This window comes from Cenococcum geophilum (assembly GCF_001692895.1).
Source record: "Cenococcum geophilum 1.58 unplaced genomic scaffold K441scaffold_68, whole genome shotgun sequence".
Lineage (NCBI taxonomy): Eukaryota > Fungi > Ascomycota > Dothideomycetes > Gloniales > Gloniaceae > Cenococcum > Cenococcum geophilum.
In genome coordinates this window covers 401,092-473,180 of record NW_027137626.1, presented here as the reverse complement: position 1 = coordinate 473,180, position 72,089 = coordinate 401,092, and the positions used below count along the sequence as shown (strand labels likewise).

At 34.3% G+C, this 72,089-nt stretch overlaps 4 protein-coding genes across 4 annotated transcripts; 3 read left to right on the top strand and 1 right to left on the bottom strand.

Annotated features, from left to right (window-relative positions):
• Positions 1 to 1,045: 1,045 nt before the first annotated feature.
• On the top strand, positions 1,046 to 3,005 carry K441DRAFT_681887 (uncharacterized protein; the record flags this gene model as incomplete). Its single annotated transcript, XM_067651519.1, has 6 exons — positions 1,046 to 1,132; positions 1,263 to 1,408; positions 1,476 to 2,088; positions 2,282 to 2,517; positions 2,597 to 2,798; positions 2,889 to 3,005. 6 exons carry the CDS (start codon positions 1,046 to 1,048, stop codon positions 3,003 to 3,005), a joined length of 1,401 nt encoding a protein of 466 aa, XP_067497912.1.
• Positions 3,006 to 17,760: 14,755 nt separating this feature from the next.
• Positions 17,761 to 18,126, bottom strand: K441DRAFT_738548 (uncharacterized protein; the record flags this gene model as incomplete). The annotated part of the gene is made up of 1 exon (XM_067654337.1): positions 17,761 to 18,126. A coding segment is annotated over one exon (279 nt), but the record flags the coding sequence as incomplete, so codon positions are not given.
• A 26,631-nt stretch (positions 18,127 to 44,757) lies between these two features.
• On the top strand, positions 44,758 to 45,220 carry K441DRAFT_312758 (uncharacterized protein). Its single transcript, XM_067641113.1, has one exon. The coding sequence runs from the start codon at positions 44,807 to 44,809 to the stop codon at positions 45,134 to 45,136; it is 330 nt and encodes a 109-aa protein (XP_067497910.1). The 5' UTR covers positions 44,758 to 44,806; the 3' UTR covers positions 45,137 to 45,220.
• K441DRAFT_646821 (potassium transporter) lies at positions 44,956 to 48,210 on the top strand. The gene is made up of 6 exons (XM_067646831.1): positions 44,956 to 45,546; positions 45,595 to 45,855; positions 45,909 to 46,673; positions 46,723 to 46,869; positions 46,922 to 46,947; positions 47,000 to 48,210. Exons 1-6 carry the CDS (start codon positions 45,304 to 45,306, stop codon positions 48,006 to 48,008), a joined length of 2,451 nt encoding a protein of 816 aa, XP_067497909.1. The 5' UTR covers positions 44,956 to 45,303; the 3' UTR covers positions 48,009 to 48,210.
• The last annotated feature ends 23,879 nt before the right edge of the window (positions 48,211 to 72,089 follow it).

Sequence of the window (72,089 nt, the reverse complement as noted above, 5' to 3'; positions counted from 1 at the left end):
GCGTGCAAGTACATCCTGATTGCACGTAGTCTCCTTGATGCATCGATACCCGAGAAATGTATGAGTTTACGTCGCTTATCAACGACACTCACCGAGCATTCATTGAGACGTGAAAACATCTTGTATTTCAAGTAGGCGAACCAAAAGGCTTAATGGCTGAAGTATGTTAGAAATGTGGCACACTTGTTAACGCCTCAATACGCCGCCGGGTATGCGGGGTTTTCTCGCTCTTGACGGAGTTCTATAATTATCCCTCACTTCCGTTTTGTGACCTATCCCCCCTTTCGCCATGTATTGCGCAGCCTGCTGTTCGGCCACCACGACGGTTCTCTCGGAACCACGCGTGCTCTGGGGAATCTCGAGACAGGCAGGACGCGATCAACCAACGTCATCCGACCCTATTCAAAGTATAACTATCGTTGAAACAGCGACTCCTGTATTGCCGTAAGGAGACATCATAAGAACTCTCAGTAATTGCTTCTTCTGCCTCAGAGTCAGTGGCTTGACTTCTAAGCAATGGGGCCGAAAACCAGTTCGGCTTAAGCAAACGTCATGCTCTTCTATGCGCGTTTCTGCAGACGTCCATGCGCTGGCCCTCAGGCCGTCCTCCCAAATAATTCTGTCCTTCCTCTGTTACTGCCATTCAACAAAGTAGTCTAATAATCACTCTATCGTTCAAAACTCTCAACTACCGTAAATTTCTTCACAAATGGCTCATTCCAATGTATTATTCCGCGATTCTATCTGGAGAGGGAACTACACCCATTCAAGGACACGGGCGTGTGTCCCCAGTATCATTCAATAGCCCAACTACTCCCGTTAAGCCACACTCTAAAACCTCATCCCAACACACTCTCGTACCGCTCTTAGAACGCACGAATATAGTAACGGAGGGAAATCAGGCCGCCGGTGTGTATAATAGAGAGCCGCCGCTCTACCAGCATGAACCATCGAACAACCCAAGGCATCATAATGGACCTCTGACCCAACGCTACATTCACTGGCTCTCTCCCACGGTGATGATAGCGTCCCTAGTAGCCGGAGTATGTCTCGCTATTGGACACCACTGCTATTACACCTGGCTCAATGGCCGGGTAGTTGGGAACGTAGGGAGATAGCAATGGGCTCTTCGGTAAGCCAAGCCGTTATTTTTCGTTTATATTTGACTCCAGCTACCCTCTAACTGACCAAGTTTTGGCAACGCCTTCGCTATAGTTGTTGCATTGTGCTTGAAGACTGCCGTTGGGATTGCCTATATCCAGCATCTATGGCGGACTTTAAGGTACCGGTTCGTTTCTCTCAAGACTATTAATGATGCCTTTGGCATAGGAGGCAACATCCTGTCATTTCTGAATTGGGAATTGTGGCGGGAGATCCAGATTGGGGCCGTTCTTGCTCTAGTCTTATGGTGAGCATGCACAAGCCAGGAAAGGATCCATACACATCTGTGAAGAGCAACTCACCCCCTTTGACAGGTGCATACCTTTATCTACCCTCTTTACACCTGCGACGCTTTCTGTAGGCCACGCGGAGAAACTTGAATTTGCTAATATGCAGGTACTGAAGATGGATATATCAAACTCCAGCCTGGAGCGGGTCTTCACTTACAGGACGAGATCTGACACCCCGGCGGAGGGAGCCTCAGCACGCCTTGGGAGAATCATTGGAGCAGTAGTCTCTGGAGGTGAAAGACTTTCGTTCCAACCACCATCTTCCCAGCCGAATACATCCTATGCTTTGCAAGTGTATGTACCGTTGATGCAATGCAATCCAGCCAATGCAACCCTGGAAGACCTTATCGTTAAAATAGTTTCTGAAACAAGCGGAGCCGATAGTCCAGCCGTCGGCTTCCCCGGAAACTCTCCCCTCGACAAAGAGACTTTTCATTGGAGACACAACTGGGCAGATGGTAAATTACAAGCAGAAGGTGACATCGGGTATTTTGCAGTGGTTCCATACTATGAGAGTAACAATCTCACTTTCTGGTGGAATTCTACTCAATCAAGAACAATATCTACAGATAGATTCCTTGGGCAAATTTGGATTGCAATTGCCGAATATCCGAATAACCAGACGCGGATGCAATTCGTGAGCTGCGGACTTTACAATGCATCTGTCTCCTTCAAAGTCAATTTTACCAACCACGTTCCGTCCATCAGCAATATTCAAAAGCGGTGGCTCAATGCAGCCAACCTCTATCAACCGGCGAGCGATAATGATATACTCAACTCCTATTCTGCATACTTTCAAGGGATATGCTCTTATCTCTTTGGCTCTGTAGCATGGTATAATGACGGCCTTTGGATCGCCAAGGTTTTTGCTAGCCAGCGAAACAATGAATACCAATTTAACAAAGTCATTACAATGGTATGATATGAGTCAAAGGATTGGCACGTTGGCCGGGTCTGATGGGCAAGTTGTTGGCCCAGAGAATGTCCAGAACAGTTCTTTAGCTGAAGAAATTGAGGAATTTGCGCTTAATTCCTCTTTAAGTATGATGAATGACCAGACTCTTAGGTATGTTCTCGTAAAACTCGCTAGTCATGCAAATACGCCCATCAGAAATGTCTAGGAGTTGATAGAATTCTATCCGCAGCAAATGGGTTGCCGCAAATGTTACTACAACCTTCAGCGAAACAATTTACGTATATGAAGCTACCAACCTTTTTCTTGCATATGGTTTAGCTATCCTTTTCACCATCGTCTCCGTCATCTTTGGTAGCTACGCGTTCTATCTCAATGGAGTAAGCCATGATGCAACGGTGTCTACATTTGCAGCTACAATGCAGAACCCAGGGGTAAGCAGCTTTGCCCATTGCAATAGTAGATTCCTCAAGGGACACTAGAACTATTCAATCGTGCATTAAAGGCTTTCTGACAGGTTGTAGATAAAAGAAATTCTCCAGCGGCAGCCGACTGGCGCACAGCCGATAGATCGAAGTATAGGAAAGCTGAAATTACGATTCAGCTCTGGAGGAGGGTTTGTGCCGAAAGGATCCGATTAACTTATATTCTTCGTTATTGTCTAGAGTTCTCTCTACTGGACATTTCATGGCGGTGCTGTCTTATCCTAAATGCTCTCACTTGTTCTCAATGTTGAATATATGTCTAAAAGGATCCTGCAGGCTTAGAAAGTGCGTGGGTGTCTATAGATGTTGTCCATTTAAGATAACCACTTACAACTAACCTCACGCAAGCTTCATTATGTTCTATATAAACCACAAAACATTTGAAGCAATCTATAGAAGTTCTCAATGGTATATTTCAGGCTATGTTATGATTTTGATGTCTAAAATTGATGCCATATCTGAACCTTGGATACTATATCATCAAGGAGAACATTAGATCCTCATGCATAAAAGCTAATGTTAAAGTGTATCTTCAATTCAAAAATTTTATTTCGTTGTAAGCATGGAAGGACCTACCAATCTTACAAGTACATTCAATCAACCTACGTATCATTTGGTGGATAAGACCATGCGTTCTTCAGGTGATACTCCCCTGGGCTATTTTCTTCATGAACCGGAATGGAAATTTGAGGAAATTAAGCGCTTTACACATTTGCTATCCCAAATTACGAGCCTTGTTCGCGTTTTATAACAAGCGAACGAAATTAATTAAGGCGCGAGACAGCAGGAATGAGCTGCCTGATAGAGTCCTCTAAAGGCTAATTATCTGAGCACAACAAATACACTTCAGCGGATGGTACAGCGATGTGTACGACCAGCTTCCACCCCCCCCCCTTAGCGAGAGCTCCAAAATTTTACATTCGGTACGCGCATCCAATCTCGCCTGATTGCCACCAACTGTACGTAGTAATTGTAGCGAAGCCGTATGCTTAGCTGCAAGAACCTTGCTTCTGTAGTGCCGTGATCTTCGTTAATATCGTGAGGTTTCCACCCGTACGATATTGCCAAATTTCATCGGCAATTGCAGGAACAGCTTTATATTCGCGTTTTGGAGGCCACAGCGGGGGGGCGCAGTTAAGGGGGAGGGGAGGGCGCGTGCGTCCTTAGTTTAGTTCTCCTGGCCAACCAAGGCGATTCTCCAGGGCAACTACTAAAAAGGTCCTTGCGTGCAGGCACATGCGTTCGCTACAATTACTCTGTACAGTTGGTGGCGATTTGGCGAGCCCGCGTACCGAAGCGAAATAAATATTTTCCAGTGGAAGCTGGTCGTGCACATCACTGTATAAGATCTATATTGGATATTGAAATTACATAACGTATTGTCAGTCAGGATGTAGATCACAATCTTCCTACATTTCGATCGTCAAGAGTCCTCTTGGCACCATGTATTTATCCCTTAGCACGGCAATTTGCGTCCAACGGTTATCGATAAGAACCAGCCAATTAAATCAGCTGAATCAAATACTCGTGCTTCGCAATACAAAGCTGGTAATGTTTGTTAAATTCCTTATAAAATTGCTATATAAGTTCAATTTTTAGAGCTAAGTAGGCTGAACAAGGTCGGCATCGATTCCAGCACGATCGAAAGGCATAGTAGCGGCGTAATCGATTGAATTCTATATAGATATACGCGTTGTTTTGAAACAGAGCTGGCACCGATACGAACCAAGACGAACCGATAAGATATCGGTTATCGGCAATATATCGGCAATATAATATTGCCAATATTGGGTCAAAATTCAAAATAACCAGCCCTACGCAGCCTTATATTATAATAGAGCCTTATTACTTTATAGAAAAAGCTTTTTATTAAATAAAAATTAAAAAAAATTAAAAAAATTCCAATTATACGATTAGGGTGGCGGAAAATCTAATTAATATTATATTATCTCCTTTCTGCCCTTTCTTCTCGTACGACTACTTTTTAAAATTTCTCCTATTCTAAGCTGCATCCTTTCCCATAATATTATATAACGTCCTCCTAAAAATTATCTTAAAGTAGGTCTCCCCTTTTTTAATCTCTTTTATATTCTATTGCTCTAATATTACTGCTATTATTAACGTCTTATCCTAAGTAACCGTACGACAACCTCCTAAAAAGATTATCTCTGGCTTATTACTTATTAATAGGATTAATAGGATCTTAATTGCCTAGCGCGAAAGCTATGGCCATTGTTTTTGCTGTATATCCTATAACCACTACTCTAATACGGGTATCTTAATGTCGTACAACGCTGCTTTATTATAGTAATTATTAAATTTATCTTAACTTTAAGGTCGCGTGTGTTTCTGCTTTATATTTTAATAAAGTTTCTTAAACTAATTTAGAGGCTAGGCCTAATTACTTAAAGAATTAGCCGGTTTCTAAAGGCTATTATATAATTAAGAGAGGAATTAATTCTCTTAGCGGAATTTCTTCTAAAGGCTTTAGACTTTGAGTTTATAGGCGACGTATAGATTAATAGGATTATTGTCTATATCCTTAAGCTAGGTTATATAATATTCTAGATAAAGAATACGAGCCGTAGCGTAGTAAGGCAATTAATTTAGCTTTAAAGCATAGATGTAACGGAACCTTATAGCAGGAACTACGGTGGGCTCGTTATTAGGCTAGGTGTATAGGAAATGCAATTACAAAAGTCAACAACGTAATAACAACTGGTGGAGTGGTTGCCTAACAGATTAACTCTAATTATATTCTGAGAATTATTATAAGGAAGGAACTATTTAGGTAGGGACTAAGGGTCCTTAAATACATAACCGTACTCCTATAAAATCCTTCTTATACGTAATATACGTCTTATATATAAGGTACGTAAGTTCCTCTTATTCCTCTCGTTTAATACGTAGCATATTATATAACCTTAGTTACTATTCCTCATTATATAGTTCTACCGGTTCTATCCTAGACCGTGCCTAAATTAACCAACTAGCTTCTTTTGTTTCTTCTCTAAGTAGTTATAATATTATACTTAAAGCGTCCGTAATACTATCTCCCTCCTCTCTATCTTCGTCCTTAAAGATTTAAAACATCTCTAAGTTGGTTACTAGAGGTATAATATCCATCTAATTAATTTGGTTAATATTATTGCTTATTATACCTAAAGCAATTTCTTCTTTATACGCCCAACGTCGTGCTCACACTATTGCTGCAATATTATCTCTTAGTAAGATTATGCCGTCTTTATATTCTTACTATTCGAAAGAGGGGCTGGTCTGTATTACGTTAGTAAACCTATTTTTATAACAACCGTCCTCTTATTCGGAGTGCACTAAAGTAAATATTTGCTCGTCCTGTGATGTTCGCTCTACTTCTAATACTAAATATACGCGACCTATTACTCTTAATAGTTGTCTGGTTCCCTAATTAATTTATCTTAGGGTCTTATATTTAATCTGCTACTGCGCAGCTAGATAGTAAACTATCTTAAGCCCTTACTAAGTTGGAATGTTCTTAGGATGCGGAATAGAAGGCCCTAGATACTCGCATTGCGGCATCTACTTATCTACTCCGTCTTAAGAAGGTTTGTAAGAAGGTCCATTTTAAGGAGTAAAAACTTATAAAATAAGGTCTATAGGAACTTAGCGATAAAAGAATGGATTCTCTTTTAATAGAGAAGGAAATAAATCTAAGTAGTTTGGCAACTGCTCTTCCTAGGTCCCCCTTAGGTAACTTATTTTTTAGTAATTCTTCTTTTTTAATACTTCCTAACCTAATCTCTTCTAATACTCCTATACCTTTCCTATAGCATTCTTTAAATTCTCTAGTAGCTCCTAGGTAGTCTTAGTATAGCCTATTTACTTAACCTCGTACTATATTTTGTTATTAATATCCTTATAACTAACGATCTTTAAAACTTACTATTTGTCTTCTTCCTATCCTCTATACGTGTCTGCTTTATAAACCAGTAGCTTAATATTCCTATATGCTAGCTCTAGCATTATAATATACTATATAGGGTAAATCTTTATTCTAGCTGGTAAGTTTAACTTAAATATAACTAGTAAAATCCTCTATATAATTTTAAAAGGTCCTAGTCTAATATAGTCTAACTTCTTACTTAGTTATCAACTCTTAAAATTTTTGTGTAGTAGCTATACTTTATCTCCTTCCTTAAGATCTAGTCCCTTAGATCTCTTTGTATTATAGTACTTTTTTATTCTCTCTTATACTTTCTTTACTAATTCCATAAGGTCTATATAAAGATTTATTAACNTCTTTATTCTTTCTTTAGCTATACTACTCGTTTTCTTTACTTACCGTAGTAATAATAATATTCTTAGCTTATATCCATAATTTGCCTTAAATAGTAATATGCCTATTCCTTCTTAAGGTGTTATATTATATATAAACTATATAACTGGTAATAACGATACCCAATTATTCTGCGCGTAATTAATATAATGTCTTAGATACTGTTCTAGCGTCTAATTTAGTCTTTCTATTTAACCGTCTGTCTGCGGGTAATATATAGTAAAAGTTACTGCTTTAACTCCTTACTCCGCTAAGAATACCTCCTAAAATACTACTACGAATCTTAAATCTCTATCTAATATAATTTTACTTAGTGCTCTATATCTTACAAACACTTCTTTAATATAGATTCTAGCAATATCCTCCGCTAAGATTTCTTCTGTATATACTATAAAGTATCCCCACTTTATAAGCTTATCTATTATTACTAAGATCACGTTATAATCTTATCCGGTAATAGGATCTCTTAACTTTAGTAACTTAATAATAAAGTCCTATAATATAACTTCCTATGGTCTCTCTGGTATTTTAATAGGTTATAGCCCTCTATATGGTTTATGCCTCGTTAGTTTATTCCTTTAGTAATTTAGACACTCTTTAGTAACCCTTTTAGCTATCCTTTAGATTCTATTAATAATATACTCTTCCTAAAGTCTTAATACTAAGCCTCTAGCTCTATTGTGTCCTTAAGCTAATCCTCTATAGAATTCTTCCACAAATTACTCTGCTATACTTCTTAGGATATACTTTACTTTTTAGTTTTTGTATATATCCGTCTATAGATCTTCTAGTTATACTTTTAGAATCCTTTATACTTAAAAGCTTTCCGGTGTCTTATAGACTCTTTCTAACTTATTATTTTCCTAAGTTACTGCAATCTTTAGATAATTATATCTAATTAATCCGTCTATATCCTTTCGCAGTAAAGCCCCTAATGGCTTTTTATCATTTTATAGTTTAGCCTTTTAACTTAGAGCGTTTGCCCTTATATTATCTGTACCCTTAGTATACTAAATCTTAAAATAGTATTTTATAAGCATTTCTGCCCATCTAACCTGTCTTTAGTTAAGTTCCTTTATTATTAGGAATCCTATTAAGTTCATATAATCCGTCTTAACTATAAATAGTTTCTCCATGCCTTATAAGAATGCTTTCTATTTCTTTAACGCTATAACTATACCTAGTAACTCCTTATTATAGATATTATAGTTTAACTCTAGTGGTATTATCTTCCGACTGTAGTATACCACTAAGTGCTATTTATCTTAATATTTCTGCATAAAGTATACCCCTAGTACGTAGTCTAATATATCTATTTCTATAACTATTTTTAGTCCTAGTTAATAGATCTTAAGAACTAGCTCCTAGGTAAACAACTTCTTAACTTTCTTAAAGAGTTCTCTCTATTCCTCCCCCTATGCCTATAGTTCTTCTTTCTTTATTAACCGCGTAAATAGCTTAATATCCTTTAACTATTGCGCTATAAACCTTCTGCAGTAATTGCAAAACCCTAGGAATAATCTTAACTGCGTAATATTCTCTAGTTCTTACTAATTCACTATAGCCTCAATCTTCTTTAGATTTATGCTAAGTTAGCCTAGTTTAATAATAAATCTAATAAAATCGGTCTTCCTGGTAAAGAACTCGCATTTCTTAATTGCTACTAGCATCTGTTCTTCTTATAGTCTCTTTAAGACCTATTTAACGTGTTCCCCGTATTCTTCCTTAGTTATTAAGTAGATAATAATATCGTCAAGGTATACTATAACAAATTCATCTAAGTATTCTCCTAATATATTGTTAATACGCTTCTAGAACGTTGCTAGTGCGTTTATAAGCCCGAATTGTATAACTAATAGTTTATATAGTCCTTCCTTTAACCTAAAAGCTGCCTTCTATTTGTCGCCTTCCTTAATTCTAATCTAATAGTACGCCTATCTTAGATCTATCTTTATAAAGATTTGCGCATTGCCTATCCTATCTTAAATTTCGCTAATTAAAGGTAAAGGATACCTATCCTTTCTAGTAATACTGTTTAACTATCTATAGTTAATATATAGCCTTAGTTTGCCATTTTTCTTTAGTATAAATAGTACTGGATATCCTGCTAATAACTGCGATGGTCTAATATATCCTTTTCTTAGGTTTTTCTAAACAAACTCTTTTAGTGCTCTACCTTCTTCTTTAGTAAACTTATAGATTAGAAAGAACTTTAGACTTATTTCTAGTTTTAATTCTATCTTATAGTCCTATACTATATACTCTAACAGCTTTTTACTTTCTAGTAACTATAGTTTCTTACCGTACTTATGGTATCTCTTTAGTATATAACTTAAGCCTTTCTCTATTTCTTCGTAGGTCGCTCCTACTTAGTACTATACTAACTTAGCTTATTATTATATCTTGCGGCGTTAAGTATTCCTAATATCGACCTAACCTGTAATCTAATTAATCCTTAGATTATATTCCTATAACTAAGGCATCCCTAATACTGCCTCGTCCCGTCCTAATAGTAGGATATTAAAAGACATCTTAATTCGTCTTTCTTTAATAGTTATCTAAATAGGTCCTGTTTTAAGATTAATAATCCCTCCTCTATAGGCTATTAGATCTCCTAAAATCGTAACTAATAGGTAAAGTTCCTCCTTTTATCTATAAGGTAATCCCATTCTTTTAACTGCTACTAGTAAGATATGGTTCCTTATTACTCCACTATCTATTAGCGCTTTAAACTGTTAATCTTGCTAATTAACTTATAAATTTAGGTATTATCCTTGAATTCCTTTAAGGGTCTAAGGCTCTACTACTGGCTCCCTCTAGTCCTGTAGGCCTCTACTTTTCCCAACTATTAGCTGCTTAATCTTTATGCACTTGGCTTATTCTTCGGCCAATATCTAGTTCGCTTTTTATCTTTAATATGCCATAAACACGTGTTCTCTAGGCATTACCACCACTATTATCCGTCTAAGTATTCTTCCGTAAGGAATCTTTCTAGTTAAAGTACTAAACTTCCTTCCTCTTAAACCTCTACTAGATGCCATCTATATATATATCTAGCGTTCCTATATTATTGCTTATCTATTATCTAATATATTCTTATAGGGTATTTCCAATTCTTTTTTTTCGGATTTTTATATATCTTGTATATATCATCTATATACGCGATCTATAATAACGTGTGGTATACTAGGTGCTTTAGGTTAACTCTTAACTTATCTTTATCTTTAAGTTTAAACCTTTATTATATTGATCTAAACGTTATAACTTTATTTGTAGGTACTAAAATATATCTCTTGCTTCTCTAGTCCTCTAAACGTTCCTTAAGATCCTTTAATATTATAATTAAGGCTCCTTTAATGTGCGTTATGGCCTTTTCTGTAATTGGGTGGTCCTAGATAACTTTTTCATCCAACTACATATAGAAATCTTCCCACTTATTATTATGCCTTTGCCTATACCACTTTTAGTATAGCTATTAGAGTATATACGGCTTATCTATAAGGAAGTATCTTCTTATTACTATATTGTAATAGCCCTTTATATGTTATTCTTTAAACCTAGTAGGGATCCCTAGATCCTCTTTATCTTCCAGTTTGGTAAGCCACTTAGCTCTTAGTATACCTACCCTAGGCCTATTAGTAATTCTTTATACTAGTGCTCTATCCTTTATACGCCCTAATATACTAGATCTTTTATCTAGTTTCTATTCTTACTATATAATAATTCTTTACCTAAACTCTTTTATGGTTTCCTTTAGTTTGCGTCTCGCGCTTTAATCCTTAAAGTTCTCTTACTTCTTAATCTTGGTATTAACTTTTTAATCTTTAGTCTAAACACTGTATTCTACTAGTAAATCTTCTAGGTCTATATACTCGTCTCCTAGTCTAATTGCTGTTTATGCCGCAGATTCTCTAATCTGTAAGGAAGCTCCTTGCTTTTTACTTATGGGTGTCCTAATTCGTACTCCAAATTCTTAGTTCCTTAGATTCTTTAACCCTAAGCTTACTTCTAACTTAGGCTTAGCTCTAGCCTTAGTCTAATTAGGCTTACTTAGTATTCTCATCTTATCTTAAAAGTCTTAAATCTCACTTATCTTATCTTAAGAGTCTTATACCTATAGGAAACTTCATCCTAAGCTTATTCGTATATTACTAAACTAAGCCGTTGCTCTACTCTATCGGTTATCATCCGTAGTAGGTCCTTAAGCTTGCCTCATCTTATCTTAAGAATCTTAATCATCTCGCATCTCACTGTGAGAATCTTAAGCCTTTAGCCTTTTACCTTTATTAAGTACTAAAGTAGTTCGCTGTCCTACTTCTCTTATATCTTATAAAGTAATAGATATCGTATCTAGTGGGGTCTTAATCCCTACTAATATTCCCTATTCTGTAGTGGAATTATCCTCTACCTCTAATATAATATCTCTGATGGCTACGTATTCCTAGTAAACCGCTCTTATTACCTTATTATTATAAAATGTTTCGCCTACGTTAAATTTATTATCCTTAATGTCCGATCTATAAACTAGTTTATTAGTTCCTCTATATCCTATAGGTACTGGCTCTTATAGCCAATAGCTTACGCTATACTTAGCGTTCTTATAAATTTGGTATGTGTTATTATAATAAAACGCAAAATTTCCAATTAAATATTCTTTTGTTCCTCGTAGCATATTATCATCCCTCTATACGTGTATATCGTCTACTAGTCTCATGCCTTTTACTATATAGTAACTCTACCCACTTCTATAGTCTCTAATATAATAACCCTATTTTCTACAATTTATATAAGCTCCTTTTTTAAACCATTTTTCTTGCTATAGAGTCCGCCTAAACGTCTTCTATTGCTAAGATCCCTAGTTCGGCCTTTGCTCCTTAGACCTTTAATTACTTAATCCTTGTCCCCTAGGTTTCCATAGTTTCTTACTCTATCTCTTATAGGCTTCTCTAGTACTACTTAGGTCCATTAGCTCTGCGCCATACTATAGTTTCTAACTTAGCTTTTATTATTGCGTACTCTGCGCCTTATACGACTATAGAACTCTATCCTAGCCCTTCTTAGCCTATTCCCTTTGGTAGATCCAATTATTAATCTTAATCGCCTAATCTATTAGTTCCCTTAGGGTGTCCGCATCTTCTATTAGGATAATCGCGTCCTAGACTTTAGCCTTAAGTCCTTATTTATACTATGCTATAAGCGCCCTATTATTCCACTCTACTTGCGTTGCTAACGTCTAGAACTGCGTTATATACTCAATTGCTAAGGTTCGCTGCGTAATGTCTTAGAGTTTTCTTTCCGCCGTGGTTACTGCCTCTAGGTCTCCAAATATTTAGGTAAGTCGTTCTATAAATCTATTCTAGCTTAAGAATATAAACCGTACCTCTTGGTTAGTAATTATTATGCCGTTTACTTGTATTTTTATAAGGTAAGGCTTAAACTATTTAAGTGCCCTTCCTATTAAAAATAGTCCTGCATAGGCTATTTAATCCATAGGTATTGCCAGCTTTGCTCCCTCCTATACTACCTTAAAGTGCATTTATATAAGGAATCCTTTAAGCTTTAATCTCTCTCCTAAGTATCTTTTAATTAATAGTAACTTAACCTTTGCTGCGCCTATCCTATTAATCCTATTTTCTAATATCGCATTATTTTCTATTAACTGGTCGACTATCTCTTATAGTTGTCCGACCGTTACAGGTTGCTATAAGTTAGTATCTACTATACTAGTGTCGTTACCTAACCTTAAAGTAGTTGCTACCGTCAATGGCGTTATAGTGGCTGCTTTTGGTGGCATATTGTTTAACTTCTTATATTAATACCGTAACTAGGTAGTAATTATATAATAGAACCTTATAGCAGGAACTACGGTAGGCTTGTTATTAGGCTAGGTGTATAGGAAATGCAAGTATAAAAGTTAACAACGTAATAATAACTGGTGGAGTGGTTGCCTAACAGATTAACTTTAATTATATTCTGAGAATTACTATAAGGAAGGAACTATCTAGGTAGGGATTAAGGGTCCTTAAATACACAACCGTACTCCTATGAAATCCTTCTTATATATGATGTACGTCTTATACGTAAGGTATGTAAGTTCCTTTTGTTTCTCTTATTTAATACGTAGCATATTATGTGACCTCGGTTACCATTCCTCGTTATATGGTTCTACCAGTTCCATCCTAAACCGTGCCTAAATTAACTAACTAGCTTCTTCCGTCTCTTCTCCAAGTAGTCGTAATATTGTACTTAAAGCGTCCGTAATAATAGAAGTTAAACTTAGCCTTTATATATTTAATTCAATTTTTAAGCTATTAGCTTTCTTTTTACTTAAATTAGTAAAAGCAATTAATATTATCATACGACATACCAAAGAGATTTTAAGATATTCTCTAATAATCTTAATAACCTTAAGAACTTGTTTAATTATTGCTTATTAACCTTTAAGAAATAGAGTCGCACTCTTAAAAATAGAGAGAAATTGCTCTATTATATAACAGAGAGTAATATTAGAAGGAGTAAGTTTATCTCTCTTATTAATCGTATCTGTTACGGACGCTTTAAGTATAATATTACGACTACTTAGGGAAGAGTCGGAAGAAGCTAGTTGGTTAATTTAGGCACGGTCTAGGATAGAGCCAATAGAGCTATATAACGAGGAATGGTAACTAAGGTTATATAAGGTAATCTATATAATCTATACGATTTATATAATCCGTAACAGAGTAGATAGAGCACACGTACATTATATATAAGAAGGATTTCTTAGGAGTACGGTTATATATTTAAAGGACCACAGTCCCTACCTAGATAGTTCCTTCCTTATAGTAATTCTCGGAATATAATTAGAGTTAATCTATTAGGCAACTACTCTACTAGTTATTATTATATTATTAACTTTAACTTGCTTACCTATACACCTAGCCTAATAATAAGCCTATCGTAGTTCCTGCTATAAGGTTCCATTATATAATTACTACCTAGTTACGGTTACAAGTGCAGAAAGTTAAATAATATACCACTAAAAGCAGCCACTACTATAACGCCATTAACGGCAGCAACTACTTTAAGGTTAGGTGACACCAGTATAGCAGATACTAACTTATAACAACCTATAACAGTCAGACAGTTATAAGAGGTAATTAACTAGTTAACAATAAACAATACGGCACTAGAAGAAAGGGTTAATAGAATAGGAGTAGTAAGGGTCAAGCTACTATTAATTAAGAGATTCTTAGGAGAGAGATTAAAGCTTAAAGGATTCCTTACGCAAATGCATTTTAAAGTTATATAAAAAGGGGCAAAGCTACCTATACCTATAGATCAAATAGCCTATACAGGACTATTCCTATTAGGAAGAGCACTTAAGTAGTTTAAGCCTTACTTTACGGAGATATAGGCAAACGGAATAACGACCACCAATTAAGAGGTGCGATTTATATTCTTAAGCTAGGAAGGGTTTACAGAGCAACTTATATAAATATTTAGAGACCTAGAGGCAGTAACTACGGCAGAAAGAAAACTCTAAGACATTACGTAATAAACCTTAGCAATTAAGTATACAATATAGTTCCAGACGTTAGCGATATAAGTAGAGTGGAATAATAAGGCGCTTATAGTATAGTATAAATAGGGACTTAAGGCTAAAGTCTAGGACGTAATTATCCTAATGGAAGATACGGATACCCTAAGGGATTTAATAGATTAGGTAATTAAGATTAACAATTAGATCTACTAAAGGGAACAGGCTAAAAGAGGTTAATATAGAGTTCTATAGTTATATAAGGCGCAAAGTACGCATTAACTAAAGCTAAGTTAGAAACTATAGTATAGCACAAAGCCAATAGACCTAAGTGGTACTAAAGAAGCCTATAAAAAATAGAGTAAAAAACTATAGAAACCTAAAGATTAAGGATCTAGTAATTACAGGACTAAGGAGCAAAGGCTAAACTAGGGATCTTAGCAGTAGAAGATATTTAGGCGGACTCTATAGTAAAGTTAATAGTTTAAAGATAGAGCTTATATAAATTACAGGAAATAAGGTTATTTTATAAGGGATTATAAAGATAGTTAGAGTTACTATATAATAAAGGGAACTAGACTAGTAGTGGAAGACATATACGTATAAAGAGATAATAGTATACTACAAGGAATAAAAGAATGTTTAATTAGAAGTTTTACGTTCTATTATAATAACGTATACCAAATTTATAAAGACGCTAAGTATAGTGCAAGCTATTAGCTATAAGAGCTAAAATCTATAGCGTATAGAGGAACTAATAAACCAGTTCGCAGATTAGACATTAAAGACAATAAGTTTAATAAAGGCGAAACATTCCATAATAATAAGGCGATAAAGGCGGCTTACTAGGAGCATATAGACCTCAGAGATATTATAATAAAGGTAGAGGATAATTCCACTACAGAATAGGGAATATTAGTAGGGATTAAGACCCCACTAAATACGATATCTATCGCTTCGCGAGACGTAAGAGAAGTAGGACAATAAACTACTTCGGCATTTAATAAAGGCAAGAAGCTAAAGGCTTAAGATTCTCATAATAAGATAAGAAACGACTAAGATTCTTAAGATAAGATAAGGCAGACCTAAGGACCTACAACAGATAGAAACCAATAGAGTAGGGTAGTAGCTTAGTTTAAAGATATACAAATAAGCTTAGGACAGAGTTTCCTATAGGCATAAGACTCTTAAGATAAGATAAGTAAGATTTAAGACTTTTAAGACGAGATAAGAATACCTAATAAGCCTAGTTAGACTAAGGTAGGAGCAAGGCTTAAGTTAAAAGCAAGCTTAGGATCGAGAATCCTATAGGACTAAGACTTTAAGACATAAATAAGGACTATTAGTTAAATTAGAAAATCTATAGCATAAATAGCAACTAGATTAAGAGATAAATATATAAACCTAGAAGACTTACTAAGAGAATATAGCGTTCGGCCTAAAGATTAAAAAGTTAATACTAAGATTAGGAAGTAAGAAGACTTTAAGGATCTACTTATAAGACGCAAAAAGAAAAAAACCATAGAGGAATTTAGAGTAAGAATCGCCTTATAGTAAGAATAAAAACTAAATAAGAGATTTAGCACGTTAGGACGTATAAGGGATAGAGCACCTATATAAAGAATTACTAATAGGCCTAGGGCAGGCACACTAAGAGCTAAATAGCTTACTAAACTAGAACAAGAAGAGGATCTAGGGATTTTAACTAGGTTCAAAGAACAATATATAAAGGGCTGTTATAATATAGTAATAAGAAGATACTTCCTTATGGATAAGCCGTATATACTCCAGTAGCTATACTAAAAGTAGTATAGGCAAAGGCATAATAATAAGTAGGAAGATTTCTATATATAGTTAGACGAAAAAGTTATCTAAGACTACCCAATTATAGAAAAGGCGATAAGTTATATTAAAGGAGCCTTAATTATAATATTAAGAGATCTAAAGGAATGTTTAGAGGACTAGAGAAGCAAGAGATATATCTTAGTACCTACAAATAAAGTTATAACGTTTAGATTAACATAATAGAGGTTTAAACTTAAGAATAAAGATGAGCTAAGAGTTAACCTAAAGCACTAAGCACACTATACGTTATTATAAATTGCGTATATAGATAATATATATAATATATATAGAGCACCTAAAAACAAGCATTAAAAATATCCTATAAAAATATATTAGATAACTAAGGAATAGAAATACCAGAACGCTAAGTATATATATAGCTAGCATCTAGTAAAAGTTTAGGAGTTAAGTAACTTAATACTTTAGCTAGGAAAATTCCTTACGGAAGAATACCTAGATAAATAATAGTAATAGGAATGCCTAGAGAATACGTGTCTATAGTATATTAAAGATAAAAAGTAAACTAAGTATTAGCTAAAAGTGGACTAAGTATAGACAGAATTAAGCAGCTAATAGTTAGGAAAAGTAGAGGCTTACGGGACTAAAGGGAGCCAGTAGTAGAGCCTTAGACCCTTAAAGGAATTTAAGGACAACACCTAAATTTATAAGTTAAATAGTAAGATTAGCAGTTTAAAGTATTAATAGATAGTAGAGCAATGAGGAACTATATCTTACTAGCAGCAGTTAAAAGAATGGGGTTACTATACAGGAAAAAGGAGCACCCTTACCTATTAGTGATAATTTTAGGAGATCTAATAGCCTATAGAGGAGGCATTATTAATCTTAAAATAGGACCTATTTAGTTAACCATTAAAGGGAGATAAATTAAGATGTCTTTTAATATATTACTATTAGGGAATAATAAGGCAGTACTAGGAATACCTTAGTTATAGAAATTTTTATTTTTTATTTTTTATTTTTTTTTATCCATTATATTATACTACGTACAATACTGCGCATGCAGCCTTAGGCTATGGCGCTATAGTTCTATATACATAAATCCTTTCTAGGCAGCTTAATATATACTAGTAGCTATGTCCTAGTAGTTTATAGTTTCCTAGTAAAGCACTAAGATACTACAACTACTAGGGAATAAGAAAATGGTAAGAAAAACTATAAGAAATCCTAACCCCTGTCCCTGTCCTTTTGCAATTTATTTCTATTCTTTTGCTCTCTAATATCTTTTTAAGAGTCTAGTAGGAGTTGCCTCCTTCTAGAATCCTATCTGTTTTATTCTTCTATAAAATCTCCTTCGCGTACTAGTTTAGTAGCTTTAAGAGTCTCACAGTCTTTACTATTAGCAAAGTGTTTTCTTTACAATTAATGCAAAGAGGGGTGGTATGCTGGCAAGGCTTGCCTATTATTATATAGGTAGAACAGGAATAGTCTTTAGATAAATATGCAGCCGCATAGTATCTGCAGGCCCTAGTAAAGCACCTATCTCCTATATGGCTAAATTTTTGGCAGCTCGTGCACTGCGTAGTAGGAGAGATTTTGAGGTATTTTACTACCTTAGTAGCTATACCTGCAATTAATATCTCTTTTTACTTAAGGATTTCTTGTCTTTTTTCTTCGTTCTCTATAGTAAAAACTATAGAGCCAAATCTGGTCTATAGATTATGTCTTTTTTCGCTAGATAAGATCCATCTAGGTAGTCCTTATATCTTTATAGGATTAAAGGTCTCAATTTCTTCTTTTAGAAGCTTAGAGCCTCCTTCTCCTAGGAAAGGTAGGGTAGGAACCCCATGGGCTATAACTTAAACCCATAGTTCTAGTTTTTGTTCTCTTTAGAAGGTAAAGCAGTTATACCAGATCTCCTTATATTTAACTAGGAAATCTGCATTATACTCCTCTGTAGTAGTAAGGAGAATATTTTGTTTTCCTCTAGTTCTAGCTATAGATGCTAGTACTGGTTTTTCTACTTGCAGTTTTAATACAAATAGTTAATTGACTTTGTTTCGTATAGAGAAGATATCTAGAGGTTAGTCCTTTTCGTCTATAATTAGGACTAGCTTCCTTTCTTATAACTGCTTTTTCTTACTTCTAGTAGAAGTAGGAGGACTCCTACTANAAGGAGGTNGTAGTNATAAGGGTAGAGAGGACGAGGAAGGNAGGTTCTTCCTTAGTCTTTCTGCGTAAGTTTNNTTAGTAGGGGCTACCTCCTTACGGAGAGCCCTTACTTCTTCTACTAGCCCTTTTAGGACATCTTTTTCCATTTCTTTTCCTTTTATAAAGGGATTTTCTCCTACTAGAATACTCCTTGTATAGTCCTCTAGCTNTTTAACTTATTCTTTTTTTTCTTCTTCTTCTAGCCCTTTATATGCCTGGGTTAGGCTTTCTAGAGCTTTTTATAGGTATTGTTCTGGAGAAAGGGGAGGAAAAGGTATAGGTGTACTAGGTATGCCATCCGTAGTAGTTATTGGTTTCTTTTTTATAGGTTTTTAGTTTTCTTTTTCAGAAGAAGTTTAAGGATGTTCTCTTTTCTCTCCCTTCTTAGACAAGCTGGGAGGAGAAAGAAAAGAAGATGAAAATAGAAATCTATTATCATTTCTTTCTATAGGGGTTTCGCCTATTGTGAGGCAGTATCGCCAGGGTGTACGGTAGGGAGCAGGCAAGCCGAGCATGAGTCACAAGGAGAGTCGATGGAAGAGGACGATATGGTAAAGAGTAGGCAATAGCCTCGTACGGAGAGACGAACCGATGGGGGAGGAAGGAGGCTGCAAGCCCGAGGAGTTTATAAGGGGTGGCCAAGGCCTAGCCGAAGGCTAGCCTTAGCAGCCCCTAAGAGCTCCCGGGATGTAGCCGAGTAAGGGACCAAAAGTACCCTTACACCTATAGACTCGTTGTCGTCACTTGTCTCTATAGGAGGTTTCTTTTTAGGCCTGGTAGGCCTTGGCATCTTGTAGGGGTAGTTTTCTAGTTTTTACTATCCTTATACCCTTTTTCCTTACTAATCCTACTAGAGGATTTCTGGGGAGATTAGGTTTAAAGGTAGTAGTGATACTAGACCCCTAGTATTGGTGGTGGTAGTAGTAGTAGTGGTTTTAGTGTTCCTGTCCGTGCCTCGCTTACAAGCTAGGACCACCCCTAAGAAGAATTTTCTGTTGGGGGAAAGGGGGTAAAACGACAAATAAATCCACCTCTAGCTCGCTAGGCAGTAGGAATTAGGTCTTGAAAGTTAGAAAATCGATTGTTTTTGATGGTAAGATGGGTATGCGTAAGTTTTGGAGTGTGGCGCTACCTTTTGGTAAGGTTGCATGTGTGGTGAAGGTTTAGTTACAGAAATATAACCCAAGGATTAATTAGGTTATAGGTTAGGTTAATATTAAAGATACTTAACGCCGCAAAATGCGATAATAAGCTAAGTTAGTATAATACTAGGTTAGAGCGATATATAAAGAGACTAAGCAAGGCTTAAGTTATATACCAAAGAGATACTATAAGTATAGTAAGAAACTATGGTTACTAGAGAGTGAAAAGCTATTAGAGTATATAGCGTAGGACTATAAGATAGAATTAGAACTAAAAATAAGTCTAAGGTTCTTTCTAATCTATAAGCTTACCAAAGAAGAAGGTAAAGCATTAAAAGAGTTTATCTAAAAAAACCTATAAAAAGGATACATTAGACTATCACAGTTATTAATAGGATATCTAGTACTATTTATACTAAAGAAAAATAGCAAACTAAGGTTGTATATTAACTATAGATAGTTAAACAACATTACTAGAAAGGATAGGTATCCTTTACCCTTAATTAGCGAAATCTAAGATAGGATAGGTAACACATAAATCTTTATAAAGATAGATCTAAGATAGGTATACCATTAGATTAGAATTAAGGAAGGCAATAAATAAAAGGCAGCCTTTAGGTTAAAGGAAGGACTATATAAACTATTAGTTATATAATTCAGGCTTATAAATGCACTAGTAACGTTTTAGAAGCGTATTAATAATATATTAGAAGAATACTTAAATGAATTTATTATAGTATATCTTAATAATATTATTATCTACTTAATAAGTAAGGAAGAACACAGAGAACACATTAAATGGGTCTTAAAGAGACTATAAGAAGAACAAATGCTAGTAGCAATTAAGAAATGCGAGTTCTTTACTAGGAAGACTAATTTTATTAGATTTATTATTAAACTAGGCTAACTTAGTATAAATCTAAAGAAAATTAAGGCTATAGTAAATTAGTAAAAACCAAAGAACGTTATATAGTTAAGATTGTTCCTAGGGTTTTGTAATTACTATAGAAGGTTTATAGCGTAGTAGTTAAAGGATATTAAGCCGTTTATACGGTTAATAAAGAAAGAAGAACTATAGGTATAGGGAAAGAAACAGCAAGAACTCTTTAAAAAAGTTAAAGAGTTATTTACCTAGGAGCCAGTTCTTAAGATCTATTAACTAGGATTAAAAACAGTTATAGAAATAGATATATTAGACTATATACTAGGGGCATACTTTATATAGAAATATTAAGATAGATAGCACCTAGTAGTATACTATAGTTAAAAGATAACACCACTAGAGTTAAACTATAACATTTATAATAAGGAGTTATTAGGTATAGTTACAGCACTAAAAAAATAGAAAGCATTCTTATAAGGTATAGAAAAACCATTTATAGCTAAAACGGATTATAAGAACCTAATAGGATCCCTAATAATAAAGGAACTTAACTAAAAACAGGTTAGATAAGTAGAGATACTTATAAAATACCATTTTAAGATTTAGTATACTAAGGGTACAGATAACACGAGAGCAAATGCTCTAAGTTATAAGGCTAAACTATAAAACAATAAGAAGCTATTAGGGGCTTTACTACGAAAAGATATAGACAGATTAATTAAGTATAATTATCTAAAGATTATAGCAACTTAGGAAAATAAGGAACTAGAAAGAGTCTATAAAACACTAGAAAGCTTTTAGGTATAAAGAATTCTAGAAGTATAGCTAGAAGATCTATAGATGGATATATACGGAAATTAAGAAGTAAAGTATATCTTAAGAAGCATAGTAGAGTATTTTATAGAAGATTTCTATAAAGGAATAACTTAGGGATATAATAGAGCCACGGGCCTAGTATTAAGACTCTAAAAGGAATATATTATTAATAGAATCTAAAAACTAGCATAAAAAATTATAAAGGAATATCTAAATTACTAAAGGAATAAACTAACGAGGTAGAAGCTATATAGAGGGCTACAACCTATTAAAATACTAGGAAGACCATAGGAGGTCATATTATAGGACTTTATTATTAAGTTACTAAAGTTAAAAAACCCTATTACCGGATAAGATTATAACATAATCTTAGTAATAGTAGATAAGCTTATAAAGTGGGGATACTTTATAGCATATATAGAAGAAATATCAGCAAAAGATATCGCTAGAATCTATATTAAAGAAGTATTCATAAAATACGGAGCACTAAGTAAAATTATATCGGACAGAAATCTAAGATTTATAGCAGCATTTTAGAAGGTATTCTTAGCGGAATAAGGAGTTAGAGCAGCAACTTCTACTATATATTATCTGTAGATAGACGGTTAAACGGAAAGATTAAACTAGACACTAGAGTAGTATCTAAGACACTATATTAATCACGTATAGAACAATTAGGTATTGCTATTACTAGTTATATAGTTTATATACAATATAACACCTTAAGAAGGAATAGGTATATTACTATTTAAGGCGAATTACGGATATAAACCAAGAATATTATTATTACTACGGTAAGTAAAGAAAACGAGTAGTATAGCTAAAGAAAGAATAAAGATATTAATAAATCTTTATATAAACCTTATAAAATTAGTAAAAAAAGTATAAAAGAGAATAAAAAAGTACTATAATACTAAGAGATCTAAGGGACCAGATCTTAAGGAGGGAGATAAAGTATAGCTACTATATAAAAATTTTAAAAGTTAATAACTAAGTAAGAAGTTAGACTATGTTAGACTAGGACCTTTTAAAATTANATANANNATTTNACNNGTTATNTTTAAGTTANACNTACTNGCTAAAATAAAGATCTACCCTATATAGTATATTATAATGCTAGAGCCAGTATACGGGAATATTAAGCTATTAGTTTATAAAGCAGATATATATAGAGGATAGAAAGAAGATAAATAGCAAGTTTTAAAGATTATTAGTTATAAGGACATTAATAATAAAATGTAGTATAAGGTTAAGTAAATAGGCTACACTAAAACTACCTAGGAGCTATTAGAGAATTTAAAGAATATTATAGGAAAGGTATAGAAGTATCGGAAGAGATTAGGTTAGGTAGNATTAATAAAAAAGGATCGCTAAAGAATAAGTTACCTAAGGGGGACCTAAGAAGAGCAGTTGCCGAACTACTTAGATCTATTTCCTTCTCTATTAAAAGAGAATCCGTTCTTTTATTACTAAGTTCCTATAAACCCTATTCTATAAGTTTCTACTCCTTAAAACGCACCTTCTTACAAACCTTCTTAAAACGGATTAGTTAAGCGGACGCCGCTAGACGAGACTTAAGGGCCCTTTACTAAGTATTAGCAGCCTTCTATTTAGCGTCCTAAGAATAATATAGCTCTGCAAGAGCAATAGATAGTTTATTATCTAGCTATATAGCAGTAAATTAAATACAAAACCCTAAGATAAATTAATTAGGGAACTAGACAACTATTAAGAGCAATAGGTTATATATATTTAGCATTAGAGATAAAGTAAACATTATAGGACGAATAAATATTCGCTTTAGTGCACTTTAAATAAGAGGACGGTTATTATAAAGATAGGTTTGCCAACGCAATACAGACTAACCCCTCTTTTAAACAGCAAGAATATAAAGACGGTATAATCTCACTAAGAGATAATATCGCAGCTATAGTGCAAATATAACAAGCAGTTAAAGATAAAGAAATTACTTTAGGCATAATAAGCAATAATATTAACTAAATTAATTAGACGGATATTATACCTCTAGTAAACAACCTAGAGATATTTAGGATCTTTAAGGATAAAGATAAAAAGGAGGGAGATAGTATTATGGACGCTTTAAGTATAATATTACGACTACTTAGGGAAAAGTTAAAAGAAGCTAGTTAGTTAATTTAGGCATGGTCTAGGATAGAGCTAATAGAGCTATATAACAAGGAATAGTAACTAAGGTTACGTAGGGTAATCTATATAATCTATATAATCTATATAATCCGTAATAAAGTAGATAGAGTACACATATATTATGTATAAGAAGGATTTCTTAGGAGTACGGTTATATATTTAAAGGACCACAGTCCCTACCTAGATAGTTCCTTCCTTATAGTAATTCTTAGAATATAATTAGAGTTAATCTATTAGGCAACTACTCCACTAGTTATTATTACGTTGTTAACTTTAACTTACTTACCTATATACCTAGCCTAATAACGAGCCTATTGTAGTTCCTACTATAAGGTTCCGTTACAGTATCCTTATAAATATACGCTTTAGTATAGTTCTAGGGCACATTAAGAACTTCTATCTTAAGTATAATATAAAGCATATAGAACTAGCTATTCTATCTTATATAATTACCTAGGGGGATTAACTTTCCGGAAAGTGCTTTAAACTTATTTATATAATTAGGCGAGGCACAGATATAGATAACGAGATTATAGATCTTCCCTATAATACCTATCTTCGCTCTTATTAAATTTACTCTCTCTTTTTAGCGTTTATTATCTAACTCTTCTCCTAATTTATCTTCTCTATTATATAATTCTATAAGTTACTTTTTGCTATTATTAGTAAAAAGAAAAGCTTTAGTAATAAGATTAAGGATATAGCCTATATAGCGGAGCCGTTAGAAAGTCTGATTCTAGTTAATTTAATTCTCTATACTAAGATAAGTTGCTATTATACAATAAAGCGTATTATTTATGATGGAATTATTACTAATAAGAACGCTAATATTTCCTATAATTCTATAATCTTTAAGGACGGGGCGAAGGGTTTCCTATTAATTTAAACTACTATAGCCATATACCGTATAAAGGGCAATTGAGATATTTTAAAAGCGATCCTAGGTATTAATAAAGCTAGCGTAAATCGCAAGTAAAAGGTTATAACTTGGTAAGGTCTAAATATTAATAGTAAGATAGATACTTATTTATAATAATTAAAGCCTTTTTTATATAATATCTTTTGCTTACGGAAACTAAGCCCCTACCCTCTGCTTAATTATATTATAAGATATTAGCATAAATATATAGCCCTGCGGATTTATTGCTTAAATAAAGGCATGCTATTCTGGCTATTCTATATATAAAAATAGAAGCTATTATATAATAATCAGATCTAGGAGGGTTTAGTTAATGACCTATTAATTAACCATACGCCGAAGGATCTCTTAATTAAGGTCGTCTTTACTATTACTAAGCCGGAGAAAAAGCTTAGTGTATAACGCTTTAATAGTTTTAGAAGCTGTTATATAAATGCTAGAGTTAGGTACCTTACTAACGGTAATTCCATAAATACTCTCTAGATACTGTCTTATATTTATTATACTTTAAGCCGTATATTTTAGACAATATTTATACTAAATCTATTTTTATTCTAGCTTTTCTAATCTTTTTTCCGGCGTTAGTGTATAATAATGCTTATAGATTAGAGAGGTCTTCCATAACTTTTTTGTTAAAGGAATTAAGTCTGTAGTTTCCTTATTGGTATTAAAAGTAAGAGATAATCCAAAATCCTTAATTTCTTAAATTCTAGAAGATATATTGTACGATATTATATAGATAAAAGGTAACCTTAGGTGGCGGTAAAATTTTTTGGTATGCTAAGAAATATTGCGATATTATCCGAATATTGGCAATATTGGCAATACCGATATTTTATTGGTTCGTATTGGATAAGATTTTATTGGTGCCAGCACTGTTTTGAAACTGGTGTTCGCGCACAGACCGCGTACTCGTTGGACGCTGCCGTGCTAAGGGATAACCTCATTTTCTTTATAGATCAATCTGCACACGAGTTCTTTTAACACGTATGTCGGAGGGTCCTAATCCGAATCGAAATATCTAGATATCTCATTTTAAGACCAAATATAGCTCAAATCTGTTTATTCCTAGGCAGTGATCTTTTGGACTGGGTTAATTCTAGAGCTCCGTGGTGGAGCCATAATTAGATTGGGGTAGATCTTATCAATTTAATTGATTGAATAGAGTGGATTCGAGGCCGTAGATCTTGGAGCTCCAAATCGAACCTAATAAGGAAATATCTAGTCTTAATAAGGAAAAACGTACGTGTATATATCACGTGTAATAAGATAAGAACCTTTATGCTAGCAGTGGGGTTTTTAATAAGCGAAATTCCAGCCAATAAAATATTGGCATTTGTCAATATTTGCAGTGTTAATATTAAATATTGGCAATAATTTAAATAAAATTATTATAATAGAATATACTTATCTTAAAAATAAATATTATATAAATAATTGGCATAGATTGGCGGTTTTATAATATAATTATATCACTTTATATAGTAAGAATTTATATACTTTTTATATATATACGCCTTATAAGCCAATCTAGAGGCTCTATACTATATAGAGCTCAGTATTAAAGTCTTAAGTTAGTACGGCTGCTTAGCAGCAAGGGTACTAGCGCCTTATTAATGCTTAGATATTGCGGTAAATAGCAGCAATATAGCTAGGAAGCCTATAATATTTAATATAGTTAATTAAAAAGCTTTAATATTATCGCCGTCTGTTTAATTATTTAATTATTAATAAATATTATCCTTATACCACCTAAAAAATATTACACTCTAAAGCCTCTAAAGCCTCTAAAAGCACCTTAAGCCTAAGAGTCCTATTTATAATCCTTTTAAGCGACATAGTATATATATAATAGCTTATTAGCAGTAGCTACGCAGGAGGTAGTAGTGCTAATTAAGGGTATTAAAGAGGCTAGGCTAAGTAGCTAGATAAAGGATATTAAAGATAAATTAGGAGCCGTTTTTAAGGCTTATAGTAAAACTACTAAGGATAAAGCAGATAAGGTAGATAAGACCAAACTACTAAAGCTATTAGCTAAAGAAGTTATAAGAATAGGCCTTTTTATTATTCCTACTTTATAGGAGCTTATAGCTACTATTCCTAAACTAGACCTTAAAGTTATTAACCTTCTAAATAAGTTAATATTTACCGCTCGGCGTGCTAGTAAGCCTATTAGTGGTATTAACGCAAATATTAAATCTAATAACCCTTTTAAAGAGGATAAGGATAGTAAGCGCTTTACTTACTATATACTAGTAGATTAAATTAGTATAGAGTCTAGTAGGTATAGATCTAAATAGGACCTACTAATTTAAGTATTTCTATTATTCTTTAGCATTAGTATATTTAAGAAGCTTATAATTAATATAAACCTATATATAGCCTCTTAAAATATTAGCGGATATTACTAATTAGGATAATATATAGGTAAATAATTATAGGCGTAAAAGGAGACCTCTACTAGCGAATTAATAATTTAGGTAGGGCTTATTATTTATATAGGCGTCTTTAAAGGCACTTAGGTATAAGATCTTTAGGCTATAAATCCTAAATATCCTAGACATTTAATTAGCTTATTTATAGGCCAAAAAGATAGAAGTAACTTAAGCGCTTTTTCTATATCTTACTACCTCTACTAGAGGGCGTTAAATATTAGGTCTTTAAGAAAATTAAGCCATTAATAACTTCTTTAGGCAAGGCGTTTAGAAAGTATATTATACCTAAATCTATAGTTAGCTTTAATAAAATAATAGTAAGGTTTACTAGATAATTTATAGCTATAATTAAATTACCTAGTAAGCCAGTACTTAAGGGCTTTAAAATAATAAGCCTTTATTAATATAGATATTACTATAGCTTTATATTTACCTTACCTAGCTACTTTTTTAGGCTTCCTTTTTAAACAGATTATTAAGATATTATTCTCTTAAATACCTTTAAGTACGTCCTTTACCTTACCTAATAGTTTCCTCTTTAGGCTCGCCAATTTTGCCTATTTTTAGATAACTACTTTATAAATATTCTGTTACTTTAGGCACTTTAATAGCTTAAAATTACTACAGCTAGTACGGCTTAATTAAACTTAAAGGACTATCTAGAGGTATATAAAAGGGCTGATAAAAGAAAGGAAAGGCTATTGTTTAATTTTATTATAGGAGTAGTTATTAGCGTAGTTAATTTAGTGCTTTTAATTATATAATAGGATAAGAATTTAATACAGTTTTTAATAATAGCTGACTTATATAGTATTAAAGACGTTAATAAAGTTAATTAGCGTTAGTTGCAGGTATATAATTTCTTCCTTAAGAAGCTAGTAGCTAATATTTAGGGCGATAATTTAATTAAGAAGTTAACGCTTCTTAGGCTCTCTATTAACTACAATAACTAAATAGGCGGCGTTAATATTTACAATTAGCTTTAAAGCTATTATACTACCTAAATTACTACTATATATACCTAGCTACTATTACAGACCTTATATCGGCAGTAGTAGCACTACTAAGAAGAGATATAAACGGACTAGTAGAGGAAATATAGGAGGTGCTAGAGCTAGTTAAACTATAGGATAATGGGTAGCTAAGTTATATAGCTAGTTATGTTATAAGTTCGGAATATAGAAATATAGAAACGTGGGAACGCGATATACTGACGTACTAACGTATTAACGTACTTAGTATATTTCTTAGGCGTAGTATTATATATTTAAAGGACTATAGTCCCTACCTAGATAGTTCTCTTCTTTGTAGTAAACCTTAAAATATAATTAGAGTTAATCTATTAGGCAACTACTCTACTAGTTATTATTACGTTTTAACTTCTTATTTACCTATATACTTAGCCCATTAATAAGTCTGCTATAGTATTTCCTATAAGGCTTTATTATATATTTACTACTAAGATTACGGTATTAATAAAGTTAAATAATATACTACTAAAAGTAGTAGTTATAACGGCGTCTATAGCAGCAACTACCTTAAGATTAAATAATAACACTAGTATAGTAGATACTAACTCACAGCTAGTCATAGTTGGACAATTATAGGCAGTAGTTAATTAATTAACGGATAATAATTGTTCGTACTAATTTAATAGCATGAGTGAGTCGTATCCCGGGGCACGAAATATGTATAATATTATATGCTCTTTAGGATAGTAGTAACTGTTAATTCTATTAAGGTAGACTACGTGGTCTATATACTAACGCACCTCCCCCTAATTAGTTAGTGCTTCGTAAGTGCACCAGACGCGTAAGTAAGTGGTTAGTGCACCGACGCGTAAACGCGTACTTAGTGTACTAAACGCGTAAGCACGCGGTTAGTATAACAGGTGCTATAATTATATACTAGCGGTACTTAAAGAATAAAACCACCTATATATAGCCTCTGTAATTGCTTTAATAGAACCGCAAAATATAGAAGAAATATATAAGAAATAGAACTATAAGGTGCAAAGGGAGTACATAGGAAACCCCCCTAATGTGCCCTCTGGGCTGCCTCTAAATGGTGCTCTAAACTGGCTGTAAGTTAAACCTTAAGGGCCGCTAAGGCGCTAGTGCTAAGCGAGCTAATAGCGATTTTCTATCCCGGGGATGGAAAATTGTAATTGGTTAATTTGACTACCGTGGCAGAATATAGCAGAATTCGGCAGGTTACGTAAGTCCACTAAGTTCCACCGCAGCTTTTCCACCATTTTCTACCTGTACCGTAACATAGGCAGTCTATAGTAATTTAGGGTAATCTACCTATGCCAATTATCTAATAGCTTACGGTCTATAGAACGGACCGTATAATAAGCTGTATAGCCTTCTAATAGGCCATAAATATACCATAGGTGCTCCGTTAATCCCGTTTTACCCATTCTATAACTTCTAGGTTAAGCCTATTTATATTAATTAGGGTTTTAAGGGCTTAATACAGCTTTGCCTTAGTTATAGCGTTTACTAGGTTATTTTTACTACTAATCTATTTAACCTCCGTAATCTCGCGTTGTTTATAGGCTTAATATAAGCATATTAGGTCGACTATAAGCCTCTTCTCTTATATTATACCTAGCTTAACTAAGCAGTTATAGAGGGACTTTAAATTAGTGTATAAGACTAGGGGTAACTACTCTAATTATAGAATCTTCTAGACTATTAATTTGATTACGGCTACTATATTAAAGCTATAGGCTAGTGTATATAGTTTAAAAGCTAGTACACTTTAGGTTACTTATTTGCACTTAATTAAAGACTAATATAGTATATTTACGTCCTAATTACAGTCTGTAAGTATAATTATAAAGCCAATTTGTAATAATAGGTCTTTATTATTAGCAAAGGAGGCGTTTATAAATACTAGTAGGCTAAGGGAGTTTAGGTCTAGTGGTATAAAAGTGAGTCCCCTTACTGTATTATTAATTTGCCACTAAATACGCTTATTAAGCTGCTTAATATTTTTCTTTTATAGATCTACTACCTAGGCCACAAAGGACAAATTATAGGCAGATTTAGGTTAATAGACAGTGGTAATATAGGCGCCTCTTACGCGCTGGGCAATGTATTAGTCCTTTATATTTACGGTTTTACAAATCTCTCCGCAGGAGCTAGTGAGGTCTATAGGCTTCGCTGTAACAGGCTTTAGATTTTAGGCTTAGCGTTTCTAAGTCAGCTTAATTAGGTTGCCCTTTTAGGTAATTAGGCCTCTATTAAACTTAATTAGATTCTGCTTAGTTAACTGCTTTTACAGCTTTATTAAGAACTTAGCCTTTTATAGTTTAGTTTCTTTAGCGTCTATAAAGGTCTAGTCTGCTAAGAATAGGGTATTATCTATTTAGAGTTTAATAATACTAAGGCTGTTTAATTGGGTGTATAGGAGGTAGGGGTTATAGGTTAACTGTTCCGTTTTAAGTTTACTAACGTAGTGCTAGTAATACATCTTAAACTAGTAGTTTCTAGCTTCCGGTACTTTATAGAGAGGTTTTATAACTTATAAAATTGTTTTTAGTTATAGGTTAAGCTTACGGGGTGGTTATATAAAGATGTCTTTGCTTAGGTAGGTATTAGACTACATATAGGCTTGCGAGATATCCTGTAGGTAAAGGGCTACGGGTTTACTTTACTATAGTCCGGGCGTAAGTGTAAGTATAATTCGTTAGCTGACTTATTAAATTATAGGCTATTACGTAAGGACTAAGCCCTTCCCTTAGTCATTATAGGCTTATATAATAAGCCTTAATTTTTTAAAGGCTTTGTTAGTACTAGGGTGCTTAATTTTATTAATAAAGCGTAAGTTAAATATATGGGCGCCTTACGGGACGTCTTTCTCCGTTATAACCGTAAAGATACCCTTTTTAAGTAGTCCGTTAATCTCTTTATGTTGTAAGTCCGTAAAAGGGGTTTCCTATATTAGAACTAATATATCCATAGGCGGAGATTGCCTTATAGATATTTTTGCGGAGGTTAGGTAATTCTCTGTTATAGTATTCTTAGTTATAGGGTACTTTTAGGGGCGTCCTTAACCACGCTTTATAGCAGGTTTAGTAGGTTTAGTAGGTTCCTAGGGGACTTCTAGAGTAGGCAGGGGTGCTTCTGTTTTGTTTAATTTGGCGGTTGCTTTTAGTTTATCTAGCTTAATGTTATAGGTGTTTTTAGGCCAAAAGTAGGGTTTTACGGACGTGCTCCTAAAGTTAGTTGGGCCGCTAGAAAGTTATATATAGCACGTTTTATTTTATATAGCTAGTAAACAGTAGGGTCCGGTCTACTTACCGCTTTTACGCTATATAAGGACTTTAGAGTTAAGCGGGAGGTTATATACTAAGGTCGTGTTAGGTCCGTTGCAGTAGTATAGGGCGTTATTAATAGTTTGTTTAGCCTATAGCTTAACTATCTTAGCTATTACCTTCCGTATTATAGCTGTTCATTTTATAATAGACGGGGTAGGAGGGTCTAGATTACTTATTTTTAGGTAGGCTCCGTAGACTAAGAGGGTAGGTACTAGTCCGTCTAGGCTAGTAGTGTTATTAACGGCTTTTACGGCTATCTATAGAGCTAGCTCCTTTTAGATATCCTTATATTCGTCCGTAATAATCTAGTAAGCTCTCCGTAGAGCTAGGTAAGCTTATTTAATAAGCCTAACGGACTAATACGCCTTAACTGGAACTGCTTTTGTTAATATAGCTATAGCCGTAGTATACTACTAGAATTCCTTGCTAATAAAGTTCTTACCGGCATTATAGGTAATATACTTAGGAGGTCTAACGTACGTATTAATCCAGTAGGTCCGTAGAATATCCTAAGTATACTTTACGGATATATTTTGTAACTAATAGGCGGCTTAATAACGGGTTGCCTTATTAAATATATATAGTACTAGGCTACCGTTAATATATATAATATTTATGTATACTAAGTAGTTAAAGTTAGAATCCTTATAAAGGGTAAACTTAAATTAGCCTAGGGAACGTCCGTATTTCTGGCAAAAGGAGCAGTATTTAGTTAGGTGGTTAATTACCTTCCTATTAATATTGTTGTGTCCAGAGCGTTTAAGGACTCTATATAGCTTTTTGGCTAATAAGTAGCCAAAACGGCGGTATAGGCGGTAGATTTTAGTACTAGTAAGGTAGTACGGGTTATAGTCAAAAGATTCCTAAATATAGGTTTATAAAGTCTCTCCCTATATAAGGAACGGGTGTCTAAATTATCGTATAATTGGTAGGGTAATATGCTTACTTCCTAGGGCAGTTGCGGGGCCAATTAAGGTATTTATAATATTATTATAGTATATCTATAATCTATCTATATCCGCAAGGCAGAGTAAAAAAGGGGTATCTACTTTTACTACGTGGAAGTCAACTAGGCTAATTAGAGTCTTAACTATAACTAATCTAATTAATGCGGTTAAGCCGATGCCAAACTAGACGTTTACGGCCCCAGTTTACGTAGTATCGATATCCATATTATTATTAGTGGTGGCCTTATATATAAGGTATTATCCGTAGCCTATAGTAGACTTCTTAGAGGTACCTATGTTAATTATAACGCCGTAGAATTCCTTAGGGGTATAGCGTTCCGTAGTAATATATGCAAATAGGTCCTATTTATAGTTTATAACGTCCGTAACGGGTCTAGCGGGTATACTTATAGATTAGTTTTTAGGTGTAATTAAGTGTATAAATAAGCGGTCGGCTAATACGGTTATAATATTAAAGGCTTAGCTATCTGTAAAAGGTCCAAAAGTGGTTAAGAACGTCTTTAAGGTCTCCTATTCCTGGGCGTCTAAGTTAAAGTTAATTATAAGGGCTTCCATTAACTTATTAAAAGACTCCTCTACTTCCTTTCCTTCGTACTTTAAGATAAACTAGTTAATCCGTTTATTAAATCTCTTCTTAGACCTATTACGTTCTTTCTAGGTATGCCTTATAGACTAACATCCTTCCTTACTACACACGAAGCATTTCTGGCTTATTTATCTGCGGGGGTATGCTTTTGTACGGGAGTTGCTATAGGGGTTATAGGTAGGACTTAGTCGGTATGGGTACTGCTAGCGGTAACGGCGGTCCGTAAAGTAGACGTCTGTGTCTATTTACGGATATTAAATATCTATAATAAAGGCTTAAGTGCTGCCTAGTGGGTTTAAGACTTTATACGTTATAATAGAGGAGCGTAGGTCGTTAATAAGGCCAGCTAAGGTATCTATAGGCTTATAGCAGGCGTACTTATAGGGCTCTACTTCCTGGTAGGCCATAATAAGTTTATTATATAGGAAGTTGTCTGTTTAAAGCTTAGTATTAAGGCCGTGCTATAGGTGCCGGAGGTCTTTAATAAGAATTTATAGGCACTCCGTAGTCAATTTTTTAGTGTTTTTATTAATTACGGTCCGTAGCTTGGTCGCATTCTATTGGGTAAGGATATTATGCTTATATTCCGGTCCTTTAAAGTAGTTGCGTATAGCTTTTGCATAGCTTATTAAAGGGAACACTAAGGGGGTTGCTCTTAAGGTTAATGTAGTAGTGGTTAAGTGCTAGGCCGCGTAGTATAGTAGAGTAGGCTTAGCTAAACTCTTATTTAGGAATATTAGCCTTCTGGCAAAGGTCCGTAAAGATAGTTAGTTTAAAGTTAAAGTTATCGTTTTTACCGCTATACTTAGATTCGTTAGTATAGAGCTTAGCTAGGTTAGCTAGTTCCTTACCGTAGGTTTTTACTTAGGTAGTTTACAGATCTATAACTTAAATAACAGAAGGGGTTTAATCCGTAATTTAATTTATAGGGTCCATAATTTGGGTTATAGGGGTATTACGGTCCGTAACTTAAGTACTAGGTATACTTTGGCTTATAAGATTAATTCCAAAACTGCTTAGGTTTATAGGACAAATTTAGTTAAGTGGGTTAGGTGTAAGGCTAGCGACCCCGTTAAGTTTAGAAGAAGTAAAGAGTTCTTTAGTAGCTTTAACCTAGTCTAGAATTTCCTCTTTAGTCTATTCTATTTAGTCTTTCTTATATATTATATTATACAAAGACTATATAACAGTAACTTATTTATCCCTTTTAACCTATATACCTTAGTAATATAAAAGGGTTTATAGGTTACGGATAGTAGTAGGGTTATAGGCCTTAAAAATAGCTTCTATAAAGTCCGTAAAGTCTTCCTAGTATTATTTTTATAAGTCGTCGTTTATAAGCTTAAAGTATTCGTACTTAATAGTTTTAAATTTAATATAGTTATTAACATTAGTTATAGACATAAGGTCGACTCCCTGCCTTTACTTTTCTTAACCTTTATCGACTTGCTTACTTAGGTCTACTATACTATATAGTATAGTGTAGGACGTAGCGGGCGGGGAAGGTCTTGTGGTAGGCCGTAAAAGTAATTAACGGGTCCGTAACGGTTTATAGGAGGGTAAGGGGTCTCTATAAGGGGTCTAAAAAGAGGTTAGGGGAGGTATAGTAGGAATAGGGGTTTAAGGTTTAAGGGTAGGGGTTCTATACGGGTCTGTATTTACGTCTATTATACTTCTAGTAAACCGTACTAAGACTTAAATAAGTATATAGGATTGGTAATAGGTCTGTAATCCCCGACTTCCGACCTTCTAGTAGGTTGTACTAGGAGTCTAAACGGGTGGTTGCTGTTAAGTATCGCTTGGGGGGAGGTGTTAAGTAATTGCTAATCTGTGCGCGCTTACTAATTTAATAGCACGAGTAAGTTGTATCCCGGGGCATAAAATACGTATAGTATCGTATGCTCTTTGGGATAGTGGTGACTGTCGATTCTATTAAGGTAGACTACGTAGTCTATATACTAACGCACCTCCCCCTAATTAGTTAGTGCTTCGTAAGTGCACCAGACGCGTAAGCGAGTAGTTGGTGCACTGACGCGTAAACGCGTACTTGGTGTACCGAACGCGTAAGCACGCGGTTGGTACAACAGGTGCTGTAATTATACAATAATAGAATACTTAAAGAAAGGATTAATGGGATTAGAGTAGCTAAGATTAAGCTACTATCTATTAAGCGATTCTTAGGGAAGAAGTTAAAACTTAAAGGATTTCTTATATAAATGCACTTTAAGGTTATACAGGAGGAAGTAAAGCTAGTAACAGCTATAGACTAAATAGCCTACGTAGGGTTATTCCTAATAGGAAGGGCACTTAAGTAGTTTAAGCCTTATATTATAGAGATATAGGAAAACGGTATGGTAACTACTAACTAAGAAGTACGATATATATTTGCTAGTTAAAATAGGTTTATAAAATACCTAACGCAAATATTTAGAGACTTAGAGGCGACCACTACAGCAGAAAGAAAGCTTTAAAATTTAGTATAGCAAACCTTAGCAATTAAGTATATAATATAATTTTAGATATTAGTAACGTAGGTTAAATAGAATAATAAGGCGCTTATAGTATAGTATAAGCAGGGACTTAAAGTAAAAGTCTAAAACGCGATTATCTTAATATAGGACGTAGATACCCTTAGGGAACTAATTAACTAAGTAATTAAGATTAATAATAAGATATACTAGAGGGAATAGATTAAGAAGGGTTAGAATAGAGTTCTATAGTTGTATAAGGCGTAGAGTACACAATAGCAGAGTTAAAGCTAGAAACTATAGTATAGCGCAAAGCTAATGGACCTAAGCAGTACTAGGGCCATTTCGCTAGAAACTATAAAGATAGTTAAAGTAACTATGCGGTAAAGGGAACTAGACTAGTAGACGACATATATATATAAAGGGACGATAGTATACTATAAGGAATTAAAGAGTGTTTAATCTAAAGTTTTATATTTTATTATAATAATGTATATTAAATTTATAAAGACGCTAAATATAGCGTAAGCTATTGGCTATAGGAGCTAAAATTATTAGAGTTTAGAGGAACTAATAAACTATCTTATAAACTAGATATTAAAGATAACAAGTTTAATATTAGCGAAATATTTAGTAATAATAAGGTAGTAAAGGCAGCTTACTAGAAGTATATAGACCTTAAAGATATTATAATAGAAGTAGAGACTAAAATCTTTATAGAACAAAAATTAGTAATAGAAATTATAACACTATTAGATATGGCATCTATCGCTTTATAAGATGGAAGGAGAAATATCTAATAGGGAGAATTAAGCAAGTAGATAACTACTAGTGCTAACTTACTACTTAATAAAGGTAAAAGGCTATAGACTTAAGATTCTTAAGACAAGATAAGATAAGCTTAAGGACCTATAATAAATAACAACTAATAAAGTAGAGTAGTAGCTTAGTTTAAAGATATATAAATAAGCTTAGGATAGAGCTTCCTATAAGTATAAAACTCTTAAAGTAAGATAAGTAAGATTTAAGTCTTTTAGGACGAGATAAGAACACTATAAAAGCCTAGTTAGACTAAGGCTAGAGAATAGCTTAAGAAAGAAGTAAGCCTAGAATTAAGAATCGTATAGGACTAAGATTTTAAGACATAAATAAGGACCATTAAGGAGATTAATAATAATAAGATTAAGAAGTAAAGAGACTTTAAGGATCTACTTATAAGACAAAATACTACTAACTTCCTAGGTTGTTAGTGCAGGTGGCGTAATATAGGTAGTTTAAGGGCGGTATAGTATACGGACCTATTGCGGATTAAGCTATATATCTTTCTTAAAGGCCTAGTCCCTATATATAGCGTCGGCCTAATAAATAGTATTTATCTAGGGCCGTATAAGGTTCTTTATTATAATGCTAATTTCTTTAATAAAGGAAGGGGTTAGGGGTAGGGTTATAGGCTAGATAAGACGTCTATTCTGTATATCTAGTATAACTAACTACCGGTACTATGCCAAAACACCTATATATCACCTACGTATCGACTGCGTATAGCCTACGTATCACTTACATATTACACTGTTTTAGTTACATAGTAGTCTCCCCTTTCATCTTATTACCAACACCTTCCTTATATATTTATATCACTTAATTTCCATAAATTTACAATTAAGTCGTTCTTATAATTCTTCTATACTACAAAGCTTACAGTTATAAGCCTAAATCGCACTACCTACTGACCAATTAACCGGATTAATCTACCTATCGCACAATCTATTAAGCAGTCAATTTGCTACCTTATTTAAGAAGTCACTACTTCTACTACCTTTATAAGTGTCTTAAGCTTCTTTATCTACTAAACAAACGGACAATTAACCTTAAACGACGACTGTACCTAACCAACGAACGAACCGTCTAATTAAATTAAAAGTTCAGAACGTTAAAATAAGGTTTTTGCTAAGCCACTAATTGGACCCTACCTAACCTATTAAAATCCTAAAATAATAACCATAAACGAATTAAAAGTTAACCTTATCCTTAACTAGCCATCTAATTGGATTTAGTAGTTCTTTATTATCCAAGATATAGCTAAAACTAATAAGGTATAGCAGTACGTTAACCTATCTAAGAAGAAAGATAATCTTCTAACCCTAGAACTACTAAAACGACCTATACTAGCGAACGTCCTACCTACTGCTATATTAATAGCTTAGCTAGACTAATACCAGCTTACGGCCTATAATTAGCTCTACGCGTATACTAGAAGCAAAAACAGGCTATAAACAATATTAGTAACTACATTATTCGCACTATATTAGTAGTCTACCTTCCACTTATTAATGGCCTTAACATAGTATACGAACGGCTTTAGGCATTAAAAACCGCACTACCTCCTACTATATTAGGTTAAAAGTATAACATCCTAAATTAATATACAGCACTAAAGGTCTACAATAAGAAGCAAAGTATTAAAAAATGGCTAAATAGTTAGCAAAACGTCTATAAGCTTATAGAGCAATTAAAGCTACCGAATATATAGGGATTTAGGCCATACTATAACTTCATTTAAGCAATTAAGCCTATCTCTTCTAGCTATATAGGAGTACTAGAAGTAGATCTTATTTATAAAGAACGGAAGAATAAACCTACCCTATCTATTATTGATCTATTTAAGGAGCACTACTATATATAGTAGGCATCCTCTACCCCTACTAATAGCTCCGCATTTATAACCCTATAAGGCAATTTAAATTCTAATTTAGATTTTAACGGCAATTCTAATTCTAATTCCAATTCTAAGTGGAATAAGATATGCGTATACGGCCTCATACATTAATTCGGCGACTGCTACTATATTACTAAGCATAAGCGCCCTTAGGGATAGAAGCCAAACCTAGACGTCCAGAAGAAAGTAAAAGAAAAGATCTTATCTATACCTTAGATTAAACGTATCGTTAACTTTATTTAAAAAAGAGAATAGAAGAATAATTAAAAGAACACAGAATCTATAATTAATTTTAATTCTAAAACCCTACCTTCTAAAATACCGACTAGCTATACTGCCATATTTAGTACTAGTTAAATTTTATTCAAACTCCAGAATACTTAGATACTTAACCCTAGCGCAGATATATACGTCTGCAATAATAAAGAAGACTTTACCTTCTTATACCTAGTAGCAAAAGACGACTACCTAATTACTGGCGGAAATTTTAAAAAGATTTAAGCTTACGGAATAGTAACTATTACTATTAATATACCTACTGGGAGCTTAAAGATAAAGCTATCCTATATAGCATTAGTACCTACTATATTTACAAATATTATAGCACTCTTAAGAGCTACTAATAACGATATCCATTTTAACTTAGGACGAAACTTACTATACAGTCTAGCAACTAGCAAAATAGTATACTATATGAAATAACTAGGGGGCCACTGGGCGCTAATGCATAAAACGCCCATAGATACCCTAGATTTAATAATTTAATTAACCTTCTTAATAAGAAGATATTAACTAAGTAAAATAGCCTATAAACTAGTTGGAGCTATAGCTATAAAATGGTACAAAATACTTAGCTATATAGGACCTAACGCTATTAAGCAGCTTCCTAAGCACATTAATAGCGCAGAGCTTAAAGAGCTAATTAATAAACGAGCACCGCTTAAAATTAAATATAAAGTTTACTCTTTAGCAAAACACATACAGCAGATCTCTTAAAGACGAGAACATAAATTTCTAGCTACTTAACCATTTAAGCGGCTAGCATTTAATATTATTAACCTTAAAGTACCTAGATATAACGGCAATAGATATATTATGCATTTCTATTACACGTATTCCAAATTTAACTTTATATTTACCTCTAAGAATAAGAATAAAGCTACTGTCCTACCTACCATCTAAAAGACTTATTAATTAATTAAAATACAATTCCACTAAGACGTTATCTTCTTCTAGAGTAATAATAAACGAGCTTTTAGATAAATAGAAGATACCCTATAGACGTAGTATGCAGATAAAGGCATTACCTTTAAATGCTAAGCACTATATACTAAGAAACAAAATAGCGGAGCTAAATGATCTAGACAAACCCTTATAGAACGGTCTAGGGCTATACAGCTAGAAGCTTCCTTACCCCCATCTCTAGGACTAGAGGCATTCCTTACTACTAAATACGCCCTTAATTGAACACCAAATAAGCAGCTAGGGTGGAAAACTCCGTACGAAATTGCCTATGGCAAGCCATTATTACTTACCTATATGCATATATACGGTTATAAGACCTATATACTAAATAAATAAGTTAAAAGGGGAGACAAGCTAGCTCCTTATGCATTAATTAGACACCTAGTCGGCTATAATTTAACTAATATCTACCGCATCTAAATTCCAAGCCTCCACAAAGTCATTTAAACTGGAGGCGTTATATTTAACAAGACCTCGTTCTATGACCCCAAGGGTTAGAACATCAACTACCTGCTAAGGGAAGCATTAGAGGACACCCTATAGACAATTAGTCTACTAGAGCCTCTTAACAACAAATCTAAAGACAAATCTACCCTATATATAGTTAATTAAAGATCTACCTTAAATGCAGATTAAATAACTACACTAGAATTAAACAATTCGGCAGAGCCTCCTATAAAGGATACTAAGCAGTTACTAACTCCTAGCAGAACGGTATCTCTAAATCTACTAGAAACAAACACTATACTAGGAGGACTTTAAAACAATATCTTGGATATAATTAAAATAGGTCCTACCTAGGTAAGCAGTTTAACAGAACCGTTAAATACAGCTCTATAAGCTAATGAAGTCTTAGCTAAACCTTCTACCGACCTTATCCTACCAGAAGAATAAAAAAGAATTTAACGTTAAGCGTATATGGCATTACTAGCCAATCTATCTACCCTATTTAGTTACTACGCTGGCTTTACCACAGGACTAGTAAAGGACATTAACTAAACTAGATCCTTATCTCTATATCGGGACAATCTTCCTCCTAAACTAAAGAACCTTAAAGAACTAAGAAAGCATCCTTTAACTACTAGCTTTTAAAAGGCCATAGAAAAAGAATACAATAACTTAAAACGCCGAGGGACATTTAAAATTATACTAAAAGAAGAAGTAAGTAATAAGCAGATCCTATTACTAAAATAGGTCTTTAAATATAAGCTTAATAGCAACGATTATCTTTAAAAGCTAAAAGCTTAACTATGTATCTGCGAAGACTTATAAATTACCAAAGAAGAGACTTATGCAGTAACCCTAGCTACTTAAATATTCCATGCCCTTATAGCTATAGCAGCCGCATTCAATTTAGAAATTTAATAGTATAACGCTGTAAACACATTTACAAACACTAAGCTTAGCAAACTAGTCTACTACTACTACCTAGAAAAATTTAGTCAAGATAGACATATCCTAGAGCTACTTATAGCGCTATACAGATTAAAAATATCACCGCTACTGTAGTATAAAGAGCTCACCAATACACTGGCCGAATTTGGATTAAAGCCTATCCTAGGTACCAACTGCCTATATACCAATAAACGACTTATTGTCTTCTTCTACGTAGACAATATTGCCGCTCTATTTACCAAAAAGAACCTTCTAAAACTCAAAGAATTTAAAGCTAAACTTCTACAACAATACAAAATCTGTGTACTAGGAGACCTTAAATAGTTCCTAAAAATTTAAATCAAACGGGATTAACCAAGTCAAAAGCTCTGGCTCTGCTAAGATTCCTATATTAAAAAGATAGCCAATTAATTCAATATTTAACTACTAGGAAGATTTCCTAAGTTACTACTTCCTGCCAAAGAACTGATTCCATCTGACCAGCAGATAAACCCTTAAAAAACACTAGCCTATTAGTAACGGGTTAGTTCTCTTATATACCTTACCATATTTAGAAGACCTAATATTACTAAGACGCATTCTAAGCTGGCCAAATTCCTTACTAATCTAAATTAAAAGCACCTCAATATAGCAAACTAAGCAATTACCTACTGCCTTAGAACAAAATCTACAGCTATTAAATACTCTAGTAAAGTATTTAGAGCATACATATACTTCAAAAACCCTAAAGAAGAAGACGTTACCTTTTACGGAGTATCTAATACAGTATTTACGGACCATAAGGAGACTAGACGGAGCTCTTAAGGATATCTATTTATGCTATTCAGAGGTCTAATCAATTAGAAAGCAACCCTACAGCTATCTATTACTCACTCAACTACTAAAACAGAGCTTCTCTCCCTATCTACTACCGCAGTCAAAATTATCTAGTAGCAACGATTCTTTAAGGCAATTGGCTTCAACTTAAAACGCGAATTTACCGTACTCTGTAACAATATATAGACTATATAACTCCTAAGACAGAATACACCAAAGCTTAACACCAAGCTTTAATATATTAACGTCTATTAGCACTAGCTAAGATAGGAAGTCTAAAACAAAAAGATTAATATATAATGGGTTCCTATAGACAAAATACCTGCTAACGGCCTTACCAAAATCTTACTTTATCAAAAGCACGAAGCATAGACTCAGCAGTTAAATTTGGTAGATATTTAACATCAGATTAATTAATTCTATTCGCAATATTCGCAATATCCGTTATAGTTACCCCATTCTTTTACTACTCCCAAATTGTATCTAAATTTCCTATTTTAGTATAGTTTTAACCTTCATTTTTCTATAGCTTTAACTACACTATTAAATCTAGGGGGGTGTATAACCGACTACCGGTACTATACCAAAACACCTACGTATTACCTGCGTATTAACTATATATAGCCTGTATATTACTTACATATCACACTGTTTTAGTTACGTAGTAGTCTCCCCTTTCATCTTATTACCAACACCTTCCTCATGTATTTATATCACTTGATTTCCATAGATTTACAATTAAGTCGTTCTTGCAATTCTTCTACACTGCAAAGCTTACATTTAGTTATAAGCCTAAATAGGCTAGCTATTTTCTCCCTAAAATTATATTATAGCTTCTAAGGTCCGTAATAAGGAAGGGGATATTATACTACGTTTATCCGTTAACATGGAGGTAGATCTATAAGATAGTTATAATAGGTAGCCCTATCCGTCCGTTATATCCGTAAATAAAAATTAGTTTAGGCAGTTCTTCTAGGGGTATATTTAAAAAGTTAGCCAGTTTTATAGCGTACTTTATATTAATTAAGGTAAAGGTATTTACTCCTAAGTTAGTTAAAGCGGAGGTTAAAACTTAATATTTATTGCGGAATAAAGTATAAGGGATAGTGCAGCTTCTTTTACTAACTAGCCGATCTAGATTAATACATAATATATTAATCCCTTTTAACCCTAGAGAGGAGTCTTCCTTTAAGGTTTCTCTTTTTCCAACTCTATATTATCCTCCTAAATTAATAGGACCTTATTTATCTTTACCGCTATTAGGCAGTCCTTTATAAAGTAGTCTTTTTAGCTATATAAAAAGTAAGCTCCTTAATTACTAAGCGCCTATTTATAGGGGTCGCTATATATAGGCTAAGCGTTAGCCAGGCCTATAGTAGAACTAGCTACGCTACTTACTACTAGATTTATAGTAGGCTATATAGCTAGTGCCGTAGGAGTTATAGATTGTGCTAGGGCACTATAGGCCGTTCTTAGAGTGTCTGTGATCTAATTTAAAGAGTTTCTAGCTTTATACCGCTCAGCTTATACCTTAATTTAATAAAGGCCTTAGTTAATAGCTAAGCACTAGTCCATAAGTTTCTTTAGCGTCTATATAGTAGTAAAAACTAGCAGTATAGCCCGCTGTAGGTCTAGGGTAAGCTTATTAAATAGGTTTAGTATTAAATCTTTTTAAGAAATTTAGGCCTAACTAGCTAGGTATAAAAAGCGGGTCTAAAAGGCCGAGAATATCTTTATTATTTTTATATTTAGGCTTTTATAATTAAGCCAAGCGTTTTATACTTTAAAGGGGTCCTTATAAATAAAAGATAGGTAGACAATTATCTCTTCTTTAGAGAAGAAGGGATCTACTAAGTCCTATACGTATTGCGGATGTAGGCATATCTATATATCCCCACTAGTACGGCCGAAGACGTAAGCCATTTTAGCTTAAGTAGTAGGGAAGTAGTCCGCATTAACTTTAAGCTTATTCTATAATTAAAGCTTCTAATTATTAAATATAGGGTTGGTTCCGTCTATAAGTAGTAAAGGTCCCTTAACCTTTATAGACTGCGTTAATACTAATACTATATATTAGGCTAGGGCCTTAAGTACTATAGCAAGTCTCTAGGTATCTAATAACTTATTACTAGATATAGGGGGTTCCCTAGCTTTAAGCAACTCTTAAAGGCGTTTAATTTTAATATTAGCTGCTATAAGCTTTACCTAGGAGTTTAAGTTAGTTACTATTTTACTATTAGAGGTATTTAAGGGTCCTATAACTGCTTTACTAGCTACTATACTTCTTAGTATAGTAATAGGGGTATTAGGTAATTCTGGGTAATTCCTTTAAGGGTTCTAGTCTATGCGTGTTCTTTAGGTTATATTATATATATCCTTATCCTATTCTTAGGGTTCTGTTTTATTCTTATTATTCTAGTAATATTCTTTAGGGTCTATTACTATATCCTTATCTTATTTATAGTCCGTAGATATATTTTAAGTTCCTTAAAAAGAAAAGGTAGTTAAGCTTTAGATAATATTAGCGACTTAGTTAATTAAGGCACGAGTATAACAAAAGGGACGCGCAAGCCTATACGAATGGTAGTCTATAAACGAGAATCTAAAGCTAGGGAAAGGAAAGAAGAAGAAGAGCAGCGCCGCTTAATGTTTTATAAGATCTTCGCGTCACGTGACCGCAATATGCGGCAATCTGTGGCAACTTGCCNNTGCGAAGTTCTGCCAAGTTCTGCCAAGTTCTGCCAAGTTCTGCCAAGTTCTACCAGTCAAGTTCTGCCAAGTTCTGCCAGTGCCGTAACACGTAAGGTACGTACGCTATACGTACTTAGGAAAACCCTTCCTACCTTGCATATAGACTCCTCCTTTTCCCTTAAGGATTCGTCTCTGTCTATACAATATACCCTATTATTCTATTATTAGACTCTCTATCTATATCCTTACCTTATATAGAAGTCTTTTTTTACTAGCAGTTTAATAACTCCTCTATATTAAGGGAGTCTAATATAGGTATAAAAAGTAATAAGTCTGCTTTAGAAGCTATAATATTTGATAATCTATTTATACGATATTGGGGTTAAAATTTTTTAGCGGATGCTAAGAAGATCTGCAAATATTATAAATATCGCCAATACTCGCCAATACTCGCCAATATTGATTAGTGCCAATATTGATATTGAAACCCTTACTGATGCTAGTCGTGGTACCGTGCACGAGGTGGGCCCTTCTACATGCACCTCAAGCGTCATTCAAAAAAATTCCCGCAGCTGCCTTTGAGCGTTTTGATAGCGACCCAGGCTGTCGGGTCGATAACGAGCCGGGTTTTACCCAACAATAATATCTGGGTTCTTGGAACAATATTATCATACAATGGAGTGGGCTGGGAAGAAAAGTATGTGTACGATCGTCCTTCTATAAGGGCCTCTCTGCAGCTTTCTACCATCGATATTTCTCGTATTCATTCTACCAACGAAGATACTCCAACGAAGGTATTACACGTGGAGATTTTCAGGATTTTAATTGGGCGTTCCGTCGGCATCGCCAAGCTTTGCAGAAGATAAGGAAATAATAAAGTATTGTTTAGTATCTTCGCAGGGGTCCCTTTCCCCTTCTCTTTAAAACCCACCATCAGCTTCCTTGTATTTGCTCTATCTGATATCAATTTCGGGCCAAAAATTTTGCCATTGTCGTTTCCGATTATCTCCAAACAGCCTGCGAGAGCAGGGTTATGGCAACAATCCGCATTGCCGAGACTCTCCATCCAACGAGATCCCATAGCAACCCTCCCAAAGATGGCATTGGAGGTGGTGTCTACTCTACACGCAATATTTCAAGATCTTCGTTAGAAAGGCGCAGCAGTAGAGGGCGGACCCGCTCGGTTGACCGGCGCAGTCTAAAGTCAGGCGGTGATGAAGGGATAGAAGATGAAGACTCGGGACTTCGACAAGCGGGCGACTACAAGAAGAGACAGGTATGATGTAATATGTAACACATGTACAAAATCTTCTAACATGATCAGGTCTTCAAAGGGAAGTACCTACTATGGCTTGCATATCAGTCAATTGGTGTCATTTACGGCGACATCGGAACCAGCCCTCTTTACGTCTATTCTTCAACCTTCACATCAGACCCCTCTTATGATGATCTTATAGGAGTCTTGTCAATCATCATATGGTCTCTTACTATGATGGTCACAGTGAAATACGTCCTCATCATTCTCCATGCGGACAACGAAGGGGAAGGAGGGACCTTTAGCTGTTATTCTCTGCTCTCAAGATTTGTAAGTGTATCATAGCACCGCTCAATCAGGATCAAATCCAATTCGAATTTTAGGCGAATATCACCAAGCATGATCCGCGGGAGCTATCACTTATCAAGATGGAGAGATATCTATCTGGGGACCTCCGCCGAGCTAATCGCCACCTTCGCTCTCGTATTGAAAAAAGCCGGTTTGCCAGAGGACTGCTAAAGGCCATAGGAGTTCTTGCGGTGTCCATGGTGATGTCTGATGGTGTGTTGACGCCAGCCCAGTCAGTTCTAGGGGCAGTCCAGGGCCTTCAAGTAGTTAAGCCCGACATTTCAAAGGGTACTATAGTGGGAACCACATGTGGTATCCTAATCGTTCTATTCCTGATCCAGCCGCTTGGGACGACAAAACTCGCAAGCACATTCGCTCCAATTGTTATCATCTGGCTTGCTTTCAATGCATCCTTCGGCATTTATAACCTTGTTTTGTTTGACCATTCAGTGCTTAAAGCATTTTCTCCTGGCTTCGCCTTTACGTTTATGATTCGACATAAAACTGAGGGATGGAAAATGCTTGGAGGGATCTTATTAGCATTTACCGGAGTTGAAGCTCTATTCGCAGATTTAGGAGCTTTCAGCAGGAGGGCTATCCAGCTCAGCTGGCTTTGTTATACATTTCCCTGTCTCCTTCTTGCCTACATCGGACAGGCAGCCTACATAAGCACACATCCGGGAGCATACAAGAATCCATTTTTCCACGCAGCACCACCTGGAACTCTTTATCCTGCTCTCATTGTCGCTGTCCTAGCTGCAATAGTGGCTTCTCAAGCCATGATCACGGCTACATTCCAGGTAGGACTCGTATTTGATTATCCAAACAATCATACTGATCACAATCCAGCTGCTGGCTCAGCTCATGAAGTTATCATACTTCCCTCAAATAAAAGTTGTCCATACGTCCAAAATATTCCATGGCCAGATATATGTACCCTTTCTTAACTGGCTTCTCATGATCGGAACTGTTTTAGTCGCCGCAATATACAATAATGTGAGTTTTCTGAGATACTCCGATACGGTTGAGATGTTGACCACTCTCTTAGACGGCATCCCTTGGAAATGCTTACGGGTATGGAACTTCCAGTCCTGCGCTTTGCCTCTGCTGATATGATTCCTCCCAGAGTTTGTGTTATGTTCGTCACCCTCTTCGACACGTGCATGGTATCGCTTACAGCTTTAATTGTGTGGCGCCTCAACCCACTCTTGATTCTATTCCCGTGGCTTACTATCGCATGTCTGGATGGCGTTTACTTGTCTTCTGCATTGACAAAAGTCCCTAGCGGTGCTTGGTTCACCCTAGCTCTTGCCACTGTTCTTGCTTGTCTATTTACGTTATGGAGATTTGGCAAAGAGCAACAATGGCTAGCAGAGGCTGCAGACCGCTTCCCTACCACCCATCTAGTCGGAAAATGTGAAGATGGACGGATACAGCTAACAGACAGGTTTGGTGGTCGTTCACTAAGTTTCATTGAAGGTTTTGGAATATTCTTTGATAAAGCTGGGGAGACGACACCGACCGTTTTCAGCCAATTCCTAACCAAGCTTGTTGCCACTCCCCAAGTAATGGTATTCTTTCATCTCCGGCCCATCGAGACGCCATCCGTGCCTCCAGAAAATAGGTACAACGTATCTCGACTCGCTATACCGAATTGCTATCGATTAATCATCCGGCATGGCTATATGGACGAAGTAATCTCCCCCGACCTTGGTTCACTTGTCTGTGAACAGGTTCGTGACTTCATAATCCGCCAAGGGACTGCTACCAAGCCGCTTGTCTCGATTCCAGCACAGGTCCAGCCGAACCCCTCCACCACTGCTCTACAAGACTATGACAACGAAGATTTTGTTATTGCTCAATCTCCCGCCACATCTTCCGACACGGAGAAGAAGCCTGAAGTCACAAACGAGATGATCACAGCAAGTCTGGTCAAGCTCCAGCAAGCTTATGATCACCAGGTTCTATATATTATCGGCAAGGAGCAAATGAGGATCAAGACAGGGACGGGTATCTGGCGTAGTCTCCTCCTTAGAGCTTTCCTATGGTTGAGAGACAATACTAGGACTAAGATTGCTAATTTGAAAGTAGAAGTCGATAGAGTTATAGAAGTCGGGTTTGTCAAAGAGATTTAGTTTGTTCAATCGAACAAAGCTGGAGACTTGAGTTGTTTTGGGTTTCCTTGGCAAATGGGAAATATAACTAAAATTTGATTCTGGATTGATCTTGTTCCGAAATTCTCTTAGCACGATATGCGCGGATAATCATACTAGTAGCTGCTCTATAGGTTTCCTCCGCTTCTTGCAATGAAAAAGTTCAATTCGGCTATCTCCTGCCTCCATTACCATCTTTGCAAACTCCACCGCACTTCTAGCTGCTATGGGCGGGGGACTTCGACATCTTCTGGCTCAGATTGACGCGTTTTATAGTCCCATTCGATAACAGATCTATCAACACATCTTTTTTTACACTTAAAAACTTTTTTATCAAGCGCAGGTCCGCCAATTATAATGATATGAGTAGCTTTCTATGTCTTTAGCAGCGCTCAGGTCTTGTCTCGACTCCGGTTCTGGTATATTTCTGCATTGCCCAGTGACCCAGTGATCTATTTGGCCCGGCGCCTATTTGGAGCGGCCGGCTAGTGCCTCTTTCCGTTGGCTATGGATCTGTTGATTTGACTGATGGTGTGGCTTGGATTTGATGCTCTGGAACTCTTAGAGCCCTAGATCTATACTTAATTTAGGAAGGGAGCTAAGGAGGAAGGGGCCGTAAGATATTGAAGTATACAAGGAAGCTAATTAGGTGTTTATATAATAACTTAATAACCTAAAACATAAGCATTTATATTTAGGGGCTCTACTTATATTCCTACCCTTATTATTACTTACTGTATTTTATATTAACCTTTTAAATTTCTTTAATTATAATATAGTAATTCTTTTAATTATAATTAGGTGCGTCTATATAAAGTAAGATATAGATAGGGAGTTCAATTAATAGAATAATAAGATATATTGCGAGAATAGACAAATCCTTAAGAAAAAGGAGGTGTCTGGGTGCGCGGTAAGGAAGGGGTTCCCTAGGTACGTGCAGCGCACGTACCTTATAGGCGAGTCATCTATAGGTTATCTATACCTCGTAGCTATATAGCTATCTACTCTAGTTTACCTAATACTACCCCCCTCTTTAAAAAGGATTGTCCCTAATCCTTTATATATTTAAGCCCTAATAAAACCCTATTAAAAACCTTAATAGGGAAAAAATTAAAAGGAACTGAGTATCTTAATTTATATATAAAGAGATAGGTATAGTATATATACGTGGCGCGAAGATATTAAGAAACTTTAGCTACTAGTTATAGTTATCTAATTATTAAGTATAGCAGCTATATATAAAATAAAAAAGAGAAATATAATTAAATATGCAATAAACTAAAACCTAGGACCTTATATGGAAATTATAAACATAGAGCTCTATATAGTCTATGGGGCCCTAAAATACCTAAATCAGCAATAAAAACTAGAAGAGAAATAGGTTTATATCTTTATAAATAGCTAAGTAGCTATTAAAAGATTACAGCTTAATTCTCTTATGGGGGGGACAAGAACTAGTCTTTAAAATTACGTAAAGCTATTCCTACCTAGCTAGTAAGAATATCTTTATTAACTTTTATTAGGTTCCTAGCTATCTAGAAATCTATAAAAACGAAATAGTAAATAAGATAGCTAAAAAGGGCCTTTCTAAAAGAAAAATATAGTCTTCTTATACCTCCTTAGTATATATAGAGAGAGTAGCAAGAGAAAAGATACTAGAATAATAGAAAAACAATTGGAAATACAAAAAAAATAAGGGAAAATACTATACTAGGATCTATAAAGGAGGCTATTCCTTTTCTCTTAAAGCCCCTAAGGATAGATATCCTAAAAAGATATAACCGGCTTTCTTTTAGCTAAAGCTAGGAAAAGGCCACTTTAAATTATTTTTAAGACAATAGGAAAGGATAGAAAAGGTAAATGCTTTAAGGAATATAGTGCTATATAAATCCCAAAGTACCTTCTATTAGACTACAACCTATATAGAGGAGAGAGAAAGGAAATATAAAGGTAACTAGGATCTTACCTCTCTTTAAAGAAACTATTTTATATAAAGAAAGAAAGAGAAGCGCTTTTTCTATTTTTAAATAGGATAGAAATAGCTATTAGAAAGTAGCTAATAATAATAAGATTTTTAGAAAGAGGTAACTCCTACTAGACTTTTAGTAAATAGATATTAGAGAGTAAAAGGATAGAAATAAATTATAAATAGGATAAGGATAGGCGTTAGGGTTTCTTACTACCTAATAGTTATTAGCAACTTAGTATTTTACTAAGAAGTGGTAAACCCCTAGTTAGGGGTTTATAAACTACTAAGATATAGCTACTAGTATGTGTTAAGCTGCCTAAAATGATTTATATATATAGAACTATAGCGCTATAGCCTAGAGACTGCATATATAGTATTATATATAGTATAGTATAACGGATAAAGAAAAGTTATTTAATTAGTTAGATTTACCTTACTAAAACTTCCCTACCTTTAACTAAGCTGATAGCAATTTTCTATACTTTGTAATAAAGCCCTGTAGTAAATACTGCGGTAAACTTATTAATAGGCTAAGTATATAAGTAAATACAATAATAAGATTTAGGCTATGGAGTAGGTACCTAATAAATTAACTCTAATTAATTCTAAGATTTACTATAAAGAGAGAAGCTATTTAAGGTAGGGACTGTAGTCCTTTAAATATATAATACTACGTCTAAGAAATGTACTAAGTACGTTAGTACATTAGGGACGTCAAATACGTAATGCGTAGATAGGCTTAGTATATTAAGTACGTAAGCCCTATAATCCATTATATAACTTAACCACCTCTTATTCTATAGTTTAACTAGTTCTAGCGCCTCCTACACTTTTACCGCCAGTCCGTTTATATCCTTTTTTAGTAGTCGTACTACTATCGATATAAGGTCTATAATACTATCTCCCTCTTTATCTTCGTCCTTAAAGATATCTTATATCTCTAAGTTGTTAATTAAAGGTATAGTATTAATATCTTTAATTTAATAACCTTTATTATTCCTAATGCCTCCTATTAATTCTTTATAATCTAAATATTATAGGTAGCTATTTTTGCTAGTCCTATTATTAGATAAAATTATACAATTCTATTCTTATTATACTAAGAAGTTAGTATATATTATAATCGCAGCTCTATTTAGTCCCTAACCTTCTTCTTATACTAAGTATGTGGGATTAAATATACGATCGTCCTGCGATATTTAATCTGTTTTTAACACTAAGTATATATATTATATTATTCTCTATAGGTGTTTAGTACCTTAGCCAAGCGCCCTAAGGGTAAATTATCCTCTACGCTTACTAATATGTAGCGCCTTTATGCTAAAGAGGTTTAAATACCTAATACTTAACTAGCCGCTTACGCTTAGTTATACTATCTTAAGAAGGGTTATGAAAATGTCTGTTTAAAAGAGTAAAAACTTATTGGATAAGGCTTAGTAAAGTTTAAATCCGTTAAAGAAAAGGATTCTCCTTTAGTAGGGAAGGAAACAATTTTAAATAGCTTAGTAACCACTCCTCTTAGGTCCTCCTTAGGTAACTTATTCTTTAGTAATCCGTTTTTATTAATATTACCTAACCTAATTTCTTTTAATACTCTATTATCTTTCTTATAGCATTTTTAGGTTCTCTAATAGTTCCTAGGCAGTTTATTATAGCCTATATACTTTACTTTATACTATATTTTATTATTAATGTCCTTATAGCTAATAATCTTTTTTAAACTTACTATTTATCTTCCTCTTACTCTTTATACATACTTGCTTTATATACTGGCTCTAGTATCGCAATATACTCTATAGAGTAGATCTTAATTTTCTTTAATAGGTCTAACCTATATTTAACTTCTAAGATTTTTACTATAATCTTAAATAGTCTTAGTCTAATATAGTTTGACTTTTTATATAATTATTAACTGTTAAAATTTTTATATAGTAGCTATACTTTATATCCCTCCTTATAATCTAATCCCTTAGATCTCTTAGCATTATAGTACCTTTTTATTTTTTTCTTATACTAATTTCACTATTATATAGAGGTCCTTATAAAGATTTATTAGAGTCTTTATTCTTTTTAATTTATTTATTAGCTATACTACTTATTTTCTTTACTTAATGTAATAATAATAATATGTTTAGCTCGTATCCGTAATTTGCCTTAAATAGTAACGTTCCTATTTTTTATATATAAAAATAGTGTTACATTATATATAAACTATATAATTAATACTATTAATACCTAATTATTTTATATATGGTTGATATAATGCTATAAGTATTATTCTAACGTTTAGTTTAGTCTTTCTATTAAACCGTCTATTTATAAGTAATATACTATTAATATTACTATGTAAACCCCTTATTCCGCTAAAAAATACTTCCTAAAATACTATTATAAAATTTAAATCTTTATTAATACTCTATATTTTATAAACACTTTTTTAATAGAGATTTTAGCCATATCTTTTATTAAAATCTCTTTTATATATGCTATAAAATAGCCCTACTTAGTTAACTTATCTAATATTACTATAATTCTATTATACTTTTATTTAATAATAAGATCTTTTAACTTTAGTAACTTTATAATAAAGTTCTATAGACGAGCAAGAAGGAAATATATAAGCAGCTACGACCCTAAAGACGAGAGACGATACAAAGACACAAGAAACCAGCTAAAGAATACCCTAAAAAAAGAAGCAAGGAATAACTGGAGACGGTTTATAAACGAGCATACTTCTAACCCAAGCCTCCCCCATAACAAGGGCCTTTAGGCTATAGCAAAATGGGCAAAGAAAAAGGCAGGGCGCCTAGCAGAAGACCCATACCTACCACCCCTACGAAGAGCAGGAGAATTACAGGCCACAAACGACAACGATAAGAAGGCAAAGATCCTTATAGAAAGGTTCTTCCCCTAACCGGCTCTAGCAGACCTCAGTAATATTACGGGCGAAACACCAGTAACTCGCCTGCGGGTTAACAGCGACATAATAATAGAGGAAATGGCTAGAACTATTAGCCGCCTTTTAAATAATACAGTATTAGGACCAGATAGGATTCCAAATAAGGCCCTAAAAACCTATAGGCCACTTATAGCACCTTAGCTTATAGATATAGCCAGAGTATACTTTACTATAGGCTACTACCCGCAACTCGGAAGATCTATAACGACGGTTATCCTACAAAAAGAAGGCAAAGCAGATTACTCAATCCCAGGAAGCTACCGCCCTATTGCCTTAAAAAACACCCTTAGTAAGATCTTAGAAAGGGTAATAGCAGAACACATGGCAGATACGGTAGAGGAACACGCCCTACTACCATAAAGCTAAATAGGGGCAAGAAAGAACCGCTCAACACTATCAGCACTTACGCTACTCGCTGCCACCATTAAATCTGTATAGGCGATGCGAAAGGACTTCGTAGTATCAATACTTAGCCTAGACATTAGTGGTGCCTACAACAATATACCCCACGAGCGTCTCCTGCATATCCTTAGGGTAAAGGGCTTCCTAGAATAGATTATATAATTTGTCCAAGGGTTTATAGGCCAGAAAGAAACATCACTGGTCTTTAGCGGGTACTAGAGCCCCCCCATTATAGTTACAACAGGAATACCATAAGGATCACCCCTCTCGTCTATACTCTTCCTTTTCTTTATAAGCAACCTACTTAACTCCTTTAAGGAAGGGGCGACCTAGGGGATAGGCTTCGTTAATAACACAAACCTAATTACATACGGGCTAATAGCTGCAGAGAATTACAGAACACTAGAGAAAGCCTATAACACTTATATAGAATAGGCAAAACGTTATAGAGTTTAATTCTCACCAAAGAAATACCAGCTAATCCATTTCATAAGAAAACGCAACCAATCTATAGATCTCTAGTATATAATTCGCATTTAAGGCTTTAGGGGTTAACCAGTTCAGGGCCTAAGGGTATTAGAAGTATAGGTAGATAGTAAGCTCTAGTAGAGCGTATATACGGCATAAGCGGCCTATAAAGGCCAAGCACAGTTCATCGCTTTATCTAGGATTATTAATTCTATATAGGGCCCATACTTCTAGAGGTTACGCCTACTATATACAGTAGTCGTCCGGCCAACCATAACATATAGATCCAGTATTTGGGCCATTAGAGAAACTAAAAAGGGCCCCCCTAAATTACTCCTTAAACTACTTTAAAAGGTCCAAGTAGCCTACCTCTAGAGAATTATAGGCGGGTATAAGCGAACGGCTATAGCACTGCTTAAGAAGGAATCTAATATTCCCCCCCTATAGTTATATATTAAAGCCGCTATAATATAAAGGACGTAAAATAAACGCAACTCTAATATTATAAAGTATATTAAGANANGCCTAAGTAAACTATANAGGGACCCTAGGGTGCCCTATAGGAGAATAAACNAATAACCCTAAAGTAGGGAAGAGATATTAGAGAAACAGGTAAAGAAAGCAGAAGAAGAATAGTGCCGCTTTAGGGCCTAGGCCTATATAAAGGAGGAAGGGAGACGTATAAGAGGTCAATAAAGACAACAGCAAGATAGAGAAAGGAGCTAAAGTAGAACACGTAAGAATACTGGGAAACCATCTACCGTAATACAATACTAGTTGGACTAACGCTGGAGAGGTAAATGGGAGTTAAAGGTACAGAGGCTAACTCAGGCAAGATGAACCTAAGCTATAGCATAGTTAACGCTATAGGGGGTAAATACCTAAGGGCTCCAAGAAGGCCTAACAAAGGCAGAAAACATAATAGCAACACTCTTAAGAACAGAAATAATAGGACTAAAAGATTGGCTTTACTGGGTAGGTGTCCTAGTAGGTAGCCCGAGATATAAATATGGCTAGCTAAAACAGACACTAAAATACATAATACTACTATGCCCCCTACGCACCAATTAAGAAATAATACTCTCAGCAGCTAGTATAAAGAACTATAATATACTACTCTCAATATAAAAAGGCCTTAAGGCGGTTACCTAGTGGCTTATTAGTTAAAATGTGCTAAATTAGTTCTGGGTTGTAAGGGAAATAGTAATAGAAGGCAAGGGGGCGAGTAGTAGGTGCCCCCTAGTAACTCTATAGTAGTAGAGTAATAGTTTATAATACTAGCGCGTCCGTAGGCTTGTTACGGCAGCAGTGGTTCCCAAAAAGGTCAAATAGTAAGGTAGTAGAGCACCATAGGCGACTCGTAGGCGCTAAGCAGGCGAGTCCCAAAAGGCAGGGAGATAGATTACGGGGTTTTCTCATTTTTCTTAAATAGAGTTTTCTCCCCATATATAAATAAGGAGTAGTCCGCGTGGGCCTAATAGGGATCCGAATCGGACGTTAAGCAATGAATTATTATTATTATTATTATTAATAAAGTTCTATAATATTGTTTCCTATAGTCTTTCTAGTCTTTTAATAGGCTATAGCCCCCTATATAGTTCCTTATTACTCTATTATCTATTAGTGCTTTAAATTTTTAATTTTACTAGTTAATTTTTAAATTTAGATATTGTCCTTAAATTTCTTTAAGGGACTAAGGCTCTACTACTAGCGCTCTCTAGTCCTATAGGCCTCTCTTTTTCCTAATTATTGGCTTAATCCTATTTATACTTAGTCTATCTTTAGCTAATACTTAGTTCGCTTTTTCTCTTTAATATTTTATAGATATATATTTTCTAGGCATTCTTACTACTATTATCTATCTAGGCATTCCTTTATAAGGAATTTTCCTAATTAAAGTAGTAAGTTGTTTAACTCCTAAACTTTTACTAAATACTAGCCGTATATATACTTAGTATTTCTATATCTTATTTCGTCTAGTGCCCACTATATCCTTATAGAGTACTTCTAATTTTTCGCCTTTGGTGCTTAATATATACTATACTAGTTAGCTATATATACGATTTATAATAATATATAATATACTAGGTGCTTTAGGTTAACTTATAGCTTATCTTTATTCTTAAGTTTAAACTTTACTCTTACTAATCTAGTTATTGGTCTACTATTAGTAGGTATTATAATTTATTATTCGCTTCTCTAGTTCTCCAATTATTATTTTAAATTTCTAGATATTATAATTAATACTCCCTTAATACGACTTATATATATTTTTAAGATTACTTAATATAATAAAGCCTTGTAGGAAATATTACGGTAGACTTATTAATAGGCTAAGTATATAGGTAAATAAGAAGTTAACAATATAATAATAACTAGTGGAGTAGTTACCTAATAGATTAACTCTAATTATATTCTAAGATTTACTATAAAGAAGAGAACTATCTAGGTAGGGACTGTAGTCCTTTAAATATATAATACTGCGCCTAAGAAATGTACTAAGTACGTTAGTATATTATATTTCTATATTTTTACGTTTTTATATTCTAAACCTATAATATAACTAACTATATAACTTAGTTACCCCTTATTTTATAATTTAACTAGTTCTAATACCTCCTATACTTTTACTACTAGTCTATTTATATCTCTTCCTAATAGTACTACTATTACTAATATAAGGTCTATAACACTATCCCCCTCCTCTTTATCTTTATCCTTAAAGATATCTCCTATCTTTAAGTTATTTATTAGAGGTATAGCATTCCCATCTTTAATTTAGTAACCTTTATTATTCCTAATACCTTCTATTAGATCCTCTGCGTCTAATTATTATAATTAGCTAGTAATATTTATTCCTTCCCTTAGTAAAGTTATACTGTCCAATTCTTGTTATATAGAAAAGAAGTTAGTATATATTATAATTACGGCTCTATCTAGTTGCTAACCTTCTTTATACGCTAAGTGTATATAAGCAAATATATTATTATCCTATAATATTTAATCTATTCCTAATACTAAGTATATACGTCCTATAACTCTTTAAAACTATTTAGTTCCTTATTTAATTTATCTTAGGGTCTTATATATTAGTAGCGGCTAAAAAACTAAAAAGTAAGCTGGCTAAGGCCCTTATTAGAGTTTAATATTATTCTAATAAGGCGTCTTAGGCCCTAAAGGCTTAACTTAATATTTATATTTAATTGTTTTATTTATTAAAGGTTTATAAAAAGGTATACTCTAAAGAGCTTTATCTAGTAAAGTAAGGTCTCTCTAAGCTTAAGGCTAAAAAGGCTAAAAAAGATTTTAATTAAAATAAGGCGGAAATAACTAATATGCTAGTAGTAGATCTTTTAGATAATCTAGCTCGTCTATTACCCTTAACTAATCCCTTTACCTTTAGTTCCTTTTTAATATTACCTAACCCGTTTTTCTCTAATATTCTTATACCTTTTTTATAGCCCTTTTTAGGGTTTATAGTAGTTCCTAGGTAGTTTTATTATAGCCTATTTACTTTACTTTATACTATATTTTATTATTAATATCCTTATAGCTAATAATCTTTAAAGCCTATTATTTATCTTCTTCTTATCCTTTATATATATCTACTTTATAAACTAATAGTTCTATATGGAGTAACCCAAACCTAGTAGTCTTACTGCTAAGCCTTGACATTTCCGGGGCCTTTGACCGAGTCTCCCACGAAAGAATGATCCACAATATAAAGGCCCAGGCCGTGCCTAACTGGATAGTATGTTTTACAAAGTCCTTCCTTTAAGATTGAACAACGAGGCTCTTAATTGGGGGCTATATGGCGCAAACAATGTAGATAAACACTGGCATACCCCAAGGTTCAGCACTATCGCTAATCCTGTTCCTCTTCTTCGCCTGCACACTCTTGCCGGAGCTGCAAGGGGGTACCACCACAGCGTTTGGGTTCGTTAACGACTCTAATATACTAATATATAGTAAGACCACGGAGGAGAACTGCAGAGCCCTAGAGAGGGCGCATAAAGTATGCATAATGTGGGCACGCCGGCACGGGGTGGTGTTTGCCCCCGAAAAGTATTACCTTATTTACTTTATAAGGAGCCACAAAAAGTTTAATATAAAGGCTATAGTTAATATACGTGGCTTTACGGAGGGCCTAGTTAGTAACCTATGTGTGCTAGGGGTGCAGGTTAACTTAAAGCTCAAATAGGGACCGCATATTAACATTGTTAAGACAAAGGCAATTACCTAAATGGCCGCACTAACCCGGCTCACGGCCTCTATATGGGGCGCCTCCTTCCAAAAGGCGCGGATAGTATACTCCGCCGTGGTCCGGCCGGCAATCTTATATAGATATAGTACCTAGTACTCGCCACCGGAGTGGACGAAGCCTAAGGAAATGAGTAAAACTAAGCTGCGCCAGCTGGGCGTAGTATAGAACCTATACCTCTGTACTATTACGGGGGCATATAAATTAACGCTAACAGTAGTACTGGAGCACGAGACAGGGTTTTCGCCGCTTTAGATGCACCTTAAAGAGCTAGCTGTAGCCTATGCGGAGAGGACGCTAGAAGGACCGGCAAGAGAGCATATTAAGAGGGAGTGCAATACCATACGGGCCACGATAGCCTATTAACTCCGGCCTAGAATAAAGCTACTAATGCGGCCTACTAGACGGGATAAGCTTAAGAGGATGGCGGCTAATATCTTAGGGACAGATATACGGCTAATAGACTTATCTAAAGCGCAGTATAAGAGAAGTAGAAGGGCTAGGGTATAAGAGGTGTTTAAGGAGCGGTGGAAAAGGGAATAGGAAAAGTACTAGAGCACGCTTACCTACTATACAACGGCCTAGGCCGAGCTATAGAATAAGGAAGTCTTTAAACGCTACGCGAGGCTTATAAAGGTAGAGAGTACGATTAATACGCTGCTTAGAACCGAGTATATAGGACTTAATAGATACCTCTACTACCGAAAAGTACTAGGGCACCCAACTCCGGCCTGCCTATGCGGCTATAGCCAATAATTAATAATGCACGTAGTGGTGTTCTGCCCTAGGTACGCTGCTAGCCGGGCGGAAATATATTACTATGCTGGAATATCCTTATATAAAGAGCTCCTAACTAAGCTAAAGGCTGCTAAGGTAGTTGCGGACTGGTTTATATAGATAAACCTTTTACTACACCTTTTATTTACTAGAGAGCTGGCTAGGGTAAAAAGAGGAGGCTAGGAAGTGCTTTAGGAAGTGCTTTAAGAGGCGGAGGATAAATACTGTAGGGATGGTAGAATATAGTAGAATTTTATAAATGGTAACCTAGTAGAAGTTAGCAGAACTCTGGCAACCTGGTAGAATTTAGCAGAACTTATTAACCTGGTAGAATTTAGCAGAATTTGGTAACCTAATAGAAGTTAGTAGAATTTTGGCAACCTAATAGAATTTGGCAGAGTTTTAGCAACCTAATAGAATTTAGTAGAATCTTGGTAACCTGGTAGAATCTAATAACCTAATAGAAGTTGGCAGAACTTTGGTAATCTGGTAGAATTTAACAGAAATTGGTAACCTGGTAGAATTTAGTAGAGGTTAATATTCTAATAGAATTTAATAAAACTTGGTAAGGTATAGAGCTGCGTACGTTAACGCGGATATAAACAATGGAACCTTCTATACTACTACCAGCCTTATAGGCCACTGGCCTACGCCCTACTTAAATAACCGGAGCAGCTAGGAACGGAACCTAGGCCCTAGCTATACACCCTACTGGACAGACCTAGGAGTACGCATTAAGATGGCTTTTCTATAGCGCCTTAAAGAGACATCTACTCGTGCTTGGCAGTTACTAATTAGAAGAAAGGCTATATAGGCTATATAATAAGAGAAGGAGAGGTTTTATCCGGCCCTAGCGGTACGGTTCCCCTCTTATATATGTATATATATATATACCCATATAGACCCGCTGCATGGACCCTAACGGGAGCCGCAACAGCGTAATTGAATATTATAACATAACATAATAGTTCTATATTTCTATACGCTAGCTTTAATATTATAATATACTATATAGGGTAGATCTTTATCTTCGCTAGTAAGTTAAGTCTATACGTAACTTCTAAAATTTTAATTATAATCTTAAATAGTCTTAGTCTAATATAGTCTAATTTCCTACTTAGTTATTAGCTTATAAAATTTTTATATAATAGCTATACTCTATCCCCCTCCTTTAGATATGGTCCCTTAGATCTCTTAATATTATAGTACTTTTATAATCTTTTTTTATACCATCTATGCTGTAAGATAAAGGTTTTTATAAAGATTTATTAGATCTTCTATTCTCTACTTAGCTTCTTTACTTATTTTTTTTTACTTATTATAGTAATAACAATATTCTAGGCTTATACCTATAATTCGCCTAAAATAGTAATATCTTTATACCTTCCTATGGTGTCGCATTATATATAAACTATATAACTAGTAATAATAATACCTAATTATTTTATACGTGATTAATTATAAGGGATATTATTACGGACACCTTGGGTTACCCTTAGGATAACCCCTAAACGCCCCTCAGATGGTCGCCGGTTATATACTAGAGGTATATGCCCATAGTATATAGTCTTTACAATTTTAAAAGCCTTACCTCCTTAAGGATTTGTCTCTCTTATTAATCTATCCTATTCTAATCGTGTCCTTATAACCCCCTATCTATAAAGTCCCCTTATATTTAAATCCTTCCTACTCTTTTTAAAAGGGTAATTGGCTTTAAAAACTAGATTGTTTATTTATATCTTTTATTTACAACTACTATTCTCCCTTAAAAAACTCGTAATAACCTAAATAGAAACTCCATGGGCACCTTATATAAAGCCGTCGCGGTAAGGTAAAAAGGTCCCTTTAATAGCGAAAGATTGCGATAATATAATCCTCTAGGCAAGACGGCCGAATAAGCCCTAATACCCAGATACTTTAGGAGCTTAAAGACTCTTATATACCTGCGGTTACCGCTAAGGAAAATACAGATACCCTTTATAACGGTTATAACGCTACTAAAAAGTAACTAGAACCCCTTTAGCCCCACCTAAGCTAATTAGAAGATTAAGCGCTAGAGGTAACTCTAAAATCTTCCCCTAAGCTAGAAATGCCAAAGGAATATACTAATACGTCTAACTAGGGAACCAACCAAAACCCTCCTAAAAGACTACCGGCCTATAATTAGTATAATAGTGGTATATAAACTGCTTATAAGCTAAGCGGGCTTATCCCTTTAGGTAATTTAAACTAACTACTAACTTAAGACTTAAGCCTTATAGGGAAATCTATACTAGTTACTAGTATTAATACTACCTTTATAGCTGGAGCTTCCCTAAGGCCAAGATTAAAAAGATAAGAGCCTTAAACTAATATTCTTTAAAATAGATATTAGGAAGCTACCGTAAGGCCCTCGGAAGCTATATAGGAAGAAGCTACTAATAAATATATTAGAAACCTTTAAGGGTAGGTTTATATTTAGTAGAGCTTAATTTAGGTTAAATAAAATCTTTTATAACCTAGCTAAGGCTAAGGGCTTTTTAGGGGCTTTTTAGTATTTACCTAAGGAGGTATAGAAGACTTAGAGAGTTATCTACGCTATAAATAGAAAAAGGATATAGACTAACTAGCTAAGGCCTTTAGTAGTTTAGAACTCTGCCATAGACCTAACGCCTAGTAGTTAGATAATTAAGTTCGTAAGGTAGATAACTTTTTTAAAATACTAATAATACGAGATAATACTAAAGAGCATATACGCTAAATTATTAGTAAGATTAAAAACCAATCGCTAAACTAGATTGCACTTAATTAGTTTAATAAAGAGTAAATTACTATATAGCTATAGCTGTAAACCTTCTTAAAGAAATGAACTTAAGATCTATATATTGTATAATATAATAATACAGAGCTATTCTGGAATAGGATATAGCTTAACTATTATAACTTCCGCTAGTTTATAAACTTTATGGAAACTTATACTTAATAGATAGATTTAGAACCCTTTAAAAATAAAAATAGTAGCATTTATAAGAAGAAGAAAATTAGGTTTATCTAGGCTAGAATTAAGCTAGTAATTTATAATAAAATAAAGCGCGTAGAAGCCCTATTGCGGATTACTATATATATAGATTTTAAACAAGCGGTTTTAAATGCTAAAAATATAGTAAGAAACCAGACCTCTTTTAGTAGAAAGCTAAAGGGTTACTAGAAGCGCGGGCACTCTAGTAGTAATATAGGGCAGGCCCAACCTTTAAAGAAGCCGTTTTTAAAGAAAACTTTAAAAGGGTTAAAGTTAGGAACCTTAAATAACAGAAAAGACTCTTAGGGCTAACCTAATACCTATCTGGCACCTTTATAGGAATACTCTAAGAAGTTAAGAGAAAAATCTAGAGGTAGATCCTATTAGAAAAATAAGTAGGGCGATAACCGCACTAATAATCTAAAAAAAAGCCCTAGTCACGGACCTTTTTTAGCTATAACTAGGGCAAGATATAAAAGGAGAGACTCTCTATATTGCTGTTAAGTTGGAAATAATACTCCCTATAGGTAAGGCGCGTTAGTTTTAAGCACTATATAATAGCGGCGCCGAAATTAATCTTATACAATATAATTTGGTAAAAGAGTATGAACTTATTCTATTATAAAAGTAGTAGAAACCTATTATAGGCTTTTTAGATAAGTATTAAATTAAACTATATAGTGCCTATAAGTTTATAGTATTAGTAGCCGATATATATAACCGCACTAAAGTAGTTAGCCCGCAACCCTTCTAGGCGGCTAACTTTATAAGTTATAACCTTATCCTTAAATACCCTCAGCTTATAGAAGTAGATCTTAAAATATACTTTAAGATAGGAGCCTTTAAATAGTAGAATAATAAAGATTTGGAAGGGCGTATATTACTAATAAGTTTAAAGGACATCTTAGAGAATATAGCCCTAGGTAAAATAGTATACGCTCTATACCTAAAGAAGTATTAAATCTAACCCCTATTTAATAATAAAATGGGTATAGAGCCTAGTATAGGTAATAACCCCTTTATAATAGAGACCTTATAGGAAACTACTAGATAGATCGCGGAGATATTATAGGGAGGCGGCGATCTTAAGGATCTTATAAGATACTTTAACTATTATAGGTTACTCTAGCTTAAGCAATATACAGAGAATATACTACGGCACCTTAAACGCTACGTTAAAGAATTCCCTATCCTCTATTAGATACTATATAAAACGGTATAATATATGGTAGTAACTATATATAAGCAGCTACTATAGCGTATAACGCTACCCATGAGTATTTTAAGGGAGCTCTAGGACCTACCTAATAATAATATAAAGGATAAACGCGACCCTAATTTATTAAATATTTTAGTAGGCTTAAGGGACTTACTAAAGGTATTTTCGGGCAGGAAAGCTAAAGTCCTACTATAGAACTTAGAGTATAATTATATAATTAATCTAAAAGAAGGTAAATAACGCTAAACCTTTTTATCTATAACCTCTTTTATAAAGAGCTTAAGATTCTATAGGAGTACCTTAATGGGTTACTAGAAAGGGATAAATTTAGCCTAGTAAGTCACTAGTAGGCACGCTAATCCTCTTTATCTTAAAACTAAATACAACTGTAAGGCTATATATAGACTATTATAGTCTTAATAAGATTATAATTAAGAACTATTACCTACTACTACTAGTTAGTAAAATACTGGATTAACTATTTAGGGTGAAGATTTTTATAAAGCTAGACCTATAAAATGCCTATTATAGGCTCCGTATTAAAGAAGGGGATAAGTAAAAGACTGCTTTTAAGACCTAATACAGCCACTTTAAGTATCTAGTAATGCCTTTTACGCTAGCTAATGCGCCTATAATATTCCAATTGTATATTTATAGAGCCTTAGAGGGACTAGTTAACCGTATATACATTATCTATTTAAATAATATCCTAATCTACTTAGAAGATAAGAATTAGTATAAGTAATACGTCCGCAAAGTACTGGAACGTTTAGATAATTAGGGCCTCTACGCTAAGGCGTTAAAGTATATCTTTAATATTAAGCAGGTTAAGTTCCTAGGTTATATTATAACGCCTATAGGTATAATTATAGACCTAATATAGATGTAGATAATTTAAGAGTAGCTAGAGCTAGAGAGCTATTAGGATATTTAAGTGTTCTTAGGCTTTACTAATTTCTATAGGCGCTTTATCTATAACTACTTAAACGTCGCCTAATACTTATCTAACTATATTACGGAAGTTTCTTAAGACCTAACCTAAGGAGTAAAAAGCTTAAAGGCGGTAAGGAAGAAAACTAAGAAGGAACCAATTAAATAGTATAAGCTATAGTTATAGCCTAGAAAGGTTTAGGAGGCCTTTTAAAAACTACACATAAAGTTTATAAAAGCTTTATTACTGCGGTACTTTAACCTAGATTAGCTATTAATAATAATCACTAATATATTAAATTTTACCCTTATTAGTATCCTACTATAACCTAATAGGCATCTAGATGCTACCCATCTTTACTAAAAACTAGTAGTATTCTATAGTAGAAAATTCTAGGGGCCTAAAGTTAGATATTATACTCACGATAAGAAACTGCTGGCTATAGTTAACTGCTTTAAATAGTGGCGACATTACTTTAAGCACGCGAGCTATACTACTTATATACTCTTAGATTATTATAATTTATACTACTTTATAACTATAAAGAAGCTTATACTTTAATAAGCTAGATAGGCAGAGGAGCTTATATAATTTAATTTTAAGATTAAATATAAGCTAGGGGAAAANAACCCTACTAATANACNGTTANNANGGCNANACTATACTAAAGGCTTTAAAACGGGAGAAGGAAAGTAGATAATAGATATCTTACTCCCTATATTATAGAATAAGCTCTAGGTATAAAAGGCTTAAGCACCCATAGCTTTATATACTAAGTCTTAGGCAGTATAAGCCCTATTAGTTTTTACTAACGTTCTAGCTAGTACCCGGCCCGTTGCCAATAAGGGTCTAAATATACCTAAATAGGACGTCCCTAATATATTCTTAGAACCTAGTAATATACTATCTTTAATTACTAAGCTATTCTCTTAAACCAATAGCGAAGCTATAAAGTAATTAGAACTTAGAGCCTTATAATAACTAAAGGACTTTAACCTTATAGCGGCCTTTCTAATATACGCGTATTAAAGAGTTATAAGATCTATAGTACTATCTAGTCTTACACTTAGAGCAGTATAGGATAAAATAGCTTTTACCTAGAAACTATTTAAAAGGTTAATAGATTTTATTTATAAGGTATAATAGAGGAACACTTTCTATATTATTCTTAATACGGAAGTTATTACGGCACTAGCAGAAAATAGTAGAACTTACTTAGCAGAAAATAGCAGAACTTGGTTAACAGAACTTAGCAGAACTTTACACCGGTAAGTTGCCACAGATTGCCGCATATTGCGATTACGTAATGCGAAGATCTTATAAAACATTAAGCGGCGCTACTTTTCTTCTCCTTTCCCTTCCCTAGCTTTAGATTCTTATTTATAGACAATTTAATCATATAGGCTTACGCGTCCCTTTTACTATATTTATATCTCGATTAACTAAGTCGCTAATATTATCTAAAGCTCTTTCTACTCTCTCTTTCTAAGAAGGAACTTAAATATATCTATAAGACTATAAATAGGATAAGAATATAAAATAAGACCCTAAGGATATTTTTAGGACTATAAGGATAGGACCTAAAAGGAAAAGAATAGAACCCTAAGGAAAGGACCTATAAGACACACATAGACTAGAACCCCTAAAGAAATTACCTAAAATTACCTAATACCCCTACCACTATGCTATAAAACACAGTAGTAGGCAAAGTAGCTGTAGGACCCTTAAATACCTTAGATAAAGAAATAATTAATATTTTAACCCCCTAGGCAGAGCTTACGGCAGCTAATACCAAAATTAAACGACTGCGAGAGCTGCTTAAAACTAGAGATACCCCTATATCTAATAATAAATCATTATTAGACAACTAAAGACTTGCTATAGTCCTTTAGGCCCTATCTTAGCGCCTTAATAGATCTACTAAGACCTATATAGCACTAAAACAGTTAGTAAAGGTTGCGGATCCCTTACTACTTATAAATAGAATAGACCTAATATTTAATAACTAGAAGCTTTAACTACAGGATAAGCTTAAAGTTAATGCTAACTACTTTCCTACCCCCTAAGCTAAGATGGCCTACGTCTTTAGCTATACTAGTGAAGACACCTAAATATATTTACGCCCGCAATATACTAAAGACTTAGTAAACCCCTTTATCTCTAAAGAAGAAATAATTAAACACTTATCTTCTATTTATAAAGACCCTTTTAAAGTATAAAACGCCTGCCTTAGCTATAAAAGCCTAAATATAAAAATAACGGAGACCTTTTTAGCCTTTTAGACCTACTTTCTATACCTAGCCAGATAGGCCTAAATCCCCTAGGAAGACCTACTGCTAGACCTCTTTAATAAGCTTACCTTAAACCTATAGCGGGCCGTATTACTAGCTTATACTACGGTATAGACGTTAAAGGAACTTATAGACTATTGCCTAGCTATTAACTAAGGCCTTTATTATATTAAGGCATGTACTAATTAGCTAAAAACTAAAAACCTCGCAAACCAGGCCACAAATACTGCGAGAATGGCCTATAGTGCCCTAGTATAATCGGCAACCCCTATAGCACTAGCCGCTTAGCCTATAGTTAACCTAGCAGCTAGCCGCGTAGCTACCCCTACTATAGGTCTAGTATACACCCGGCCTATATATGGCGACCCCTATATATAGGCTTTTAGTAATTAAGGAGCTTACTTTTTATACAGTTAACCTAGCTACCCTATAAGAAACTGCCTAATAAAGGTAAAGATAAATAAGGTCCTATTAATTTAGGAGAATAGTATAGAGTTAAAAAAAGTGGAACCCTAGGGGAAGACTCCTCCCTAGGGTTAAAAGGAATTAATATATTATATATTAATCTGGGTTGGCTGGTTAGTAAAAGAAGCTGCACTATTCCTTATACTTTATTCTGTAATAGATATTAAGTTTTAACCTCTGTTTTAGCTAACTTAGGAGTAAATGCCTTTACTTTAATTAATATAAAGTGCGCTGTAAAACTGGCTAACTTTTTAAATATGCCTTTAGAAAAACTACCTAAGCTAATTCCTATTTGTGGGTATAACAGATATGTAGGACTACCTATTACGACTATATTGCGGATTTACCTTCGTGTTAACGGACGAAGGTAATATAATATCCCCTTCCTTATTACGGACCTAGGAAGCTATAATATAATCTTAGGGAGAAAATAGCTAGCCTATTTAGGCTTGTAGCTAGATATATAGAGTAGACGGCTTATTTAGCCTAAAACTCTACCCCTAACTCCTTCCTTTATAAAAGAAATTAGTATTATAATGGAAAATCTTATACGGCCCTAGATTAATACTATTTACTAGGCCAATGCTATACGTAGAGACTAGGCCTTTAAGAAAGATATATAACTTAATCCGCAACGGATCTATATACTACGCCGCCCCTAGACTACCTATATTATGCTACCCACATTAAAGACCTAGGAAGTTAGTAGTGACTTAAAAAAGCCCCCTATAGAGAGCTTAGGCCCTATATAGCTATAAAGAATAGTAAGGAATATTAGACGCTATACTAAACTAATAGACTAGAGGGATAACTTGTAGAAGATAGAATAGGAGCTAAGAAAGATTATAAACCCTAGACCGTAAAATATAGTCCGGTAAACAGCTATAAGGAAACCTATAGACCTTCTACTAGTTAATATCTACTATATTAGCGCCGTAGGATTCTACTAGAACCTAGTTTAGCCTAATACTATTGCTTTTATAACTAGCTTATACGAAATTAACTAAATACTTAAGGAAAAGGAAAGCGAGCTTATGGACGAGGAGCTGGTAGAATAAAAACTACCCTATTAATACCAAAAGTTTAAGGACGTATTCTCTAAGGTAGCATCTAATATACTTTTACTACACTAACTATATAACTATAAGATTAAGATTAAGTTAGATAAGGAAAAAGGGCTTAGCTATACCCCCCTCTATAAATAATCTATTGCTAAGTTATAGGCTATTAAGTAGTACCTTGTTAATAACCTAGTAAAGGGGTTTATTAAGCCTAGCTAGGCCCTTTTTACCTCCCCTATTCTCTTTATAAAAAAGCTAAATAGAGGACTTTATTTCTATATTAACTACTATAAGCTTAATAATATAACCCGTAAAGACTGTTATCCGCTACCCCTATTTAATAAAACACTGGCCCAAATAAATAAAGCTAAGGTATTTATAAAGCTTAATATCTATTAAGCTTTCTACTAAATTAGAATAGACCCTAAATCTATAAATCTTACTATATTTTAGACTTAATATAGATTATATAAGTATAAAGTACTTCCTTTTAGACTAACTAACGGATTAGCTACTTACTAACTATATATAAACGATATACTCTTTAACTACCTTAATAACTTCTACACGGCCTACCTAGATAATATTATAATTTACTCTAAGAATAAGTTAAAATACGAGGAGCACGTCTATAAGGTCCTATAATGACTCTATAAGGCTAGCCTCTAGGCCAATATCAAGAAGTTAAAATTTAGTGTAAAGTGTATAAAGTACCTAGGGTTTATTATTAGTATAGACGGAATTAAGGCTAACCTAGAAAAGACGGCCGTAATTAATTAGTAGGAACTACTACGGACCGTAAAAGGGATATAGTTATTCTTAGGCTTCTATAACTTTTACTAACACTTTATTAAGAACTATAGCAGGATTACTTAGCCCCTTAGCCGCCTTACCATAAAGAACCGGCCCTTTTACTTTAACACCGTATGTAAGTAGGATTTTAATAAGCTTAAGAAGCTACTAGTCTCCACTCCCTTACTCGCCCACTTTAACCTAAAACGGCCCTTAATGCTAGAAACGGATGCCTTAGATAGTGTTATTACTAGCGTTTATTTCTAGAAGCAGACGGACGGAGAATAGCACCCTATTGCTTGCTACTTAAAGACTATAATAGATGCTAAGCTAAACTACCTAATCCATAATAAAGAAATGTTGGCTATTATCTCTAGCTTTTAGCACTGGCGAGTATAGCTAGAAGGGACCCCTAAGCCTATTTAGGTAGTTTTGGATTATAAGGCCCTTACAGCCTGGTAAGCGTGCTAGGCAGATGTTTTATCCTAGTTTAACTTCCTAATTATATATAGGCTGGGCGCTACTAACTATATAGACGCTCTTATAAGGCGTAAATAGGACTTAAATAACTAAATAGTTGTAAAGATCTTATTACGGACCCAGACGCTACTATAACTAAAGTACCTTAACCCTTGGATATGGGAAGAACTAAGTACTAAATCTTTAAGCGCCGAGATATATCCCATCGACCCTATGGAATTTAACCTTATTAATAAACTACTGTAAGTAAACTATACGGACCCTTCTCTATAGAAATACCGCGAAAAGGTAAAGGATATTACTAGCCTATAGTCCCTTAAAAATAGACTGCTTAAGCACTAGGAATAGCTAGTAGTAGTAAAGAAACGGAACTTATAAACCTAGCTTATTACTAAAGCATATACTTAGGTCTCTATAGCCTACCCTAGAAAAAAATAAAACTTATAAGATTATTAATAACCGCTACTACTAGCCCGGAATAGTTATAAATATTAACCATTATATACGGAACTGTAATAACTGCTATAGGTTTATAATTCCATAAGATAAGACTTTAGGACTATTAAAACCTCTTCTAATACCTAACTACCCCTAGTTGTTACGGCACTGGCAGAACCGGCAGAACCGGCAGAACTTGGCAGAACTTCGCACCAGTAAATTACTATAGATTGCCACAGATTGCTATATATTGCGATTATATAACGCGAAGATCTTATAAAACACCAAACAGCACTACTCTTCTTCTCCTTTCCTTTCCCTAGCTTTAGATTCTCGTTTATAGACAATCTAATTATATAGGCTTGCGCGACCCTTTTGCCGTGCTTATATCTTAATTAACTAAGTCGCTAACATTATCTAAAGCTTACTCTACTCTTTCTTCCTAAGAAGGAACTTAAATATATCTACGAGAATATAGAATAGGACCCTAAGGACATTACTAGGACCACAAGGACAGGACCTAAAAGAAAAAAACAGAACCCCAAGGAAAGGACCTATAAGATACGCACAGACTAGAACCCCTAAAGAAATTACCTAGAATTACCTAACACTCCTACTACTATGCCACAAACCATAGCAGCAGGTAAAGCAGCTGTAGAACCCTTAAATACTTCAGACAAAGAAACAATTAACGTTTTAACCCCCTAGGCGGAGCTTACGGCTACTAATACCGAAATTAAACGACTACGAGAGCTGCTTAAAGCTAGAGATACCCCTATATCTAATAATAAGTTATTATTAGACAACCAAAGACTTACTATAGTCCTTTAGGCCCTATCCTAGCGCCTTAGTAAATCCACTAAGGCCTATATAGCACCGAAGCGGTTAGTAAAGGTCGCGGATCCCCTACTACTTATAGACGGAACCGACCCTATATTTAATAATTAAAAGCTTTAATTACAGGATAAGCTTAAAATTAATATAGACCACTTCCCTAACGCCTAAGCTAGAATGGCCTATATTTTTGGCCGTACTAGCGGAGACGCTTAGACGCATTTACGCCCGTAATATACTAAAGACTTAGTAAACCCCTTTATCTCTAAAGAAGAAATAATTAAACACTTATCTTCTATTTATAAAGACCCTTTTAAAATACAGAACGCCCGCCTTAGCTATAAAAGCCTAAATATAAAAACAACGGAGACCTTTTTGGCCTTTTAAACCCGCTTTTTATACCTAGCAGAACAGGCCTAAATCCCTTAAAAAGACTTACTGCCAGACCTCTTTAATAAGCTTACCCTAGACCTATAGCGGGCTATATTACCAGCTTATACTATAGTATAAACGTTAAAGGAACTTACGGACTATTACCTAGCTATTAACTAAGGCCTCTATTAAATTAAGGCACGCGCTAACTAGCTAAAAACTAGAAACCTTATAAACTAGGCCATAAGTACTATAAGTACGGCCCGTAGTGCCCCGGTATAATTAGCAACTCCTATAGTTAACCTAGCAACTAGCCGCGTAGCTACCCCTATTATAGGCCTAGTATATACCTAGCCTATATACAGCGACCCCTATATATAGGCCCTTAGCGATTAAGGAGCTTGCTTCTTATACGGTTAAATAAGCTACCCTATAAGGAACTACCTAATAAAGGCAAAGATAAATAAGGTCCTGTTAATTTAGGAGGATAATACAGAGCCGGAAAAAAAGGAACCTTAGAGGAAGACTCCTCTTTAGGGTTAAAAGGGATTAATATGTTATATATTAATCTAGGTCAGTTAGTTAGTAGAAGAAGCTACACTATCCCTTATACTTTATTTCGTAATAGATATTAAGTTTTAACCTCTGCTTTAGCTAACTTAGGAGTAAATGCCTTTGCCTTAATTAATATAAAGTGCGCTATAAAACTGGCTAACTTTTTAAATATACCCCTTAAAGAACTGCCTAAACTAGTCCCTATTCGCGGTTATAACAGACAGATAGAACTACCTATTATAACTATCTTATAGATCCACCTCCGCGTTAATAGATAAAGGTAGTATAATGTCCCCTTCCTTATTACGGACCTTAAAAGCTATAATATAATCTTAGGAAGAAAATAGCTAGCCTATTTAGGCTTATAGCTTAATATACGAAACAGGCAGCTTATCTAGCCCAAAACTATACCCCCAACGCCCTCCTTTATAAAAGAGATTAGTATTATAATAGAAAACCTTATACGGCCGCAGATAAATACTATTTACTAGGCCAATGCAACGCATAGGGACTAGGCTTTTAAGAAGGATATATAGCTTAATCCGCAATAGATCTGTATACTACGCCGCCCCTAAACTGCCTCTATTATACTACCTACACTAAAGACTTAGGAAGTTAGTAGTGGCCTAGCTAAGTCCCTAATAAAGAACTTAGGCCCTACGCAACCATAAAGAAAGGCTAGGGATATTAGATAATATACTAAACTAATAGACCGGAAGGACAACTTATAGAAAATAGAACGTAAGCTAAGGAAGACTATAAACCTTATACCGTAAAATACGGCCCAATAA

Excerpts from the sequence above, each read along its gene's own strand:
- K441DRAFT_312758 (XM_067641113.1), top strand. The coding sequence starts at position 44,807 with ATGCACCTCAAGCGTCATTCAAAAAAATTCCCGCAGCTGCCTTTGAGC.
- K441DRAFT_646821 (XM_067646831.1), top strand. The coding sequence starts at position 45,304 with ATGGCAACAATCCGCATTGCCGAGACTCTCCATCCAACGAGATCCCAT. Across the intron at positions 46,674-46,722 it reads TGATCACGGCTACATTCCAG|CTGCTGGCTCAGCTCATGAA; the intron begins GTAGGACTCGTA and ends ATCACAATCCAG. Across the intron at positions 46,870-46,921 it reads TCGCCGCAATATACAATAAT|ACGGCATCCCTTGGAAATGC; the intron begins GTGAGTTTTCTG and ends CCACTCTCTTAG.